Here is a 72,089-nt window from a genome sequence, read left to right as displayed (position 1 = left end):
AAGTGATTTTGCTTTTTTTGTCAGACTTTTTAACAGCTACAACATTTGTCTGCAGCATTAAACACATGCTTGCAGCAAATATACCCCCTTTGGAATAAAACATGTCCCCTGAGGAAGGTGGCAATTTTCTGGTCAAACAGAAAATAAATGCTACATTTTCATGGAAATATATAGTATTTGGTGGGAACTAGATTCTGAACATATTAGAATTAAATTTCAAAGGTTTTTAGATGCTTTTTTAAGGATACAGACATGTCGGAGTAGGTTTTTCAAAAGTGCCTAGCCATGTAGGAAATATCTGTCTGAAAGAAAGTTTTCATTAGGATTCCACTATTTCTGTTTCTGCTGGTGATTACATATAAAATTTAATCTATAAAACCTCCACATAAAAGATATGAAAATATTTTGTAATACACAAAGTACTCTATGTGGACAGCAGGGACAGAAATTTTGAGTTGAACAACATTTTCACCTTTATTTTATTTTATTTTAAGTTGACTGTAATAAAACACCGTTAAAAAAAAAAAAAAGAAAAAAAAGGACAGTTACACTTAAAAACCTCAGCCTCACAGAAACCTTTTGTGATTTCAGTCCCTAGAACCTAAGGGAATTTGAGAAGTGAGATGTGGTGCTTTTAAATTGCTTTAACTTCAAATCATTGAATTAAAAATATGGGTGCCCGTCCTAAGACATTATGGATGTTTGAGAGATTTCATCAAGAAAGAAGTTTTATGCCAATAACGTAACTGGATAAACGACGTGTTTTATTGTCTCCTCTTTGTCATTGTCTCGCTCCTCCTCAGAGCTTAAAAACCACTTTGTAGTGCTTTGTCAAAATCCTGGCTACACAAAGGCAGCTATGTACTATTCACTGAGGGACTCCAGTTCTGTTTTGTATGAAGCTACTAATGAGCTAATGTGTTGTTGCTGCTTTGGAAAGCTGATATATGTGCCCTGACATGGCCTTCAGCTGAACAGCCACGGGGACTGAAGCTGCTTTATTGCCCTGACCAGGAGTTTTCCCAGAGAGGAGGCAGGCACATAATGGAGACGCTAACTACTGTACTTCTGATCTCCTCTGAATGACCTTGTTGCCATAGACAAAACTCTGCGCATATTAATCCTTGCCTATGCCCAAATAATGCTTGTTTTCAGCTAAAACTGCTTTGAAGGGTGTAAATTAGCATTTTGCAGATAACTGAATTTGTGATCCTGCTATTTATCCCATAAGAAAGCGGATTAGGATCATTAGACAGAATGCACCTGCAATACTAGATGGAAATGATCATCATGCACAATGCAAATTTAATTTTAGTAATCATACTCAGAGAATAAAGTTTTCATTTCACATTCTAGAGAAAAGATAGATCACGCAAATTTATTTGACTTTTTTTTTTTTTAATTTCACCTTAGAAAAAATTGAGAACACTTGGCCAACTACACAGGCTCTTGGCAAGACAACAAATATGCACATGGAGCAGAAAAACTTAGAGGGGAAAAAAAAAGACAACTCTACTCTCTTTTTTTCCTTCTTTCAACAAATAGTTTTGTTTATTGCTCCATTATTCCAGGATTTTGACAGTAAAATATTTGAAGTGCAAGGATTTTATTAATTTGATTTTTTGCTTAATCAAAGAATAAAGACACCTATGAAAAGCAATGAGAACGTTGAAGAATGCAGTAGTCATCAACATCCCTGTTATGATGCTGCTATTGTTATTCTGCTCTCTGTAATACAGGACTACAAGATGTGGAGGGACCTCCTGGGCTCCTTGGGCCACTCAATAGCTGCTTTATATGAGCTCCTTTCGTAACTAACCATGCTCCCACTGAAAGTAGGTCAGTGTTTCACCCATTTCTCCTGACTAAAAGACTGTTCCAGACCCTGTGCTTAAGCTTCTTCCGAAAGCTTCATCTATTCATGAATTGTTCAAACTCATTTGTTAATGGGCCAAGAATATCCTTTAAGTAATTCTTTCCTTTCCTCTTAATTCCCATGACTGGCTCACACAGATCAGTCATCATTTTCATTTTTCTGTGCTGGACAAACAGGAGTTTACTCTCTCTTCCCAGGACATGCATGCTTTAATTTAGTTAATCTTTCCAGAGCACAGATTACCAGAACTGTGTAGTGCAGTTTTGATGCCCACTCACCAGCACCATTCATAATGGTGGCATTCCTTCTCTTTTCGAAATCCAGTGATGCAAATAAGGTTGAAAGCTTCCCCAGAAAGTTTATCAATGAGGATATCAGTATTAACCAGTTCCTAAAATTCTAGAGAATTTTAGAAATGTGAATCCCTACCTTACTGAAAATAATTTGTTTAAGATGAAATGAACGTAATCCTAATCAAACATTTATTTAACTAATTAAGTACTTCCATCTTAAGCAATTTAATACTTATTTTACTAAGTATTCCTAAACTATATACTTAGTTTTACCTGTCATCTAGCTGGGGCCAGGAGTTGGAAGGCAAGTTTTGCTTACTGATTCTGCACTGCTCCAACAGCAACATTGTTTGGAACAAATTCAGGGATTCATCTGATTTAAGGAAGTTGCACAGCAACAGTCAAAAATCCATTCTGCATCCAGCTATCTTCTTAGGTCAGCATATGAACTTGAGAAAAATAAAAGTTAAAAGGCAAATAGAATCCAAAAACATATTAAACAAATTTAAGAAAGACATTAAATATAAAATAAGATTAATGAATATCCAAGTTCAACTGAAAAAAATTTGTTCACATAAAAAACAAGGTGTGCTGCTTCATTCTTTGACTCAGTTTTTAAGACCTTATGTTCCTGTAAAAGCTGAGGTAAATTTTTTACTGAATCTTGATAATAAGTTAGTCATGAAAAGTGGCTAGCAACTTAAAGAAATGAAATGTAAAAATAAACTGAATTTCAAAAAATGAAAGAAGAAAAGGGCATTTCTGAAAGGAAATCTTGCATTTGAAAATTTCTCATTGTGAAGTACTTGGATGTTTTCTAAATAATTCCTGTCCTCTTTGGAATCAAAAGTGGGTGTAAACAATACAGTCACATAAAGGAGGTATGCAACCCAATTTCAAGGGAATGGAATACTCCACCTGACTTCAGACACTCATTTTCCTCCTGAATGAAGATCTCTCTAGCTGGAGAAGTTTTTAAATGTGGCTACAAAGCAATCAAGGTAGCTGCTTCTGCAGGCAGCCTGCACAGCTTGGGGGTTACACAGAGAACATGAGAAAAACATTCACATTTTGATCAGTGAACTGGTTGCTCTGAGTCAGGATATGGCTGTTCTTCAAAGCCTCTGATTGCTAATGAGCAAACTTCATTCCATGCTGAGAGCTAGCATAGTTTCTCTCAAGATTTGGTTAATTCTGGACCTTTAGATGAACTGTAAAAATATTTGGAGGGCTCTGATTAGAAATTAGGTAGAACCTCATCTGGAAGATAATTTGTTCTGTGATTTTCTTTGGAGAAAATTTGCATATTGTCCCTAAGTTAAACATGTACCCTCAAGAGCTATAATCCTTTGTTAAGACTCCTTTAATAGCTGCAGGATAAAAAAAACCAAACCAGCCTGTTACAAAAACACCCCAAACCAACAACAAAACACCAAAACAAAACCCAAACAACAACAAAACAAGCATACAAACAAAAACATCACAACAAAAAAACAGGATCTACATTTCCCAGAGTTTTCTATTTGCTCTCTGATGTTCATGAGTAAAGGTTTTATGAAAACTGCTTGGTCGGTATGTAAGTCAAGTTTGATTAGGTGTCTGAATGAGCTAATGGATTATGAAAACACTTTTACACATGTAGAAATAGAAAATTCATAACTTGTAATTGCATGAATAAATTATATGACTTGTAATTGCATTTATTACTGTGCAAAAGAAGTTTTAATCATCTTTATTGGATTTGGTTTATCTTCATTTTTATTCTCATGGAGCCATCCATCTCAGAGGAGGCTTGAAAATAAATAGAATTATATTTCTTGACTGTTTTTAATTTACTTTTTTTCTCTTTAAAGCCTCTTGCCCTTTGTTCCCCACTTTCTTAATTTACTGCATCAGACTTCTACTCTCTGTTTATACCTCCATTGTTTTCCTAAAGAGAGGCATTTCAACACAGAAAACTTTTCATAAGTTTCAAAACTTCAAAACTTCATATCTTCAACCAAGATTTTGAAATATTTGCTAAATATTCCTTTGTGGTCCTCAAGGAAAGCACAAAACACAAACTTTCAATCACAAACTGTAACACAAAGCAGACTATCACAGATTAAAATGGGAAGAAAAATGAAAGTCAAAATCACACATGGCTAAGCCTGTGTCTGAACTTGCCCCTTGGTGAAAGCAGGTAAAAGGACACATACCAAATTCAAGTTAAGCCTTCCCTGGCTATTTCTAAAATGCAGGCCCTGATCACCCCAGGAATGAGGGGAGAATAACGAGATGTACATTCAGACCACTACAACTATCATAGGGCCTATGGTGATGCTTCTGTGGTTGTCAATACTTTCTTTTAAATATATATGTTACTCCATAACTTAATGATAGAAGGGAGTGTAACTAGTTAACCCAGAACAAAAAAGATCCTATTCCTCAGACCTTACTTCTTTGAAGGTTTACTGTCAGTGGACGACCATGTTTTGATTTTTAAATACTGTTCCCCGGTATTCAATAGAGTAGAACTGGGTTTGGTCAAGCAATGAATCATAGAATGGTTTGGTTTGGATGGATCTTAAAGATCATAAAGTTTCAACCTGCCTGCTACTGTCAAACCAACTTGCTTAAAGTCCCATCTTATCCGACCTTGAATGCTTCCAGTGGTGGAAGAAAACATCCAAGTCTCAGAGTGACCCCACTAGTGCTTACTGCTGGTAAAAAATATCACCCCTCTATATCTGTTGGCAACGTAGCTGTTGCAATTAATTAGATTTAATTCTAACATTTCCTAGATAAATCCTACACTTAAACCATGCTTTTGGCTTATAGGATGGAGATTACAGAATCACAGATCATTCTGAGTAGGAAAGGACCCACAAGGATCATCAAATCCAACTCTCCAATGAATGGTCCACACAGGGAACAAACTCACAACCTTGGTGTTTCTACCATCATGCTCTAACCAACTGAGCTAATCTCAGATTGCCCACATTTGTGGGACTGATGACAAAGAGGACAATGAATTGCTTGATGCTGACCCAAAGCAATTGAGAAAGTGAGATTCCAGCAGTAAGGAAGTGATTCAGCTAGAAAGAGCACACAAAATTTATAGTGCATTTATAGTGACTCTTTAGTGAATAAACCAGAGGACTCTCTAAGGCAGTCAATGCAACAACCCTCTAAATAGCATATTTAACTTTTTCCTGTCTTAGTACATAAATAAAAGTCCTGAAGTGATGAGCCCATTGCTCTGAATAACCTAGTCCACCCATTTACTGGTACACACCAAAGACAGCACTTTCATACAACTAACAGCCAGTGTTCAGGGGCTGGCAGCACTTTGAAGGTTTCATTCTTTATCTGACTCTAGTTTACTAAATATATATATATATATTTTTTCCTTTCACTTTTGCAAACCGAGAAATCTAGAAGTCATCTGGAAGGGTGCAGTATTCATAAATGTTGCTCAGCTCGAACTAAATGCAGGATCAATATTAATTGTTCTTTCTTGATTCACCCCAGAGGTCTCCAAGACTATGTAGTTCCCTTTTGGAAAATTGGGGCAATTATACTCTCTACAACTGTCCAAAAAATTGTAATGTGTTTATGGTGATGTTTTCTGACACTGTTATTTGAACTAGTTTTTGCTCTACTTATCCTTAAGATGCTATTTGGTAACTTGCAAATGTAAACTTGTGTGTAAACCTGTTTCAAAAACAGCCCTTAGGAATCATATTTTTATTTTCTATACTGCCCTTTTCTAATCATGTTAATGCCATTGGTGCCACAGAAGAAGCTGACCACAGTTTCACTGCTCTGAGGGTACTAGGCACTCATTTGGTGAAGCAATGAGCTAGAAACTTCTTTCTGCATCATACCAAATAGTTACAGAAGTATGGTAAGGTACAGTGGCAAACTGAAGTAATGATTTTGAGGAAACAAGTCCACTTCAAAGATCCAACCAATTTAGGAACTGGAAAGCAGTATGTGCAATCAGCTGGTTCCAAGGGCAACACAAGTTTTAGTCATGACAGGATAAAAAAGCCCGAAAGTGACTGATTTCTATTACCAGTAGAGAGATCCACACAGACTGAAAATTCTGGGGAGTTCTGATTACTGAAGTTCTGATTCCCTTGGAGAAAGTAATAAAAGCTGCATCAAGCATACAAATCAATGACTGTCCATCACATCCAGATTTTTACAAGAAGAATACAAATTAAGTAAAATCTTTTGAATATTAACCTAAGAAGTATTCAGAACTAGTCAAAGAGATCAAGAAGCTGATGGACATTCAAGCATCCTCTGAAACACTACAGGATATATAACTACCTATCAGAGGGCTGAGGTTATCAGGTGACTTCTGCTGAGGATCCACCTCCAGCACTTGTTTTCTGTTTCTTTTCTTGCTTTTTCCTCCCTGTTGTCAAGAATGATTACTCAAGCTCAGCTGCCATGGTTTCTCTTCACCAGCGTTTGCAGTAAATCATCCTGGATCTCTTTTTTTTCCAGTCTGTCAAAGGCCCCCAATCTTATTTGTTTTCAGCCTTTGTGTTACAGTTGAGGACTCCACTGTCCACTAGTATTCAGAATCTCAGTCTCTATGCCAATATTATTTCTCTTTTTCCTATGTAGTGCACCCATCTTTACTGTAACAAAATTTAAAACACATTCCTTTCTTTTCATCTTGAGATCATAAGCTTTGTCCTTCTCTTATCAAACTGGCATTTAGCTTTATGCCACCTAAATTCACTCCTATCTCAGTGACTTGATTCTCTCTAGTTATTGGGAATAACCACAGTAGAAATAATTAACTGACATTCCAGTCAGAGTTTGTCTCACCAAACTGTGAGATAACAGATAACAGATAATAGATAACAAGTCTAGCCTAATAAGTCTAAGAGTTTAGCAAATGCTATAAGATAATAAAAACTACCAAGTAAGTGGAAACAAAGAAGTGATTAGATTGTGATGCTACATTTGAAGTAGCAGTCCCAGAATCAACATTTCTGACTTGGAAGAACAAATCTTGCTCTTATAGTTAGGGCCTATCCTGAGATTGATGAACGAAGGAAATTTTATGCTAAATTCTACAGAAGAAAATACTAAAGTGTCCCAGAGCAAGCTGAGAAGCTTCAATTTCCACCCGAGCTGAAATGGGAAATTATGACACTAAACCACATAAAATAAAGAAGCTTAGACACCGACCAAGTTTGTTCTGTTTGATCCTGAATAAATGCAACAAATGGGCTTATTTGAAAGTATCTTGCTGCCACATGAGTATGCCACCAGGTAAATTACTATAAAGCCACAAGGTCATGCTTTGGAGACCATAAAGGAGATAGAAGACAGAGAGAAAACTCTGCCTGGCTGTCCCACTGGTGTCTTAAGCTGACAACAGGTATGGTATATATATACACAAACCATATGAATACCACATTTTATATGTTGCTTTTTTCTGTCTAAAGGAAAAGTGAAATCACAATGAGGATCCCCATCATGAATGAAGGGTATTGAAGTAGCCTGCACGTGCCCTGGTATTGCCAGCTGACATCATAGGATAGCTCAAGATGGATTTCATACTGACGTAAAGCACTGTTTAATTTCAGAAGCGTAGGTATCAAACAGCTCTAAGACTTGCTTCATGGATGCTAAAAGAAATGTTTACATTTGCAAGCAATTACTTGACTTTCCCAATTATCCAGAAAAATGACCTCATTGTAGCACATAAATGTGCATTGGAGACTCTGTGTGTAAGCTGTAAAAAAATACAGCTTTTAAAAATAGATATGCAACAGGATTGAGATACTTGAGCCCCAGACACATGCAGTGAGAGTAAAGGTCTTACCTTGGTCTTACCAACCAAACCACACTGAACATTTACCAAAAATGTGTATAATGGTATCAAGCTTATTCGCAGATAACCAGCCAGAAAGGGTGAACAAGATCAAGCTTTCACACTGTGTGAAAACCAAGTAAACCAAGTCTATAATTCCAGCCTCCTCCTACAGCCCTGAGATGGCTCTTACTGTCCACTTTGTGCTGGCACTTCGTTCTGCTTTACCTTACCAGGATATAGATAAGGTTGTGGAATGGCACTTTATTAGATCAAAGAACATCTCAGCTAGTGCATCTCTCAGCCTCTAAACTGAACATAAAGAAATAACCCAGAGGTTTCATTATTTCCATTTACCTTTAAAACTTTCTATAGGTGGTATTTAGTCATTCCTTGCTGCAGGTTTAGTAGGAAAACAGCACCTGTAATATTCTTCTGTGAAAAGGTACTTGGTGTCTCATACATGGTTTGAAAGGTTTGACAGAGCTTCTGTAGTTACCATAATGACAAGCACTATTTGAAAGGGCTGTTCTTGGACAAGAGGCTTGTGATACAAACTATTATAAAGCTAAGTAAATGCTTGTCTAAAATAAAATGTACTTATTTATGTGTGAGCTGCTATAAAGTGAGGAAGTAGGCAGACATGCCCTAAAAATTGTTTTGTCCTTACTTGCAATCCTGCATCCTCCATTCAGCGATGTTCTTTCTTGTGAATCCTGCAGATTTAATTTGTGCAAATCAGGGAAGAGTAGGCAAAGGCTGAAAGACAATCAGTGATGCCAGTTACAAATTACTTCTCACACTCTTCAGCAGCCTAAAAGTGCCACATAGGCAGTAGGTACATGCATGTGCAATATGTGTAAGTGAAAAAAATGGGTTCTGAATCAGCTTGCTAAATATTTATAGGATTCAGATCAGTCCTGTAGGCATTCATTCTTCCATGAGACATTGCATATAGTTTCCCAAATAAAATAATACAGTGGAGACTGAAGGAATAAACTCATGGGTGGCACTGAAAAGTATGATGCAAACATAAGCTTTCACTGCTGTCACCTTCTAATGCCTCTCTGTAAAATATTAAAAGGAAAAATTATCATCAAAAGAAGTTTGCATCCAAGGTTTTGAGAAAGCTGGTTAATATGCGCAGTTGTCCCAATAAATCGTTATATGTGTTTGCAGTGAATTCGTAAATCACTATGTGAGGCACTGAAATAACTGGCACTACTGTTTTGGCTCAGTTACCAGTTTTACATCAGGGACTTATTTTCCAGTTTTTTTCCTCTAAGTCACTGTAATCACGTGCTGCAGTTGAATCTAAACTGAATGGCATGCAAAATAAATGTGCTCCCTCACTGAGATCATGCAAGCACTGTAAAATGTGAAAGAAAACAGTGGAAGGCACTGAAGTGGTTCACACTGTGACCTTTAATAAACCAAGAAGAGAAAAACAGAAGAAAAGCAAAATTTGTCAGATTTATCTGCTCCTTTTGGCTTAATAACAGAGACTAAGTTTGCTTGTCTTGTGAGGACATCAACGGTGCAGGAAGAAGCCTACCTGAGCAGAAAAGAAATCCCAGCTCAGAGCCTTCTTTCATCCACTTCTTTCATGCAGCCCTACTGAGTATTTTTTTACATACTCTTACATCTTAAGTGATGACCCTTATGCAAAAGGAGTCACGGGAGAGAGCAGACACAGACTTGCAAAGTAAGCAACATGTTTGGAGCCAAAAGACTCATTCTGTACCTCAACAGCAATCCTGCCTGTCACAGCTCTGTTATTCCTTGATCTTATGCCATGTGAAACCCACAAATCTTCAGAAAATAAAATAGCTACAAATGCCAGAAGGGACATTAGCATCTCTCAGTCTCTTCCAAATGTAAACAGCTACAAATCAAAAGCTGATCTTGCAAAGTGCCCTTATCAGTGTTTAAAAACCATCAGGATCCTGTAACACAAGGTTATCTGCTTTTGATTGATTTTGATTCTTATATTAACAACAAATACACTGAGCAGGCCAGAGGAAATTGAGATGGACTAGCCCAGAGTATAGAAAACCTGTTTTCTGATCCCAAATATGCCTCCTGGTTTCCCATAAAACAGAGGCTCCACAATGAGCACCATGGAACAACAATTACTTTGTCTCTGGCTATTTATTCATCTGGTCAAGTTAGACTGTTTTACAGGGCAGTTGTTCTATTTGGTAAGCTTTAGAGTGAATGTAATGCAAAATGACAAGACTCTGATTGCTATAGAGAGGAATTATAACACAGCTCACTGATGGTTGTGGCAGTGGAGGAAATCTGACAAAGGAAAATGAGGCCCATCCTTTTTAGCACCACTTCAGCATTTGATTAGGTTCAAAGGGAAGATTTTAAAGAAACTGCAGTGAATTAGCCCACATTTCTTGCTCTCCACAATTGTCCTTCAGCTGAAGCAAGCAAAAAAAGTCAGCAGTAAACCACCTCAGCTTTTCATAATGCTACATAATTTTTTGAGAGTGTCACTTTCCAAAACATCCCATTGGACAACTCCATGTTCACAATTCGTAAAATGCAAAATTATGTACTTTGAGTGACTGAAAATATATAAATCAACGTTTATATATATTTAATATACATACACATGCACAAAAATTTGGAGAATGTAGCCTTGGTAGTTTACAATGCATATCTAGAAACATTAAAATCATTCTCTGCTTTGTAATGGAAATATACTCTTTTTAAATATGTTTTACTTCTGAAAAACAGGAGCTAAAAGTATTAGGCTCTTCTGATTTAACAGTAATTTCTCACTTTCAGACTCTAAATTATCCCTGATTTTATTTTCCAAAGGAAAACTAAACCACTAAAATCTGGAAACCTATTTTTCTTGTTTGGTCATATAGATATATGTTTGTTTCTCAAATCTTCAATTCTGTTATTTTCTTTGTCTTCCATATTGATGCTACCTCTGGTAAAATGAATTCAGATTCACAAAAAAAAAAAAAAACCAGACTGGAAGGTGACCTGCTCCAACTTCCTCAGAGTAGAGCCAGCTTCAAAGTGAGGTCCAGTCCAGAGGAGATTTGAAAAACCCCAAGGAGGGATTTTTAATGGTGCTTAGCCACTCTCATGATGAAGAACACATTCCTCACATCCAAACACAATTTCCTTTGTTACAACTTATGATCATCACTTGTCTGTTTGCCATGGTGTCCTTTAGAGAGTCTGACACCATCCCAAAAAAATCCCTTGGATTATGGAAGACAGCAACTAAATCCCCTCAACCACTCTTAACTAAGCAAACCCTGTTCCATCAGCAGCTCCTGGGATCTCTCATGCTCTAGCTTTCTAACCATTGTAAATAGCTCTCCTCTGGACTTACTCCAGTTTATCCCCGTCTTTACTGGGGGCTCAACACTACACAGGTTTTCAGATACAGCTCCTGGAATTCACCTACAAAGTTGACTGAAACAGTTCAGCTTCTCAGCGGAGGCTAAAGAGCTAACTTTTCCTGCATCAGATTATGGAGCTCTAATATGCTTCCACCCAGAAGAGCTGTAACTTCTGGCAAAAGACAGGTACAATCTTAAGCCACCTCTGGGCAAGAGCTTTTGTGTCCTGATATGGATCCTTTCAGAACAGTCTTTATCCATGACCTTAAGGATAATTTTCAAACACCTGTCTCATATCTTGTGTTAGAATCATTCCCATTACAATCCAAAGCAATTTACCTGCTCCCATCAGAAACAGTGAGAACATTCACCTGCAAAAGTCCCAGCTGCCTCAACAGCCTGGGGAGTTGTCACAAGGCTGAAGGCAAAACTGCCTGCATAAGACAGCTAAACACAAACCAGCTAGGAATATATCATAGCCCTGAGCTGTTCATGCCAGAAACCACCACAGATCCGCTGGGATGCAGTAACAGCAATAATAATAAACAAAAAATTTCATCTTTGAGGAGGGACCTAAACCAGAAAAGCAAGGTTATATTATTTGCTTACATCCTCGTTCCATTATTTGTAAGAGGAGTACTGTGGAGCCAAAGTGGCATTGCAACTCTTGCCCTAAGGACTGAAGTAGCTAAACAGATCATTTGCAAATGGCTATAAATAACCCACATGCTGATCTTCAGCTTCCTGCAGCCTGCGCCAGTATGAGAAATGACTCCAGGAATAATTCCAGAAAAAAGCCCTGTCCACTTGCTGACTTCCATTCTGCCTTTTGCTTTCATATCCACTTTCAGATAAAATTGCTCCTGTTGGAATACTCTAGCATATTGCAATGCTATGAGAAATCACATTGCTGCTCTATTTCTCCTGCCTTGGGAAAGAAAAACAATCCTGATATTCCCGTCTTAAGAGTGCTTTTACATCCACTTGGTCAATGGGTTTGGATAGAGTCTGAAAGAACATTTTTATTCTGAAGAACAATATTGTAAGAACCTTTATCATTTCACATGTTTTGTGAGTCCCATAACACTTATTCCAACCCCATTTGCTGTAAATTTCTTACATAAATCTTCGGTGTAACTTTCCTCAAGACAGCATTAAATTTCCTAACACTCTCTACCCCAGTAAACAACACTTTGTTTGAGCATCTCCACTGGTAAATCTACCGATTGAATGAAACCAATTTCATAGTCAATAGGAAAAAGTCCAATGGCAACACAGGAAGTCAGGAAACACTGGACAGATCCAGCAGAAATTACTGGGGGAAAATCAAATGCCTGTATGGAAAGTGTTGTAATTTAGTTTTATTCCAGGTCTAAAAGTGGAAAAACTTAAAGCTTCATACTACTTTACAGCAGCGCCGTTCAGGGTCTGCCAATGTTTCCATTATGAACCACAATTTTCAGCCATAAAAATTTGCTTTGGGATGAAACTAGAAATAAAAGCTCTCCACCCAAAAAAAAAATTATACTCCTCCTTGCCCCCCCACCTTTTTCTCAAAGGAGAGAGTTAAATTGCATTTGCTTATTTTTGAGTCGGCTCAGTTAAAAAAAGGTAATTTTTTTGGTCACTTTTTATACTATTACAAAATATAGATTAAATTGGGAGATCTGAAATTATAGCAAATAATTCCCCATGCAATTCAGCAACATTACACTGCAAGAGGGTAAAGTTCTTTTTGGCTTGCATTAAAAATGTGAACAGCATTCCTAAGAGATGGGCAGTAGTTATTTTGTGCAACTTTACAATAGTAAGGTCTCATCCAGAGGACTCTAACCAATTTCAGTATTGAATAATAAAAATTATACAGACCTACAAAACATGACATAAGGAAAGGCTGAAGACCTTAGATGTCATCTAAGAACTGAATATAAAGGGATAAGTTTCCCAAGCATGAGAAAAGAAAAAAAAAAAAAATGTAAGGAGGATGGTGATCAGATGTTTTCCAGGTTCACTTCAAAAAGAGTAAGAAAAAACAGATTTATCTGCAAGAATGAAGTTTTAAATTACATGTCTGTAAATTCACATAGCAGTGAAGTCATGCAGTGGAATCACCCTCATATTGACCTGGTCATATTACTTAGCAAATATTCCTCTTGAGGCTGGATAATCACTTTGAAGTTGGTGGTGAAATGTAGCACTCAAATACAGGTTACTCAAATACAGCACTCATATATATATACCCCAAAGTTGTAGGATCAGCTTAAAAAATACCCACATTACTTTTTTACTAATGATATTTGCTTTTTTCCCTTTGCTTTGCATTTCTAGAGTTTTTAAAGCACATTTTCAATTTTCCCGCAATTCAGAGTAAAAACTTGAAATGCTATAAGTAAAAATTCTCACAGGCTCATGACTTCAAATGAGCTACATATTTATAAAATACATCTTAAAATCATGAAATTTGCAACAAAACAACAAGAGTTTTTAGCTGTGCATTTATTCCATTATGCAGTTTACTTTCCACACTTTATTTGGGACAGAAAAACTAGACTGAGCAGTATCTCTTATTACAGTGTGTCTTTTGTTTCACTTTGCTAACCTAACATACTTTCAACTGTCTTTTAACCAGCGATCTTCTAACCTTTACCCAAAGAATTACACCCTATATAACCATAGCAACAGTTATCTACACCAGTTTGAAGAGAATTTGGGAATCAAGTTTTTCAGTCTTCTGGAAAAGAATTAGGAGCTTCTACTGAGATTACTAGAAAGAAATATTTGCTGACTTCTAGTCCTTTTTCTGGTAGCTTATCACAAAGGCTGAAAGTTTATAATAATTTTAATACAGTGTAAAAATACTGATTTATAATTTAAAAGATTATGAAGCTTTGAAAACCTTCTGACCATGGTTAAAATTTGGCTGAGGGATCAGCTCACAAAGAATTTTACTTCATGAACATCATATAAATTTTTAATATTGCTGATTCTTTCCTAAAGAGAAGCTTATCTCCAAGTGGTGGCTGGGGAACAGATCCTAACCTTCTAGCACGCTCAAAGGCTTCTAACATTTTCTACTTCCCCTTTGGCCCCTGTAAGTATTACATCTTCTCTGAAATGTGGTAATGGCCCCCAGGGTCTTTCCTCCAAAGGTTATTCACCATCTCTGCTGTCCTCCCTCACCCTCTCCAACCATGCCTCCCTGGATTGCATCATGCCTGCTGTCTCAGATATCTGCTTCCCAAGTATTGACTGCCAACTTTAAACACTGCCTTGGCTCCCCATATTATTCATTGCTTTTGATCCTAAAAGGAAAATAAAATAAAACAAAAAAATCAAACCAACCCACAAAATAAAACAGTAGTGCATGTCATTTTTCTTCCTAGAAGGTCAAATCCTCTAGGACCCTGTTTCTCATCCATGAGTACTGCTATGGCAGCATATCTCTCAGTACACCTCAGTTCCCAAGTTGCAACACGAGATCCAAACACCCTCAAGACCTACATGTTTTGTCTCTGCATCTGGCTTGTGCAGGTAAAGCCCAGTTTATCGCTGACCTAACAGGCAAGATCATAACCCACCTGCAGCCAACCAACTCAAAGCGTGTAAACAGGCTCACATTACTCTGCTGCTGACCAGACATATGATACCCTTGTCATCCATGTGCCAAACACATCCCTGCGGGCAGAAGAAACTACTTGAATATTTGGCTCCTGCCCTTCTGCAGTTCTACTCTGAGCCCGAACCACTGCTCACATCACATGGACATGGAGAGAGCTGGGGTCTAACCTGAAACACCATGGAAAGGGACTAGGTATCTCTCCCCAGAGAACACCAGAGCCTAAGGTGAGCAGCTGAACAAATCAGCTTAAGTGATCTTTGACAGTGCAAACTATACTGAAAGTTTGCCCTGAAAGGGATAAGGAGTCAATTGCCACTAGAGATGGTCTGACACACAAGCCAAAGTTTTCTTGCAAAAACACGGGTCCAAGTATAAGGTGGCAGAGAGACTTGGTGCACTTACTTGCTAAAAACTGTACACAAAGTCTATGTGTCAGCAAGTATGATGACTGAGCTTGGATTTACACAGTGCAATCACAGCACTGCACAGATTCTGCTGTGGGTCCTTTTCTGGGCAGTGTGCTGAAGAGCACACTGCTACAATACAGACACTGCTCCATGCTGCACCACAGGAGGACAACACACATGACTCAATCTCCCCAGGCTGCTTCCACTCCTCATTATCCCCTTCCTACCATGATTTTAAAACAATAGACAGCAGATCGTAGTAGTAGCACAAAGCTCTAATTTTCTACTCAAACACTTAAGGTTCCCTAGACTGCATCTCATTCTCAGCTAAGGAATCTTCAAGAGAAATAAGAAAATTAAGCAATACAACTATAAGAAGCCTTTGGGTGGATTACAAGTCATGCTGATGATGACTGAGTAACTTTAATCACCTTCAGAGCCCTGCAACCTCCCTGAAATAATGCAAAATGTTATTATGAAATGGAATTTGTGTGCAGAAAGCAAGAAACACAGACCTTTTAATTTACCAGACTTACAACTATGATTAGGACACTAGTGGTGGGTCAAAATGTTCCCATTACCTCAGTGGATCTAAAATTAGCCCCTAACTTTGTTTTTGAGGGAGTAAGAACATCTTTCAGCTTTCCAGTGGTGGTTGTATTAATTCCAACACAAGTGCCCCCTCTCCAGCTGTCAGCCATTTCACCTACATTTTCTTGAGAATTAAAAGAAAAAAATAAAAAATCATGCTACTGAATTGCCTCTTTGACATCCTCTCCTACTTGATGTACTATCCAGGAGGAGCAGATCCTCAACTGGCACAGGGTCAAGCCCCCAGTCAGGACCTCATCTGATGTATTTTGGCACAGTTCAACTGGTCCTAAATGAGCTACACCAACTTACAGAAGGAACTGGCACAGACAACTCTGCTCTACTCTGTATAGCATTAACAGGCCCTCCTAATTATTTATTGAAAGAACATTTTATTTTCCTGTTGCTCTCCTAAAGCCAAGTCACTCGATGGTGGTCTCAACCCAGAGCCTGGAGGTGAATGTTAAGCTGTTTCTGAATGCCTTAAAGTTCTGTGTGCCACTGCCAGGTAACCTTACCAGGTTTGGCCAGCCAGCCAGAAGCTAAATGTGTTCAAAGCTTCGAATATGATGTTGGGCACAATTCTAGGAACACCATTTGTGCCATTTAATTGTCTCAGTAAGCCAAAACACAATTTTGACTACAAGAGACATTAGCACATGCAGATGTTGTGAGAGTAAATTGTTATAATACAACTCACTTATGGCTGTGGCACTGATGGAAATCTGAAAAAGGAAAATGAGGCCCATCCTTTTTAGCACCACTTCAGCATTTGATTAAGTTCAATGGGAAGATTTTAAAGAAACTGCAGTGAATTAAATTTAAAGGACTTGAGCTAAATACAGTACAGTAATTTTTAAAGCCTACCTTAATACACTGACTGCTACCGAGGAACACTACTAAGCTTTGACACTTGTGCTTGTTTCACAAGAAGGGAATGACACTGATTTCAAATACTATGACATAAAGCAATCAATGCAAGTATGCACAGAAGCATTTGGTAGGCAAAGGATCTACGCTATTCTGCTGCAAGTGTAATGTAACCTGTTGTGGCAGCCCATTAAAGTTCTGTTGTTAAAAATATGATGGCTGAAGTAGCTTTGTCAATACTGCTTCCTGCCAGAGAACACATGTTGCCACGAATAAAAAAAAAATTAAAACTGCAGTGTTTTCTGGAAAAATATTTTTTTCAGAAATACATGTTTCTATAGTAATAATTTTAATATTGTAAAAATACAAAGAAAATAATATTTACCTGCATTTCCCTGTTTTCCATTTATGTCCCCTTTTGCCCTTTTGTCAATTTCCCCTGATAAAAAGGAAAGAACTGGAAGAGAAATGGAGACCAAAATCCTCAAAGGAACCAAGAACCTTTATGGCTTTTGCAGATAAATTAAAACACTTTTCCAGGATAAAAGAAAGGCGGGTGGGGGGTGGGGTGGAGGGAGGTGTTGACAAAAAAGGCTTTAGTGAAGCAAATTTTAAAAAAAACCCAAACTTAACAAACTAAAAATTGTTGCACCATTAGTTGCATTTCAAAACCTTGTACAGTAAGGGCAGCCAGCCTGCAAGTCTGGAAGGGAATTCAGCCCATGTTATTGGTGGATGATTTCAACACAGCCCCAAGGGAAATGCATTTAAAGATCCATATGCTTTGTTGGCACCAAATCAAGTTCCATTAAATAACACTGTATTCAACTACACAACAAATTTACTTACCATACATTTCATATGAGAACTAATTTGTTTGATAGGAGTATTGCTGATGTTTATATTGGTTTACTGTAATGAAAACAGTATTTTCCAAACTATGAACAAATGCATACCAGTAGTTTTACAGTGGCTTAACCAAAGTACTGGTAGTACTTCAAGAAGGGAATTTATACAATACGTATGTTTCTCAGTGCTGCTCGTGCCAAACAGGGGTTCCACTATGAAGACAGAACTTTCTTGTAACAGCAAGAGAGCCGACCTAAGTCCTCTCACTGGCCATGGGGAGAGCCACTGAGGCCAGCAGGACTACAGACAATTCCAGGCTTGACAGCTTGCTGTATCCGATTCTGCTTTTAGGAAAACCAAATATTCAGTGGTGGTGGAGTGGAGCACAACACCAGACTCTCCCTTCTCATGACATTACAGAAATTATGAAGGCAATCACTTAACTGCTGTCTCAGCTGAAAATTAAACCCCTAACTTTTAGATATGAAACCAAGGGCCTTTATATAAAATGTGAAAGTCACATACCATTGCCTATCTGGTCAACAAAGCTGCCAAATATTTTCATATACAGAAAAAAACTGATGAGCTGCACTATAAAAACACTAGAACATCTTGAGGATTTCACTCAGTAATTCCATGCGGTCTGGCATTAATCAACTGGACATCTTCAAAAAAAATATATTTCCTTAGTGAGGAAAAAATCCAGTTCTTCCAAGAAAGTCACCTTCAGTGTTTCACATGTTTATATTTTTGCTTAGAGAAGCATCATTTAAAAAAAAAAAAACAATTGAGAAGGAGCCAAGGATGATTTAATGATGCACTTACTGAAACCTCTGCAAATTGTCTTTTTTGTCAGATTTCGATATACAAAATCTGCCTTGGCACTTTTAATATCAATATTCATTCTTTTCACCAGGACAGTTCTGACTTCTGGTTATGAGTAATGCTAAATTCTAAACACAAACAGAAGCACAGGCCACACTGTTTCCAAAAAAACATGTCAATATATTATTGTAAATACTGGCAGCACTATCCTTCATTTGTAATCCAGTTGATTTCTTAGGAAATTATTTTAAATTATAACATGGCAGTCCACATCACCTTTTTAAATGATGCAGGTGTCCATAGTACCAAAATCTCTTCCAGTATCTGTATGGTTGTAAGTGTAGATCTGATACAGTGTGTCATGGCATCAAACATCTCTCCACAGATTGACTGCCCAAAAGGAATCTACTTCTAGACAAATTTCCTCTCCCATCCTAAACCAGTGGGAAAGGTGGCAGCCAGACAGGCACCTGTAAGTCCTAACTGGAAAATACTCCGTTGCAAACCAAAGAAAGGGTTCATCCCATTTCTGAGACTTGAGCTTCTCATGGGGCATTTGTTTAGCAGATTTAGAATGTAACGTGTTCAGTGGAAACACTGAAAACCACTTCTTTTTTCCTCTGAAAAGTGTAGGATCATGGCTTAAGTCAAAATGGGCCTATGGATAAACCTGACTTAAATTATTTAATATTTGAAAAAATCCTAGTGATGGAAATGCAATATTTCTTGCCCAGGAGATCATCAGTCAGCCATTATTACTTCTGCAATGCAAGGAGAAGGAAGAACTCTGTTTAAAGTAAAGATTAAGTTTGTTGCCTGAATCCTGTATCACACTAACCTGCAAATTATTCCAACTTACACCTCATAAAAAAGTAAACACAAAAGAGAGACCTTCCTCCGATATATAACCATACCTTAAGTGGGTTAGACATTAGCAATTAAAAAACACAGCTATGGAAGGAAAGGATGGTTGAGCATTCAACCGTTCTTATTACTCTGGAAGTATTAAATCACTGCCTTTGCATTTTTGGCATACTACTGTGACTAAGGTTCATAATTATTTTGGCTGCCCCTCATAAGACCTTGGCTACATTAAGATCTTTACCCCAAATCCTCCAAACTCAAACAAAACAAACTCCATCTTTGAAGCCAGACTTTCTACATAGATCCATCAGTGGGAACCATAGGCTCTAAGGCACCAGAGGTTGTTCACATGCTTGAATATCATCATTAGGCTCAAACGTGCTCCAAAAGGGATTTTTTACACTAAGATCAACTATGACAGCAGGTAATCCTTGTAATCTCATTTAGTTCTGCATATTTTAAAGGCCAAGAAGCAGCAGAATTCATATTTTTATAATTTTTCTACTGTATACATGACAGTAATATCTTGATGGCTTCAATTCACACTATGATCTGATGTACTTGATGCCTACCAGTATACATTCTGACAAACACCTTTAATTTTACCAAGACAGCACAAGCAAACAATTAATTCTTCTATGCTTTTATTTGGAGCTGCAGACTATTAGGTTATTACTCCTTCGAGTAATTTAATATAAAACAATAACTGCTTTCAAGAACCCTGGGCAAAATATCCTCCAAACACAAAATGCTGGCCCTTTGAGGTGGGGAATCTGCGGTCTATTTAGACAATCTCCCCTATGTATTAAGGCCCAGGTTACAAAGTCTCATTGGCTTTGTTCTCAGGAATCTAACTTCCTTGTCACTAGGAATTAATGATCCAAGAATAATGTCTAGCACTCATTACACAACTGTTCTAAAGCACTTAATGAGGAGAAACCAACTTTTACTTGCATTTTTAAGGGCTCCTATAGATTCACACAATGAACCCACAAAAGATTTCAGATGCCTCCTCACTAAAGCAGTGGCTACGGCCCTCACATGCTTAACAGAAGGATGGAATTTCTGTACTTCAAACTCACAAAACCTATCTCAATGACAGCAGGTCAGCTAAGGTAGTCAGGTTCAACACTGTGCCCTAGGGAATAAGGGGTCTTACTAGATCCACACCATTGGCTCTTCTAAATTAATTTTTTTTTTAATCTATCTGTTCAGTAAACACAATGCTTACCAGGGCACAGGGAACAAGCTCATTTCCCATCCCTGCCTAAGAGGCTGCAGGTCAGTATTCCATACTCCCAGGAAATTATGGAAACCAGTGATTAGCAGACTGATGCAGGATACTGTATTCTCTATTTCAACTGCAAATTTAAACCCTCCTTAAGAGAGGGGGTGAACAAGCGTAATTATTTTGCAGGCACCAACCTAAGAAAAGCAATGTTTTAATGAATAATGACAAAGGTCTATACTAAAAAAAGATATTCGTTAAATTGACCATATAGCATTTTAAGTCCTAGTACATGGGTGAATGTGCTCAGATGGGCAGAGAAATTAATTCCTCTGAGGCTTCACATCTTCAGCTAATACTAGACACTGAAGTACAGAATGGGAGCGGGGAAACCATTGGCTTTTCCTTCAGGGTCTCATTAGTAAAAACAAATATTTTCACTGACAACTCTGTACAGGAAAAACACTTGTCTCCCATATGCTGGGTGCTACTGCTCAGTCGATATGAACAGAATGCTGTTAAGTGCCATTGCAGTGCATAGAGAAACATTTGAACAGACAACTTGGTACTGAAAATGGAACTGCCAGCTTCTCTTTCTTCTGAGTACTGATATCAGATTCCCACAATGGAAGAGGATTTAGAAAATAAACAAGAGGATTTAGGAAACAGCATAAATCAGTAATTGTGTTATTTCCTTCCTCTAGAGCACCTTTAACCAGCTGCATCAGAAATGAAGGGTGACTCAAGCTGGAAAACTCAGAGAACAGGTTTTTCTTCTAAGATCTCCCAAGCAATCTTCTCAGCTGTCCTAGAACATGTGTCAACTGAAAAGTAAATTCATATCCGGTTTCCTCCATCTTAACAAGTTTCATTCTAACATCGTCCACTAGGTTCTCATTTCCGTGTTTTGCCATCTGGATCTCATCTTTATAAATACAAGTTACATTCACCCACTTGGCTCACTTCATCTGTAGAGACTTGTTAAATGGTTTTAAAGATGATTTACTAAAAAGGCAGTGAAAGATCTAACATGAGAAGAGATTAATTTAAGTAGAGAACTTCTTACTTTAACGTCAAAATTACATTACCAATGACTTCTGGCTTCCCACATTGATCAGCCAATTTCTGCCTTACTCACATTTGTTCTCTGGCTCTATACATCTGTAAGAACACATTAATTACTCAGAAGGCACCCAAGTTCACAGTAATGATCTAGTCCCAAATTTCAAACATCTGAAATACAAATGTGTAGCGTCAGAAAAGTAGAAAGAAAAAAAAAGTCCAAACACTAGTGCTTTGTTTCTGAAGCAGTATGGAACACTGTAACTGAGCCCAGGAGAGTTAAAATTTACATTAAACTAGTTTTCTTTTGCTTATTGAATCGTGTGTTTCACCAAAACAGTATCAAGCCCCAAGACAATATCAACCTGTATGGATTTAGTCAGTCAGTTATTCCAGTTATATTTTTAAACAGTATTAAAAGTTTGTACTTAAAACTCAAACTCTTAGCTAAGTTTGAAAGGAAAGAAAAAAAGACCTCAAAAGAGTTACAGTAGGAACATAAACCAGTGTTCCAAATAATTGCTCCTACCTCTTCTGGAGCAGCACAGAGCCACCTTCTTTCTAAGTTATGTTCTCATATCTTCAGTAACTCAAGTGGTACAGTTTATTCTTGGCACTTAAATTTTGCAATTTATTCCTCAAAATGCTGTTCAGGACTGTATATTTAAATATGAAGAGAAACAGAAGAAAGTTCATGTAGAAGGGGGAAAAAAAAAAAAGAGAGCTCCTCAAGTTTGCTCCTCCTAAGAGTAGATGGTACCTTTCTCTGTAAAATTTTTATATGATCAGGAGTGAAGCATTAGGGGTGAATGAAAACAGTTGTGTTCTTTTTCATTCCCTTCATCTGAATCTAGATTCAGCTGATAAGACATACAAGTTCAGGGCTCCATATGCCCTGCCACCTGCTACAGGAACTCTGTCCCAGCAACATGCAACCAGTTAGTCAAAAGGGAACTCTTTTTGATCCTTAAAGATTCTATGAAGCACTTCAAACTCCACCCAGAAATCAGCTCACAGGTTCTGGAGCTGTAGTGCCACAACTGCTGGGATGTCCTTTCAGCAAATAAACCCTTGCCCTGCTTTCAGTATCAAATTAAAAATGAATTTTTTTAAGTGTGCTAAAAAAGGGTCAGGTCAAAAGAACTTCTATCTGAATTATTTCTGAAATATGCTGTCAAGTAGCTGGGCTAATTTTGACTATTAAAGTTTTTATTTGACTAGAGATCTAACAGCAGGCCCACTGTCTTCAAGGACTAATATTGCCTCTGGCTGCTTCTCAATACCAACCAGCAGTCCAAATTTTTCTGGGCTAAACTTCAATCTGTTTGTCCAATATGGGCTAGGCACCATCTGGGACACAGAGCCACACCATCCTCAGTAAATGGGATCGGCGAGTCACAGTGTCCTCACTGTATGTAGCTTCCTGCAGACTAAAGGAAAACCACTGAGTTTTCCAACATCCTGAAAGTGACCTCAAAAACTCTGAGATCTGGGACTCCATTACAATATATACCCAGTGGATTTATAGTCTTATGGCACAACACATTGCCTGATTAGTTGGCATTTCACTCACAAGCCAAGGAAGATGGAAGAAAGCAAACTGGGGACTTCCTATTTTCTAAGGATGTCATGAAATGAAGACATTTGTAATTGTTTCTCAGCCTATATCAAGGGAACTAAGCCAAACTCTGCATCCACTGTATTTGCAACTATTGACACTGCAAAAACAATCAAAGGAACTGGGTCTGGCTCAGTAATAATTTCTATTCCCTCCACAATCTTCTTTCAACCATTTTACACCGTTCTCTGACCTTTTTAAAAGCCACCTTGCCAGAAACCTGCCACTTTCTCATCTGAATGCACTTGTCACCAAAATGAATTACCACCTTGCATTAGTGGTTCAAATAGCCTCTTGATAGGAACTGCAGGAAGAGCAGAAAATGGGACAAAACTCAAAATTATGTATTATTGCTAAAATGCTACTACTTCACTCGTTGAGGATTGTAATTAGACTTGGGCCAAGGCAATGTTAGCTCAGCTGCCTCTGGACACACCTGTTTCAATTTAATTTGTAGTAATTAGGAAGCCTAGGGCACCAGGAAAAACTGCTGTTCACTTACTGTTTCAAATAGCTGAGTTTTCATGTGCCATTTAAAATGCTGTTTTTCAGAACAGACTGCTGACTTGCTAATGCTAGGAAAATGAAATAAAGCAAAATATTTTTAGCAGCAGGAAGTTGTTACTTGCTACTGCCAATTACATGCCTTGTACTTGAACAGTGACATTTTTTTTCCCTTTGCTTATTCTTCAAGATAGGTAAAAGCTGGCTTAGGTCTCGGTGCATGAGGATTCAAATAAAATTCTCAGTCCCCTAGAGCTGGCTGATATTTCTGGAGTCGTAGTCAGTACTGGCAGCAATCTGCTGTGACAGAGCAAACAACGGTGTCCCAGATCCACTCCTCAGAAAAGGGAAAAGGAAAAGATTAAGCAAGAGACTTGGATCTATTGGCCTTGGCAAAAGGCTGAATACCTTGTCATGCTAAAAAAATTACTGAATTTGGGGAGTAGAAAATGGGGCAGAAGGGGGAGAAATAAAAAAAGCATTACAATTACATAAGAATAGATATTTATACTCTGAGTTAATTTATCAAACTGACACAGAGATGAATCATCCACCATTAAAATAACGGGATACAAGTTTTCTTTATATCACAATCATTATTTACAACTTTTAAATATTCATGAAGGAGTCTAGTATCCTCATCTTTTAATTTAAAATGCGATCTTGCAGGCCAAAAGAAAACTCTTGGCAAAAATAAGTTTCTACAGGAACAGTGCCCAAAGAATGATTTCTTCAAAAACAGGATAGATCTTAACAATCACGATGGCACTTCTTTTTTTTAAACCTACACTATAAACCACACAGGGCTCAAGAAACTCAAACAAAGCCAGATCTCTGAGTAACAAAACAATGACAAAGGGTAATAACAAGGGTCTGTGGTATAGCTAAACACAGCTACTTAGAACTTTTTTAAAATATAACATAAACCTCATTTTTTTTGAGGTGACATACAAGCCTGCTTTGAGGCAGGTTCATTCCCATATGCTGAGAATCCAGCTGAAGCCAATACAGTTCCTCTCCCTGAACTAACTTGAATGTATGCATTATTTTAATAACTGGCCCTTTTCTGTTGTAATGCCATTATAAACAACCATACCATTGTGTATTTTTTCCTCTTAGAACAACCCCTGGAGCCCCTTCCACCCGTCCCTCCCCCAAAACCAAAAAATGTATCTGGGAGATTCAGAGCAATGCTTTCTGAATACTGTTTTCATTATTTTGAAATAATTTTAATATCATTGGTCATTATATTCTGTAGTCTGATGTGGATGTGTATTTAAAAACTAGACAAGGGAACAGAAAAAGAAACCCATACAATAAAATGAGATTTAATAGTCAGCACCATCATTTTAACACTTAGGTGAACTTTAAGAATGATAAGAGTGTCTACCTGAAGTTGTGCTTATATAATGGATATGGGACACTCATATACCCACCACACATGATCTTACACCCACAAAAATCAAGAAGTACATGAGGCTGGATCTTCTTTTATTAGTTTGCCTTTGCTGCTTCGACAGGTAATTTCTTTTCAATCCAGGATTTTAGTTTTTCTATTTCAGTTCTGTTTAACTCATGATTGAGATCTGGAAAAGTATGAAGTGATGCTGATACTCCCAGTGACTTTAACATCTTGTTGGTCTCTTCACCCCATGAGTAGAGAACTAGTTCATCAGCAGTTCCATGACACTGAAATAACTCTGGAAGAACACTTTCATTTCTTTTCAAAGCCTAGATGGAGAGGAGAAACTGTCAGACACATTGCTAAAAAAATTAAAAGAATAGTTACAATTACATTGTGACAACTTACATAGCATTGCATTTATTAATCTGCATTTTAGTGGTCATACTGTAGTATCTCTACAAAAGCAAACAAGAAAAAAATGGAAAAAAATGCCTTTAAATTCCAATATGCTAACTCTTTACAAATTATAGGGTTTACTTTAAGGTCTATACCCCTCTCCAAATAAGAAAAATAGAAAAAATCCACGACAGCAGATGGAGCCCATGAGTATTATAATTCATCACAAATTTTCAAAGAACAGTATGCTTAGACAGACTCTTTAACAACTGAGGAAAACTAGCAAAGAAATTCATTTTTTAATCTCCTTCTACACTTCTAATAATTGTACTGTCTATGCAAAAAAATCAACACAACATCATGTAAGGACAGCTTTAAAGCCTCACTTCCCTAATAGTCTGCCTATCTATTTATTTCCAGGAAATGGTATAAGTTTAGAATATGAATCAATTGCCTCAGATGAATAAACATGCTATATTCAATTTTAATTACCATGTTTTCCATTCAGCTAAGCAGTTTTTCTATAATGTCTACCACACACTCACCTGGTAAACAGCAGAGTCTTTATTGAGAAAACTAGACAGTGCAAAGACTCCTGCCAGATCCTGATGAAACCTATATGCTACATGCATTGCCATTCCACCTCCCATCGAAAAGCCTCCTAGGATGCAACAAAAGAAAGAAAGATTGGATTTTTCCACAAGTCTTTGCAACGCAGCATTCAGTTTATTTTTGTCTTCAGACTTGGCTTTTTTTGTACATAATGCAAGCAAAAAACATCTTGAGTAACATAAAGGTTACAATGATCTTCAAATCACAGAATCATTAAGGTTGGAAAAAACCTCTAAGATCTTCTAGTCCAACCTTCAACTGATGATTGTGTTGTCAAATAGACCACGGTACCAAGTGCCACATCCAGTTGTTTCATGAACACCTCCAGAGATTGTGACTCCACCACCCCCCTGGGTGGCAGTCCATTCCAATGTTTAACAACACTTCCTATGAAGAAATTCCTCCTGATGTCCAACCTGAACCTCCTCTGGCATAGCCTGAGGCTTAAGTCAACGCAGTTGGATATCTAAAGTATTGCTGAAAGATGGAAAAACCCCCAAAACTCAGCCAAAACGCCATTATTTTAGAAACCATTTGTGCATGGTCCCTACCAGGTAGTTGAACACCATGGCCATATATACTCTAACATTAACAAAGTAAAACTCTATGAACAGGTAATTCTCACTGCTTACTTTATTCAATTTATTTTCCCCCTAGGCTAGCAGCATTCACACATGAAAGCTCTCTATCACTACTGTACATAACCAATGAACATTCACAATAGACTAGCACTGAGGATATTTTTGTTGTCACACCTTGGGATATATAATAAATAGGGAAAAAATGCAATGTACTCCACCTGAGCTCTAACAGGATCTCTGAATTAATGACCCTCTGTGATCCATATGTGTCTTCAACTGCACTAATTCCTTATGTGAGATACCTCCTCAGGGATGATTTTTACATGACAAATGCTTATTCATTAGCAAAAAAAAAAAATCTAGACTACCACATTACCTCAAAAGTACAGAGTACACATGCTGTTATATTGACTGTATCCAGATAATGGCTAGAGTGACGTTTCCTTTATTTTCTTATGTGGAATCTGACCATTTACTTAATTTCCTTTCAATTACTCTGAACAATGCTGTCATCCCCAAACCCAAAAAGGAGCACTTACTAAGAGACCGTTTTGCATTTGCTAACAAATAAATACAGACAATACTTTGTTAACATTTAAAATTAAGTCCATTTTAAGTATTTTAGATTACAGGAAGAAAAGCTGCATTGAAAACTCATTACTAGTTTGTAAATGATTTAATCTTAAAATTTTGTACCCAGTTAGTCACAGTCTGGCACACTGTCTGCAATTACTCACCAGCAGTCTTTGACAATGCAGTCACCTTCTGTTTAGAAGTATATTAGGTAATGGTTCTTTTATGTAGTACTACTATGACAAAATGCAATACAAAGGACTAGTTCTTCGAATTTGGGTTGCATAGGAAAACCTGAAGTTTATCACCTGATATCACAACAATCTCCAGGTAAATGCCATGTTACATGCTTCAAAACCAACAATTTGAATAAGCATTTGTAGCTGCAGACAATTTTTTTTCAATTACAAGAAGCATTTCAGTATAAGCATACGTTTGACATAACACATAAAACACATGGTCTGTCAAGAACTTCTACAAGAACTCAAATTTTGGACTAAAGAAAAATAAGAGGCAGGTACAGATATGACACAAAACAAATGTGTGAAGTGACAGTCAGAATGTAAGCAAAACAGAAAGCAAAAAGAAAAGTACATGTAAACAAATTATCTCAAAATAAAGAATACATAAACCTTACTTAGTGTGTCAGGAGTGTTAGACAAAATCAAAACAACATGGCAACATTTCATCCTTAGATTGGCAAAACATCACAAGCTCTTCACTTGAGACCAATCTACTTCCAAGACTTACAGAGGCTGTGCACAGAAGTTCATAGTTTGCCAACAGGTTTTAAATAAAAAAAGTATGTTCACTTTCAATTTTCCCATTATACCTATTTTAATGAGAACTGTAATTAATGCTTCAAAACAGTTGAACACAGTGTTAGCTCTACAATGCTCAGCATACCAGTTCAGGAAAGCATCTGTGTCAACTTTCCTGCCTTACAAAGGTTTATGTGCAGGCTAAAAGGTGAGATATACAAAACAGACACAATTAAATAAAACTCTGTTGCAGAGAAAATTTACTCAAGCACACATTTATGACCCCAAATGTGATTCAGTGTAGTGTTGATTTTTAGGTAAAGTCACTTTGCAATAAGAAGAAAACTTCTTGCAACTTGCTTTTCTAGTTGAGAAAGATCTGCTGAAATCACACAATCGTCAGGCTTCCAAAATTAGAGAATTTCAATCAGAAGGAAACTTCGATGCAATACTTTACTGAACCAAAACTTCTTTGCAAAAATTCTTTGTTGGAATATTATCTCCAACTATGTTACAGCCATATTGTGATGGAACACAGAGTGAATGAAGACTGAATTTCTCATATGTAATTGATTCTGTTTGAATGGAACAGAAACACTCATCACAGTTGCCATTTTTTCAGTGATAAAACTTCCTTTTCAGAGATTGTAAATGGCCTTAGGAGCCTTTTAAACAAACCTTCAGCTCACTTCTGCTAAAGATCCTTACTTGTATTAATTTGCTCCTCATTTGTATTTGTCTGAAATGATAATCTGGTCCATGATGATACTTGAACATTATATGGGGTTCAGGAAACCAAATATTTACCTACTGTCAAACTTGAGCTTTACTAATTTCTTTGTATTTGGCCTTACAATGTTTGGTTTTGTATCTCAGAAAATGACTAACAAGTACCTAGCACAAAGGTTTCTTTATTTTTTCTCTCCTCTACTGTATACATAACAGAATGCTCAAAACTATGCCTTCTCCCTCATGTTCCACTTTGGTGCCTGCAACGATCTATTCCCAAGTTCAGAAAGTTCTTTAGGTTTTCATTCCTCCTTAAAGAAAAAACACCTCTCTAACATGCACAGGTTTGACATTGCTGATTGCTTCATGAATCACACAGATCTGACTGTAAAATGCCTTAGTCAATTCGTTTTAATGATAATGGAACTGGGAAACAACAAATAACATCACTTTTTCTCCCTTTCCAGTTAAAATTTTTAAATATGCTCAAAGTTTTTTTCCACACTAGAAACCACAGCCATGGGATAAAAGTTAGTTATTAATCACCTCTAGCACACAAATTTTGCCATCTGTGTTTAATATAGATCTTTTGTTTTTTGCAGAGACAGACCATGAGCTCTTCTCACATGAACTTGAGTAGCAAAGTTAGAAACTGCTTCATTACAGCACAGAAACAAAAAAGGAGGAGGAGAAGCTAAACCCCAGACCTCCATGAGACAAGAATTAGGACTTGGGTGCAGGGGTGTGGTATGGCTTGTTTATTTTACATAGTATTTCTTCACTAGTTTCTCTCTAGTAGTTGTTCTTCATCTTCCCTGTATTTCTTCAAAATTGTCAGTACAGCTTTGGTAACAAAATGGCATACAGCGTGTCTCTGCCAGCAAAGCACAAGACAAACACTCTTCTGTTGTATAAGGCTACACCAGCACAGTTAGAAATTGTCTTGGCCTGTTCTGTTACCATCACAATACAATACTTACTCTTGCCTCATTTTCTTTCCATTCTCACGGCATTTTTCATTCTCAATTTCTCCTTTTTTAGTATTTCAACTTAGAGTTACTTTAATCAGTTTGTTATCAGGAATTTCTCCCTTAAGCTACATTTCAATTTACTTTCTGCTCTCCCTGGGGACTTTCTGTGATTTACCTCCTATTAATGGTAACAGCAAAACCTTGTTCTACACATCATCTGCAAAGAACCTGACTTTCTGTTTTGACCCTCCCTTTTCATCAATGAATGGAAGTATTATATACATTTAACAGTGTTCATAAATGAATATCAGCAAAGAGTAAAAATGGCAGTGGAACGGCAAATTCTCTTCTCCACAGAACTCCCTGAACACTGCTCCTGTATTAAGTGCTCAAGCATGTACTTTGCCTTAAGTGAATTTACTCACAGCAGTGCTTTTCTCCTTTTAATCTATTCATGAAACTTCACCAAACACTAACCTTTCACACTAGCAGAACTGCAATGGACGGTTTCCACGTTTGAGAGCCTTTTTATTCTGTTTGTTACTCAGTAACTGAAATTCTTCACAAGAACAAAGGCAACTTCCCTTGACCGGCTCAGCCACTTGCTCTTGTTAGGAACATGAAACAATTTGCTCCCCAACTTTTTCATCAGCCAAAACACATTTTGAAATGCATATTTAGTGGTATAAGTTTTACCACTTTCTTGTAAAAACAAGTGTACAATAGTTTCTAAAGTATCAACTCGCAGAAAAACCAGAACCAGTTACAATTTTATTTCCAACTGTTACAGGTAATAGAGGGTAACTCAACACGTGTACCTTAAGGAATCATAATTTTTAGCATTGGAAGGAAAATAAAATCCCCAAAAAGTCTCAAATCAATTTTTATTAAGATCTTGCACTACCTAATCTATGCCTTGCTTCATTTTCCTAGTGTGTTTCCTTGGCTGTTTCCAGAGAGGATGACAGCACAGCCCTGCTGCAACACTTACCTGTCATTTTTACATTCAGCATAACCGTACAACATGGGAAGAAGGAAGAGAATAACCTATTCTTTATGCTCACAGTATCTATGATTTCCAGTTGAATCACAGAAAGGAAATTAGAAAATAGCTCTCTAAAGCAAGGAATATTGAAGCACAGAAACAGACTGTCTTGGAGAGCTGCAAACCTTCCGTTAGCAGAGATCTTTCAGAAGTCAGAAAGGCAATGGTAAGGATTTGCCTAAACAGAGCTGAACCTGCACTGACAGATAGTAATGGATTAGTGAATATCGTTAAGCCTCACTCTTCTATGATTCTGTAGGCATGACTGTCAAGAAAATACAGGTTAATCTGTACCCTGTGGCATGTCTACACATGACTCCCAAGCATTATAAAAACCCATTCATCCATTTAATTCTGACAGAATTCAGGCATTTATTAAAGATGAGGAAGTACATCTTTTCAATAGAGTTTCTATTAAGGCTGAACATATCAGAATTTGATTCACTTTAAACGTATTTTCTCACCAAATTCATTATCTGATATGTGATGACAATATCATGATCGAATTATTTCTGGGTTTACTGCTGTAAGTGTTATTTACTCCTATTCTTCACTAATATTTGCTAAGCCTGTCATTCACAACACAGAACAAAATTGAGTATGTGCATCCTTTCAGAGTCCCTCGTTTTTAGATACATTAATATGGACACGGTCAAATGCTGGGAAACAAAGTGACCAGTGCTGGATCTAACTCTCTGGTCAAAATTAGCCTTTGTACCTCCTACTGAAAGACTTATGAAGGAAACAGAAACATTCATTTGTTAATGTCTCTTTTTACTTCCTGATGAGCAAACTAGAGTAGTAGAGCTTCAAAAGAAAAATAAGTGGCCAGTTGAGGTACAAAAGAACCCAAGAGGAGCAAATATTTTACCCGAAGTTATAAATGCAATGCAAATTTACGCTGCTTCACTGAAAATTAATGAAATGTTGCAGGTAATATGGGGCAGAGAGACTAACAATACTGCTTTGAGCCCAGAATCTCAGGCATAATTTAAATAAACCACAAAGCCATGCAATGGGAGGTCTGGAAAGAGAAATCTCATTTGAATTGCAGTGACAAAGGCAATATAAACCTGTGAATTTACTCGTGAGAACAAGGCAGAAAGTACCTCATAGAAGATACAAGGTAGGGTGACTGACAGCAAAAGGTTTAAAAGCCAAAGACATTAACATGTCAAGATTGTATGTGAAGTAGTTTGCCCAACACTTTAACGATTTATTCTTGGTTTTTTGATCCTAACATATCTACAGAATCCTCTTTCTCTGCAATGTCAAAGCCAAGATATTTCTTCCTTATCCCATTCTTACACACACTGAGAGAGATGGAAATGCTAATATTTACAAGAAGCACAGAGCTTTCATGTTACTTCCACCATGGTTCAGTAGCTATGTAAGAAGTCTAGCAATAAACAAAAAGTGGTTGTGTGTCTTGTGTTATTGTTACAGTACAAGGGGTCAGGAATCATGCATGTGTTTTTTGGCACACAGTCAAACCTACAGGACTGTTATGGAGAGTTTATTTGAACTGGCTGCTAACATGAGTGACTACAGTGGCAGAGACCAACACGCTTGGATCAGCACTTCTGAGCTACACAAAAAGTAACCTGTAAAAGTAGGAAAGTAGTGCTAAATTAGAAATAAGTAGTAGTTCTAAATTAGAAATAAGCAGTAGTGCTAAATAAGAAAAAAAATAACAAAAAGACTGAAGAGTAGTTGACTAAAGTGAGCCCCATCTAAATGCTCCAAAAATGAGGTGGCCATTTCTTTCAAGAGCTTCTAACATACTCTTGAATAAGATTGTTGAAATCTTTGACATTTTCCACCTAAGTGGAGTTACTTTACGCTATCACTACGGAAGCAGTTAAAAAAAACCAACAACAAAACAACCAAACACAAGAAAACAAAACAAAGCAAAACCACCACCAGCAGAAAAACCAACTCAGTCTTAAATAGAAAAAGGAATTATTGTTTCACAATTCAAACTGTGGTGGTTATTTGCTTGTTCGTCTAATTTAGCAGTGAATTCAGGCATTTATAAAAAAGAAATACATCCAGTTTTTAAAAAGGGATACTATTAAAGCTCCAAGTGTCAGTATTTGACTAAATTTATAATGCACTTTTATCTCCAAAGTCAATATAAGCCTACTTACAGGATTATTTGCAAGAAGTGTTTTAGCCAGGAAGACCAGGAAGAGTAACTCAACAAGAATGTTTGGCTAAAAGGTGACTACCATTATCAAATTCTAGGGATGATATAATTATTTTTTGAATAATTACATATTGCTGTTAGTCTCCCTTCCTTCCTCCTCCAAGGTCAGATGTCTGCTTCCTTTAAAAGACTTGTATTAATAGGAAAGCAACTCATTAAATAATCAGGAGAAAGGAATGGGTATATGAGCCTTGTACTACTGTGTGTTGGTTGTCACAGAAAATTGATATGGATGTTTTAATAGTAAGACTTCATTTACATCCAGTAAATTAAGTAATTTAATTCTTTATAAGTAGATTCATCCAGCAGCTGTTAAAAACAAGGCTGCACCAACATTTTTCTTGATAAAGACAGACAGGAGTGGCACTGCACAACCTGGACTCCATCCTCAGCTTTAGAATTCTGCCCTACAAGCAGCCACATGAGGATTTCAGAGTGAACTGTGCTATCAAAACAAACAACGCAGGCTATAATTTCTTTCAGAGCCAATGATCTTCCTGTCCCACAATCTTGAGCCTTGTGGAAAGTCTGAATGGCTTAAGAGGAAGAATCATCCCCCAGAACAGCAGGCATTGGGCTTCTCATTTTCCACTGTTTGAGAGCCCACCCCTGCTTCCCCTCTCTTCCCACTCACTCACCTTTGCACAGTGTTCCCTCAGATCTTGCCTTCTTATCCCACACCTCTGAGCTGTCAGCAGCTACCCACCTTCCTGCTTGCCTAACACCTCGCTCACCCTCGTCTAACAATATCTGACACTCATCCTCAGCCTGTAATTTCTAGTCTGCTATTCCATATAAAACCATAACCTTCATCTTGTTACCCTCCTCATACTCATTTTGTTTTCTTTCCACTCATTAAAACTCCCACTTATTACAAAACAGGTCACTCAACTCAGTTCTCCTTAACCCTTTAATTCCCTGTAACTGCCTTAATACAACTGCTCTGCTCTTTGCTCTTTGGTTTCTGTGACCTACCAGAAAAGGCCCCTGCTGCTCTTCACAGATTCCGAAGTTTTCCAGTCTCTTCTCTAAACTATTTCGTCTCTTTTTTCCATATCTCCAACATGATTCAGCAGCACCGAATGCACTGTGAATTCATACCAAAATTTCATCATGGTTTCCTCTGCTGTAAACATCTTACTTTCCCTTCAAACTCACAAAGGCTGCCTCCTCCAACTCCACGGTACCAGCAGTTACAAATTCACTGTCTGCTCCCCACCTGTTTCCTTAAGCCTCATCTTCTTGTACCAGATGGATATTCCTGACTTTTTAAAAGAGAAATCTAAAAAGATCTAACAGGACTTAGTTAGCTGGCATTCTCAGCAAGTGACCATATCTTCTATTATCTCATACAGACCAATCTCCCAAACTCAGAAAAATTTCAGGCTACCTGATTCTGTTTTTCTAGTGTACATTACAGTTTGGTGCAGACATACTGACTTGGACTCATATTCTCTTTTGATCAAAAGGTTATAGAATCACAGAATGGTCTGGGAAGAGACCTTAAATATCATCTGTTTCCAAACCCCCTGCCATGGGCAGGGTCACCTTCCAATAGAGCAGGTTCCTCAGGGCCCCATCCAACCTGGCCTTCAACACTTCCAGGGATGGAGCATGTACAACTTTTCTGGGCAACCTATTCCAGTGTCTCACCTTCCCCCATAGAAAAGAATTTCTTTCTAATTTCTAATGTAAACCTACCCTCTTTCAGTTTAAAGCTGTTCCCCTTGTCCTATCATTACATGCCCTTGTAAAAAGTCCCTCCCCAGCCTTCTTTTAGGCCCCTTTAGGTCCTGGAAGGTGCTATAAGGTTTCTCTGGAGCCTTCTCTTCTCCAGGCTGAATATTATAAAGCTGCACAATGCCTTTACATAACTCCTAATTTCCTGTAAGAAACAATGCCAGAAGACAGGCAATTATTTGCACAAATTAAGATGATTAACGTCATCTTTATGCATAAAGACCTTACTGGACTTCTACGCTTCATTGTCTACTGCATCACACACTGGTTAATTATCAATACCAGTGTAGAAAAGGCACAAAGTTCTTGTTGAAGAACACTTAATACTGTACAGTCATAAGTGATACAACAAGTTTTCCACTAGCAAGTTTCTTACACATCCACATGGGTCCTTTTCTGTACTTTGGACAAAGCTAATTCGGGATTGCCTTATTTTGCTTCTTGTACAAATGAATACTGGACTCAACTCTGAGGATGTCTGCATGTAGTCTCTGTCAGGTGAGGACACAAAGCTCTCAAGAGTTTGACAAAACAAGTATAATTATTTCTGATTTATATACGAGGAATGCAAACACACAGAGATGGGGACTTCCAAAGAATCTACGGACTGAAACAATAAGTGCATACCAACTGCCTTACTCTGCTTATGACTTGGAAAACAAGTCATACAGTCTATTTCTAATTTTGAAGGCTACAGAGAAAAGAGAAAAGCCCAGTAGCACACTGGATCTGTACTCAGAAAATCTGCCAGCTCACTGTACAGCAAAGCACCTGCACTTCTGCTGCTGCTTCCAAGTCATCAGGTATAACATGGGAAAGACAGATCAAAGAGACTGTGCTGACAACCATCCAAAACAATGCATTTTGCAGCCAGGGCAATGAGCCAGAAAGGGAAAGTAAGCACAGGCCTTCAAAGAGCAACATGGGGCTGTAACAAGAAAACATGTAGGCTGAATGGTAGTGGTTCCACTATGCATGATTTTGATGGCATGACTCAGTTGGCCATAAATTTATAAGTTCCCACATTAAGAGTTTTTTCCCCAACCTGAAGTAGTTTGTGGTCTAGAGATGGGACAGGGAGCCAAGGACTTGTGAATTCTCATTCCCTCTCTGACACAGGCTACTTCATCACCCTCAGCTCCTATGACTCAATATCCCACTACCTATTTCCCAGTGCTGTGAAAGTTACTGGAAAATTGTGGAAATTAAGACAAACAAAGATGGATACATATGAACTATGACAGCTAACACTTAACTTGTTGTCAAGTGTTAACCTTTAGTGACATATAGCATGCACATTTTTCCTCCATTAATTAATTTAAGCCAAAACGATTAGAGTAGCAAGGAAAAGTTCATGATTTTTTACATGCTACATCTCCACTCGCCAAAATGTAATTCATTTTGGGAAAATATACTTTTCCATCCTTGAAAAGGGCTAAAAGAAAATTAAAAAAAAAAGTACTTCTTAAAGTGAATCAAAGTAGATTATACCTTACCAATTAAAAAACCCCAAAACATTAAAGTAACAGATTATAAATAAATCTCTCTTACCTATTAGTATCCTATTCTTTGCAATGCCATTCTTAATCTCATCATTGATCAAGTCTGTAAGCTGCTGGCACATGGAATCAATACTTTCAATGTGTTCAGGACAGTCATTAGAAATCTTATACCTGTCAAACCACACAGTGGAAAAGGCTCCCTTCATGGGTGTATATGGCCTGGAGTGGTGGAAGGGAAGAAAACAAATGATTAACCAAGCATAAGATCAAAACCCTTCAGCATACATGATAAATAAAAACTATTAAGCATCTTTACAGCAAAGAAGAGAATAAACCTAACGCAGTTTACATCCAGTCACACTGCCTTTCATTGCATTCAAATCATGGTCCCTCAAGAATGAAGCCAACATTTGCAAGCTATGTAAAAAGCAATTTTCAGTCAGTTCAATGTTGAGGTTGGTCAGGTCAGCCAAAAATTTTAAATCTTAGGCCTGCTGAGAGCTTCTTAATCCTAAACAAAGCTAGGGTTGAAATTCACACTGGAATATGGCAAACTGAAGTAACAGCTAAAAAAGGCAGCTTTTCAGGAACTAACTTTATGGAAATAAACTGTCTAACTCTTGACAAAATTGACAGAGGATAGGTATTATGAACCTCTAGGTATTCTGCCAATTTTTCTTTTTGTTAAATAAATACAGCCATCCTCATTTTAATAGGGCAGGTCTTTTTAAAAATTACTAAAAGAAATGTCATGTGTTCACTGGACTGGTGCACAACCACAGACAGGAGACATGGTATTCTCCACCATAATACTGTGTTGTCAGATTAGTATTTTTAAGTGCTTTAACATGCCACCCAAAACTCAGATAATCAAGAAACCTACAATGCAAAACAGCCTTCCTTTTCTTTTTTTTTAATAAAAATTATTATTAGAGCCCTGAAAACCCAAGGAAGGTGATCTAATTGCCTTGCAATGGCTCTACAATATATTACAAAATATGCTGCTAGGGGATGAATCCTTCACCTCGAACAAAGCCACCTGAAATCCTTATACGCTGTGCTTAATCAGGAGGCAAATTCTTCATTTTTACTTAAGCGTAGATCAGATTACAATCATTATCCACAAATAGACAGCCTTTGATAAATGTCTTTATGGGCACACACTCAATGCTCAAGTTGACTTCTGTACCCTCTCTGGAAGTTTTTCAGTACTAGCATTAAACCAAAACACAACTAACCTAAACAAGAGAATGGCATTATTTCAATTATTCTTAATGAAGGAATAAATTCTGCCTTTATTAATACCAGAGAGGTTGCACATATGTAAATAGCTACATATGTAACTACCATCACGAAGACGAGAGTTCAAGATAATATTATTTTCATTATTCAGTCTTAAAAGTAAAACATGAAAGAACATAAATTTTCTTCTGCCTGTTGCAATGAACACGAAAAAAAAATGTCCATGACTTTAAAGTTGGTATGACAAATATATTGAAAGAGGCAACAAACAGATACACTGCAGTTCCATCCTTCTGAGCAGAGCTTCAGGACCGAGTACCTAAAATGTACTCTTAATTCAAAATGGCATATAATATATTGTCAAGTTTAGTACAGTGTGTGCCTTAAGTAACTCCTCATTTGCTTAATTTAAAACAAATCATACACTTAAGCACATAAAGGAAATTCAGTGGAAATATTTTGTACAGCAAGCTAAGGCTAAGTTTAAAACATATTATTCAAATGCTTTTGCCTTTTTTTTTAGTCTTCTCTTTGGACTCCTGTCTCCAGGATCCTTCTCAAATGAATTTTTCAGCATCTAAGAAACAAGATTACAAATCTCTAATTCACAAAAGTCAATTTCTAAAAGGAGATATTTCTGTCAAACCTATCAAGAACTGAATCACTGGAGTTTCTGGAAGTCACTTGGACAATGCGATGTACAACAGACTAAATGCCTGGGCAAACAGCATTTAAACCATGGTTATCTCTAAAACTTTTGTACATCAATCCTGGTTAAAATGCTTAGCAGCCAAAGGGCTTAATTTTCTAGTAAACTCAGAGTGCCTCATACTTTTGTGAGAAAAGATGTGAAAGGTGTTATTACACCAGACTGACCCAAGATTTCCATAGAATGAAAATATATATATGTATTACATTACAGATATTTACTTTTACATTATAAAAATATTAAAGCAGGTTTCCCCACAACTAAAAGACAAAATAATGCCATTAATAAACAGGATAAATTGCATTATGAGATTGTTATAATTTTAAGCCCACAGTAAAAGACCCCCAAGCAAACAGACAAGTGGTTTTCAGTGGCCTCAAAAACATCCTTGCAACCACTCTTGATTTCTCGGAACTGCATTAAAAATAACCTTTACATAAAGTTGAAAAGTAAGATTCTTTTAATGGCTCACCCAACTGGCACATCTGTTTTAGTCATTCACCTTGTTCCTTAAATAATCCCTTTATTAGCTGGCACACTACAACTCAGACATTACCACGGTAAACAAATATGTTTGGCACAGAACCATGTGTACAGCTCCAAGAATACAGCACCAAATTTCTTCATACAATTAAACCACAAAAAAAATATAATAAAAATAAAAAAAAAATAAAATAAAAAAAAATAATCCCTATGTTACAGTGACATGAGAAGCTGGATTGAAATATGCAAAAGCAAAGAAATACAGAGTGGAGTGAAAACTCCATCTGATAAGATCAACATGGTCAGTTAAGGACAGTGACAGACCAAATAGTGTGCTTTAAGATTGGATTTTTTTGCTTTCTTAAGTTTAATCGCAACTCATAACATTAGTCCCTCTGTGCCTCACTTTCCTTATTCTCTTTTAAAAATTACGCTAAAAATAAAGCTCTGTGTCTCTAAAACTTTGTGCTGTTGAAACTGGTAATGAAAATATATAGTCCCCTAAGTTCTGTGGGCCTTTTTTTTTAAAAATTTATTTAGTTCTGGAGCACACAAAAGGTTCAAATCTATAAAAGAAAACAAGAATCAAGAACCCTCTCTGGGTATATCCAGTTTCCAAACTTGTATCCATTTTTAAGAGACAGTTGAAGGAAAATTTCATATGAACTTACTCTTAGCATTTAAAAGAAAGAAGGAAAGACAACATAAAGGACATGTGGCTAATATCAAACATCATTTAAGACACTGCAGGCACTATGAAGATTAGAGTCTTTTTAATGCTTCCCAACATCCTCAAATCACTCTAGATCATGTTTTCTGACTACTTTATAGGTCTTATTTTAAGGGTGTCCATTGACCTAGAATTGTTTTCTCACACATACACCGGCTGTATGACACTGCAGCTTCAAGAAGATCCTACACATTATTTCAATATCTTACAAGGAAAATATATCTTGTACTATCTCTGTAAGTACTTATCATCCTTTCAATCTTTTTCAAATGTGTATTCAAATGGAAGTAATTTTCACTGTTGATTAGACTTCAAAGTTTCAAAGCAATATATATAATTTCAGTTAGCTTCTGTTAATGTGAGTTCTGAAGTAATGAGGAAAATATAAAGTAGGCAGCAGTAACACCACGTTTTTCCACCTTTCTGAAGCACAAACTCTAGACCTGCTAAATCACGTTTAGAATTGTGCTAACTAGTCTGAAATTATCCTAAGTTAAAAGAAGTGGAAAGCAGTCAAATAATACTACATGGGATTCAAATTCAGATCTCAACCGATGGCAAATTCTATCTCCAAAGTGAGGCCATTAGCATAGTGATGCACATAAAGCTACAGGTGTTTTTGTTCATTATCCAATAAACCACTGCGCCTGTCCAACATATTAAGTTAAAAGACAACCTAGCAGTGCCAGTTGCTTTAAATAAGAAATATAAGAGTAGCAGACAGCACGTTGATAAATAGTAAACATTCTTCTCCCAACTCTTTCTCCTGATGCACAATTGTATCATTGCCTCCACGCTACGATCACCCTGTATTAGCAGTCACATAAAACCCAGACCGCTGGTGCTGGCTTTCAGGGTTCCAGACAGAACTTCCTGAAATGTCAGACAGAATTGGAAATTTATAGTGAAGTTAGGCTTCAAGATCCAAATAAGGACAGAGAAAGATCAAAATTAATGAAATCCTCAATTTTTCTTCCTTCCCAAACCCATCTTCTCTCAGTCGGGAGGCACAGAGACATTGCAATGTTGCCTTTTGGAAGACTTCAAGAAAATCTACAGAGCACAGTACCACACTGTTTATGTTCTACTTAACCCTGCTCTGGTGAGACTCTACCTGGAGTACTGCATCCAGTTCTGGAACCCTCAGAACAGGAAAGATATGGATCTGTTGGAGCAAGTCCAGAGGAGGGCCACAAAAATGATCGGAGGAATAGAGCATCTCTCCCATGCAGAAAGGCTGAGAGAGTTGGATTTGTTCAGTCTGGAAAAGAGAGGCTCCAGAGTGAACTTACGGAAGCCTTCTAGTACTTAAAGGGGCCTATAAAGAAAAATGGGAAAAATCTTTTTAGTGTTGTGATAGGACAATGGGGAATGATTTTAAACTAAGAGGGGATAGATTTAGATTAGATATAAGGAAGCCCTTTATCTACAATGAGGGTGCTGAAACACCGGCACAGGTTGCCCAAAGAGGTGGCAGATGCCCCACCCCTAGAAATATTCAAGGTCAGGCTGGATGGGATTCCAAGCAACCTGATCTAGCTGAAGATGTCCCTGCTCATTGCAGGGATATTTGACTAGGTGATCTTTAAAGGTCCCTTCCAACCCAAAATATTGAGTGATTCTAGAAGCAGGTCTTGACTCTCTTACAGCTGATGGCAGGTTTTTCAAATGAAAGCAAGGTGACTTCCTAGTCCCAAATTCTCTCATAGCATAATCTCACTGATGAATTTCAGTACCACATCACAATAGACAATTTAGTACATAATTCTGTTTTTTAATTCCCAATGTCTTCTTGAAGCAGAAAGCAAATTTGAAAAGAAATTGGGAAGAAAGCAGAGAATCCAGCTAGTCAAATGAGAAGTATTAATCAAATCTCTAGTCCAAGGTATATTTTATGTTAAAACTGAGGTTCAACATATCTTAACAATGAAGCCTTGTGGTATGGAAGCAGAGCATAACGTGTGACCAAAATTCAAACAGCTTCAACTTAGAGCTATACTTTAAAAAAAAAAAAAAAAAAAAAAGTACAGCAAGAGTCATCTCCATGAGGAGTAATTTTGGCTGCTCTTCAGTAAAGGCTGTGCCTGTTCACTTAACCACATGCAAATGTTTTTGATAGAGTTGTTCTGGATGTATATTGCCTGAAATGAGAGCTGACTGAACCAGTACAGAATCGTTACCTGAAGAAATACTATGCTGACAGCTTCTGTTACTTGAGATAAATCTTAATCACTCAAGACAATGGAAGCCACAATAGATGCTGGCATAAAACTCAGTGGGAGAAATTAGGAGTTTGTTTCCATTTCTTTGTTTCTGTTGGTTTGCTGGATTGGTTTTGTTGGTTGTTTGGGGTTTTTTTTGGAGTGGGTGGTGTAAATTATGGGGATTTGTAATAATCAGAAAACAGCAATAATGTTATAGTTGAAAAGGCCATCAAAGACCTTTCTTACACACTGCCAATTCCTCAGCAACCAACAAATAGTGCCTGCTTTATAAATTCACAGAAAGAAAGTGGAAAGAGGCAAACCAGGGCGCAATCTGCATCAGTTCTCCATTGTGGGGTCTGAAAGAGACTCTGGGATTCAAAGTGATATCCTTGACAAGCTTGTGGCAAACACCACCAAGGATGGATGAATGACACTAGTTAAGCAGAGAAACCCTTGAAAAGATTGTAAAGTGAGAGCAAGAATGACGCATCATTTACAAACCCACAACTGCTTGCTGGAAGGGTGATATAAAAACCTCTGTATTGCAAAAAAGGGTTGAGAGAATCAAAACAAGAGGAAGAATGCATAAGAGCACAATGTAGTTAAAGGGATTAGAAATCCAAGATTATTTCTATCATGTTCTAATTTGTGTTCCCCAAGTATCTCTGACAAGTGTTTACTGCATTCCACATAGTATTTAGCATCTGATGTAAGCATTAGATGTATGCATATCTGTAAAGTTTTACTCACCTAATTCAAGAGCAGAAATAAAAGGAAAATACAAAGTTTATCCAGGCATGCTTCCAGCATTATTATGCAGAACACGTTAAATTTCTACTTAAAGGAGATGAAAGAACCACCCCATGATACCAACCCAAACCTTTTCCATTTCTCCCTTAAGTTTCCACCTTTAAAAAGACTTCTTTGTGTTAAATTTATGAATGAGGTTAGGGCTTACAAAAGTCAAGGATTAATAACATTTGCTTGAGCCAAAAACAGTATGATAGGCACTGTGTGCACTCCCCTCCCCAGCTCCGCCAATCCATCTCATGTCCGACCTGCAGTACACCCCTGCTGCTTTTCCAATCCTAGGCCTCTCACAGGCAGAAACTGCCAATGGAGCTGAATGGTGCCAAACTGTCTGGTGGTTTTGCGATACAGCCAAATGGGGACTGTGATGAGATGGAACTCATTTCCATCATGAGCTGAACAGAGATGTGAACTTAGGTGAAAGGATGGAGTACTATGCCATATAATGCTGAGTAGTCCTTATCAGCCACATAAAGATATGAGAAGTTAGAACAAACTGGGGTAAAAAAAACCCAACCAGACAACAGGCTCTGCACAGAGAATTACGTGCCACAGAAAGGTTTGTTGAGTGAATGTCAAAAAGATCCAGAAAATAGGCGAAGTAGTATTTATAGTTTATTTTCTGACTTGCAAAAGAGAAAGACTGTCAGAATGGAATGCACGACAATGCAAAGAATCTTTGGCCTAGATTTTTCAGGGAATTAAAGAAGGTAAGGTATATGTATTAAAACAAGCGGAGCCTAAATGGTTTTAAATTTACCACGTTAGCTCCTGTAATGCCAATTTCAACTATCATTTTCTCTTAAAAAAAAGGTTAAATTGGGTGGTATTCAAGTCTGATTTAGAAACTCAATAGAAACCGAACGTTTAAGTCACAGTTGGAGCAGCTGAAACAGTATTTAAGTTGTAGCCATCCTGACCCAAATAAAAAAGGAAAAAGGAAACACTTTCCTTTAAAACTATTAGCGTAGACGTGGCTTTAGGGATTGCATCAGCTGCTAGGGCTACAATTGGAGTAAGTTTTTTTTAAAGATGTATATTAGCATCACAGTGGAAAGAAAATGGAATTCTGTTGTGTTTAACAAGTTTAATCCATGTATAGAAGCACTGATCTTGAAAGAAAACTAAATCAAACCGTTAAAACAAGTCCTCTACTAATTTTTAAGTATTCCAGTAGATTACATGACAGAGAAAAAAACCCAAAATGTCAAAGCAATGAATAAAATTTTTAATTTGTAAAGTAAAATTTGCATACCTCAGATACATGCATTTAATTTACAAACATATTCAAAATTCAGGTGTCACTACTCACACTACATCACACAGAGACTTCGAATCCACATATTTTTTCCCATTTTTATGTAAGCATGCTTTTTACCATAAGTGTTTTACTCAGTATTTTTGCAAGATTTTCTTCTTTAATAGTAAATTTTGGTATCTACATTCTTCTATTTTTGCTCAGGAAACAAACAAATATAAGACTTGTTGCACTTCCCAAAGTGACAGGGGATGAGTGAGAAAATGCTGCAAACACTTTACCTGTCCAGGGCACATCCAGTGATCATTCTCTATATAGACCCTGCATTATAAAAATTATTAAAGTAAATCTCTTCTTAAAAAATGTGTGACTTTTTATTGAGATCTACAGACAACAGTTAAAAACAGTTTTATGAAACGCAGTCCCATAACGTTCTATTGCTTTTACCTATAATCCTTCTCTAGTGTTTGCTGAAATCAATGCTAGTGAAGCCAAAGAACGTATTCCAGAATTCTTCTCGATTATATGTTGGACTGGTTTTCCAAAACAACTTTCAAATATACTGAGTCTTGAATCAAAATATGTCTGAATCTTTGACGCTGTACAAATCAAAATATGCATGTTTCAGCACCGGGGATAAAATCTAAATAAAACATAAATATAAACCCCATCAATCCTCCACAAAGAAAAAAAAAAAATTAAATGTTCTGTTGAAAAATGTGAATTCCACTGTTTTTGAGAACTCTGTTTAATAGAGGTGAAGAATGTGTAACATCATATCTATAGATCTAGCAGCATCAGAAATGTAAAAAAAGAAAGAGGTATTCCTGATCAGCAGTTTATCCTGCCAAAGCCCTAAGCGTTGCGGTTATATCATCAAACCTGCTTTTACTGGCAAAACTGACAGAGAACATTCAATGCGTATGTGCACAGTTATGCTGGGAAAGACAGGAGTTCATAGAGCATGAAGTACATCCACATTAAAAGGATTTTGCACATTAGCCAAGCAATCCTAATCCAGTCTTGCCAAACTTCAAGCTTTTCTTTGAAGATCCTGCAGCCAAGTTTTGCACTCTGCCCCTATAAGCTGACAGTGCAGTGGCAGGTTATAGAGATCCACACAGGCTCTCTCACATCAGCTTAACTTTTGGCCAGCACGTCTCTCTTTCTCTACATGATCAAAGAACCTGGATCAGAATCTTCTTCAGCATCTCTGCACACCCACAGCTGTCTGGGTATAGGTCTCACTATCAAGGATTCTGAATTCCCCCAGTGATGGCAAAAACATTTTGAATTCTTATCAAAACATATATATATATATATATATATATATATATATATATATACATGCATACATAAAATCACCACATATTCAAGTTCCTAATACAGATATAATTATTTTAAAGTCTGCCATTCAAGTTTGGATATTCTAGGCCTTGTTTTTATTTTCTCTGGAAGAAAGGAGAGCAACTACTACAAAACCATTGCAAAAAGCATAGTGTGATTTGTTCTTGAATACCAAAACAACATGAAGTGAGCCTGTAAAGGCTCTTGTTATTTCTGTTTATAACAGTAACATGTATCCTCACAAACTTCACTTCAGCATTGCTGCGAACAGTGAGAAACATTACTGTACTTAAGAGCACCTTCTTTATTTCACTGTGCTTTATTTTCACTGTGCTATTTATAATGCTGCCTATCAGCAACAGAGGGCTGTGCACCAATGTACTTCATATTGCCAGTCACAGTGTATTTTATATTCATTGGATATACAACTTTTTACAGTTTTGCTAAAAGCCATTTCTGAATCAATTCTCATGTGACTTCTGCCTGCTGTAGAGATGAACAAGAGTAGCCTCAAAAAAGAAAAAGAGTGTAAAATAAACCGTTTATTCACATCTTTTAATTACAACAGTACCTTTCTTCCCATCAGTTTACCAAAGTACTAAAATCCAAAGTCTTCAGATAAAAACAAATTCCCTTATTTGAGTCAGAAGATCTTGCTAGTTAATCATTTATACATAGTTTAAATCTGTAGTTACCCAAAGAAACCAGAAAAAATGAGAAAAGGATTGACCTCAGAAGTACTGGGGGATGGAAAAGTGAAGCAGTGGCCTAATAGGTGTGATCTGAGGTGTTCTGGCTGCGTATAACATGCAAAGAAAAATCATTTCACAGAAATGCAAAATCTCCTGCATTTCTGCAGAACCTGCTGTGTTGATAGGGAAGCTATGGAGCACAGCAGCATGTTTGATGTGCCACTGATAACTCTGGCATAACTTTAGCCTGCCATCAATGAAGTAATGAGCACATTATTTACAGAAAATTGTGTTCACTTCCTACTAACCTAAAACACACTGCTTCAAAGACTTCCACTCACAGTCTTGATTTTTCTGTAACACAGTGAGTACATTCACACTGCAATCTCTCAATTGCTTTTGCTGCCTAAGCAGACCATAAAAAATACATGGTCAAGGAAAGGGGTTTTTTCTCATATTAGTGAGTGCCAGACAAAATCTGCTATTATACTTGTTTATACCCTCCAAGAACTTTTTTTCTGACTTTCTGCACCTTGAAAGCCTGTGTAGATAGTCACAGTTTCCTTTTCCGTTCTGCATTCATCCACACTTATGCACAAATTCAGAAAGAAACTCAAGCCTTATTACCCTTCAAGGAAACATTTTCCTAACTTAGAGTCATGGATACCTTAAAAGTGAATTTATATTAAGAAAAATTAAGCAACTCTGAAATGTAATATTATACATTTAATATACGTTACATATATAATATTATATTTATGCATTATATATTTAATATTATCTTTGGATGGCTAAATGTGGAGGTAGTTGCCCAAATTTCAGCCTTTAGGTTTGACCTCATAAACTTTCAAATTCCTGCAGGCACATTTTTTTAGGTGTATTTCCAGTCTACCACTGAACACACAGTGTCATTTAACAACAAGATTTTGGCCTAAAGCTAATGTTGAACTCAATACTCTTTGAAACTGTTGGGTGAGGATTCAAATGAGAAGTGTGTTTTTAAATTCCCAGTCCATTCTCCAGCAGCTGAAGATCTGTCAAATCCTACTAGCCAAATAGACCGGTCAACCTGGCATTAAATACAACAGAATATTTTAATGGTTAATACATGGGAGTTAATATAGGTGGGATTAGGATTCAGCACATGGCTCTAAAATGGCACTATAAAATGCACTGGAGCATCATTGTCTATTTATATCAAAGAGATCGAAAGATACTATGAGGACAATATCTGAGTTTGAACTAGAGGCTGTGACTGCTGTCAAGTCTTACCCATTTAGAGACTTGGCCACTTAAAACTGCATTTGCTGGACAACAGCTATTGACCTCCAGTTTTGCAGAAAAGCATATGAGAGAGAAGAAGAAAGTGTTACAACAGTCTGTAGCAATATTCAGAAGCATATTTTACAGTAGTGGAACAGTGTAATTTAATCCTACAGTAATAATACATTAAACAATACCTGGCAGGAGCTGTTGGGTAAATTACTTTTATATGTTGAAAAGCCATGTCTTGATTCAAAATTTGTTTTATCCATCCTCTTGCTCCTTGGCCAGTATCACCTGTATCACACAGAATAAAACAAGAAGAATTATTCTGTGTATTTAGCAAGAAAATCACACAATGTCAAATATATTTATTCCAGGTTGACCTTATTTCAAGTCACAAAGTCAATACACCAAAATGCTAAAAAAGAATCTTCTAGAACCTTAGTCCCCTTTTGAATGAAGATGGACTCAAAACTTCCTAAAAAAGACTATTTGAGAGGTACCACAGCACAAGTTTAATAAATACTTCACTAAATCCTATGGCTTAAGTATCTCTCAAGTAGATTCAAGATCCTACTTGTTACTTGACTTATTTGCCGATAAGTGATAAAAAATCTTGATGAACATTTTAAAAAGTGAGATAAAATACCTGCTGCTCCCTGTAGAATAGATAATTACTTACACTGGAGAATTTAATATTAACCCCCTTTAAAACCTACACAAAAGCAGTAAAAAGGCTCTCCACACTTAATTATGCTAATATTGCACACAGACTTTAAGGGAAAAATGTGTTTTGTAAAAGCACTCAAGAGATAAGTTCAGGTTAAAATATCTAGCAAGCTCTTAAAAAAACTATAATCCCATGGTTCTGTTTGAAAATTCATTAAGATCTCACTCTCAGTATAGTTTTTTCCTAATCTCATCTGCTCAGCCTATGGCCAAAACTTCACAGACTGAAGTGCTCCGAACAGATAAGCAGGATGAACTCTTATGCAGACAGCACATGCTCCTTTCAAACAAGTATACATATACAGACCAGACAGTTTCTCGAGCTTGTCTTTGCATCACTGTTATCTTCAGCCATAACTTCACTGCCACCCCCCTGAAAAGCACGCACACACAAGTCTCCAGTGTTAAACAATACTTCAAGTTTGAGGAAACCAGGCCATCAAGGAATATAGTTTATAGCAGGCAGTAAGTTCAACCTAAAAATTGTGGTGGGGGTTCAGCAAACTGGAACTTCACTAGTGCCACTCATGCCACAGGCCTTCAGTCTTGTCTGAGGCTGAGGTTCCCACATATTATCCACTCAAACTGCTAATCTGAGTTAACACTACTCTCTACTACTTTATCTCAAGTTGTCTGGTTTAACTTTAGGACTCACCCTATTCTTTTCTAAAAAATTCTTTTCCTCAAACCATGAGGGGAAAAAAAAAAAATCACTGCCCTAAGCCAGGTTTACTGCCACCTTACATGGGCTCATCTGAACAATGTTGCATGAATACACCAATTCATAGTTATAATGTTACAAAGTCCTCAATGGAGAAAATTTGCTCTTTATCACTCAAGTAAAATTCAGTGATGCTTATTTATACACACAATTAATGCATCTTGGGAATGAAAACAGAAGGCAAGAAGGATTCAAAGCCAGGGTTTGTTTTGTTTTGTTTTGTTTTGTTTAAGCACAACTGGCATAACTAGAGCTGTTATCTGTTTGACCTAAATGATCTATGTGACAAATAAGCAACAGGGTTGCAAAGCTAATTCCGTTACAAAACTTATTCTGTGGTAAGTCAAACAATGAAATCAAAGTTGCATCTTTCATGCTTCAGAACACACTCCCACAAGCACTTTTCTTAAGCAACTAGCACGGTCTAAGTCCAAACACACCTCTGTTTCTTCACAGACACACCTGATGTACAAGGATTTCCTCATGGTTGTTGCCACCTCATTTATAAGCAACATATCTTTGGGAGGCTTGAGTAAACTTTTTCTTTTCTTTTCTTTTCTTTTTTTTTTTTTTTTCTATACACTCCTCTTATTTTAGCTAGAAAGCCAAGATCTAGGCTCTGCAAATACTTGCATAGGACCAATCCTCAGGTTAGTCAACCTAAGCAAGTATCTGAATGCTTACAGAATCAGGACTTCATTAGTCTTTACAAATGCCTTAATCATGTAGAATACAGAATTTTACTATTTATTCACACTTCTTAAACTTTGCAAAGATCTCCAGAAACATTAAGTTCCTAGCTAAGGAAGCTAGTTTGTCCATTAAAAGTTCACAAAAACTCAGTAAGAGAAAATTTAACTATGACCTTCTGTGTGTCAGGAGTCGTTATGGCCCAAATGCTCCCCAAACGCAGTGAGCACTTGCATGCACACATAATGCATTTTGATTTGCTAAGAATAGAATTTGGAGGGGAGGGAGAAAGAGAGAAGATCGTGACATCAAACAAAAGCCAACAACCTTTGGAAAGGTTTTCCTTTCAGGCTGTTCTTACATTTTAGCATCATATGTTCTTCTGAACACTACAAGAAGCAGCAAAGAATTAATGATGCTGCTTTGACTGATGGCAACAACATTATCTTTTTGCCCCTCCTCAAACAAAATATGAAATTATTTTCCTTTCAAATACAGCTTGAATTTCCAAATTTTCTTTCTGCGTAAATTTACCAACATGTAACATGTAGGCTGGATATTAGGAAAAATTTCATCACCAAAAGGGCTTTCAAGCACTGAAACAGGCTGCCCAGTGAGGTAATTGAATCACCATCCCTGAAGCTATTTAAACGATGTGTAGATGGGGCAATTAAGGACATGGTTTAGTGATGGATTTGGCAGCGTTTGGTCAATGGTTGGAATCAGTCATCTTAAAGGTCTTTCCCATCCTATGATTTTGTGCATGTTACAACATACAAATTTGTAATCCTAAGCCTAAAAAAATATTATGTATTTGTTATATCCATTTGCCTTCCCTGAAAAGCTATCAAATGGATCCTCTACCTAAATTTGATGTACAGTACCAGGACTTTTCTAATACTTTTCTATATAATTCTGCACTTATTATAATTTGTATAGAGTAAGCATTATGAACAAAATGGATTCATGCCACTTGACTGCCGGTTTCCATCACAAGTGCTGTACAGAAGGTTTACAATTCAGGTTTACAGGCCAGCCCACAGCAACAGCACTGTGGCTACTTCTGTTCTAAATTCTATTCTGCGGAACTGCTAAAAACCAAATAAAAGAACCCTTGCACTTCTCCATTGCAAACATTACGAAGAAAATCATATAAAAAAATGAAAAATTGTAGAGTACTTTAACCACATGTGGAATCAACCTCTAACCATAATCTTCCCTTACTCCTCCAACATTAGAGAAAATTATTTCCTCAAGCATTAAAGCATTAGTGTTAACAAGGGGGCTGAACACATCTTACAAACTTTCACTTTCATTGTTTTACTCACAGAATTTTAAAAAAGCAAAATTAAACTAGGTTATAAAAACAAAACTAATTTAATAAGCACATACAGCTTTGTTAAACTAAACAGAAGCATCGGCAAAAAGCAAAACTAAGAGAAAGACACTCAAAGATTTGAGCGCATTGCCATATGCACATAGGCAGCTCAACAGAATGGATTCCCAAGGCCTTGATCTAATAAAGATCTATGATTATTGTGTTTGTTTGTTTTTTTTTTTAAACTCATGTGTTATTATTTAGCAGGTGTTTCTAAGGAAAAAACCCAACAACACACACACTCCCCTCCTGCCTTCAAAATGGTCCTTGATGCAGGTAACTCCCCTCTCTACCTGGTGGCCACGTAGCGAGTCTGTACATAGCCAAGACCCTTCTAACAGAGAGAAGTCAGTCTATCAACACTGGCTTTTAACAGGTGACAACAATACTCTCAGGCTGATCCAAAAACACCAAGAGCCACTTTGACTGTGAAAATAATCTTTTGCCTGTGGCTACCCTCTGAGTGGGTCAATTAAGAGAGCAACAAGACTCGAGGAAACAGCATGAGGTTGAATCGGGGTAGGTTTAGGTCAGATATCAGGAAAGGGTGGTTGGGCACTGGAACAAGCTCCCCAAGGAAGTGGGCACAGCACCAAGCCTGAGTTCAGGAAGCGTTTGGACAACGTTCTCACGCACATAGTGTGATTCTTGGGGTGTCCTGTGCAGGACTCGGCTTCGGTGATCCTGATGAGCACCCCCCCCCCCCAACCCCGGCACGTTCTATGGTTACATGATCTTCTACAACGCGTGTGTTCTCACGGCACAGGAGGCCAGGGCGGTGTGGGCCGGCACAGCCCCCCGGGCACAGACCCATCGCCCTGTGCCCGCAGCCGCCTCCTCCTTCCCGGCCAGCGCCGCAGGGACAGCGACACCTCACACCCCCTCCCCGAGCCTGGCAGTCACCTCTCCCGCAGCCCCCTTCCCGCAGCCCACTTCCCGCAGCCCCGGGCGGGGCACCCCAGCCCCGCTGTCGGGAGCGCCCCGCCGAGCAGCGCCCTGCCCCAGCCGCGGGGCAGGGACGGGGGGAAAGCAGCCACCTGAGCCGTGCAGAAAGATGAGGGAGGCGGTGTGCCTGCCCGCGGGGGACACCACGCTCCTTCGCAGCGCTGTGGGAACCGCCATCCCAGAGCCCTCCTCTCCTCCCTGTGCTCCTCCCCCGGGCCGGCCCTGAGGGTTCCGGGCCTCCCACCGCCCTGTCTCCGCCCCTCGCTCCTCTCCTCCAGCGCCCCCAGCTTTCGCTTTTCACGCCGTGGTCCGTTATGTGTAGTAAACACCGAATCTCTTCAGAGCGCGTATTTAGCAGTGCCTTGTGGCAGGCAAGATGGGGCTCCAGCAGTAAAGAGGGGGCTGCTCCTTCCCTGTTGACATACGAGTTCGGGAGGTGTCGGGAGTGGGTCCTGCGGCCTCACCAGGGTTACACCTTCAAGGGCAAAGGCCTGGCTGAAAGAAAAAGCAGAGGGGAGGCGGGTGGCACGAAGCCGTGAAGGCTCCTTCGAGGCACATTACAAAGGGAAGGGCTTGCAAGGACCACCGTGAAAAAGGTCCGGTAGACATTTGAAAGCTTGTCTGACCTTGTCTAATCCATGTCTAAGCACAACTATTCTGTTGCTCTTGCTAGTTCCTACTGAGCTGGTGTAAGGGGATAAGGAGCAGAAGCTTACTTTTCTACTTTTAGGTAACTTATACAGGCTCAAAATCATATTTTTTTATTTTTTTTTCCCTAGTGCTGTGCAGATTAAGCACCTGCCTTAGTACTTTGAGGTCTGCAGCAGTGGAACAAGGATGACCAGTCATAAACTCCACTATTGCCATTTCACTAGCCAGGTGCAGTGCGACCCAGGGGTGAGCGGCAAGTTTACAGATTAGTTTTGCAGTTCATCACAAAGTATTTTGGCAAGCCATAGAGCCGCACCTGTTAGTTCTTAAAAATGTAATGAAACCTTAGCCTCTTGAGGTAGCATGTTATTACCTTCAGAATGGCCCGTGGGTTAAGTAGATGAAACATCAGTGTGTGTTCAGTATGAACAGCATGCTGTGCTTGTATTTCTTTTCAAATTGCTGTCCTGACTACTATTTTCCTGTATGTTTAGGCCATGAAATCCTAGGGCGCTGGTTAAACATAGACTGACAAATGGCATGTTATGATGCCCCTTCAGAATGTATGCAGCTGTGTTTTTAATTTATCTAAAAGCATCCTGCAGGGGCCAAGAAGTAAAGAGAAGAAAAAATAGTCAGATAGTTGGGGAAATGAAGAAGTTGTATGGTGGAAAGGGATGAAAGGTATACCTAAAATTTTCTACAGTGTCAGTTTCCCAGTTAAAGAACACAAAATTTCAGGGAAGTATTGCCACCATGAACAAGTTACTATTGCCAGTGCTTAGTAGCTGAGGCGCACCTTACTTTGACTTGCAGTGTACAAAAGTAATTGTGGTATTTGAGACATTAAGGCTCTACTTTTATTTTTAATTAGCTTAGAAGGAAAGTTTAGTTATTATTGTGGAACATATTCACTCCTTTAATTATGCTTATTTATAATATTTTAATTTATCTTACCATCTTTCATGGCATTGTAATTTTTTGAAGGCTATTATATGTGAAGAGTTACTGAACAAAGGAACATCACTGATGTGTGGCTTTGGACAAACTCTTCTGCACAGTTATGGCAACAAACCATGATCAAGCCTTTTTAAAGCTTATGGATTATCATTCCCTGCCTCTGAGTTATAAGGTTGGAGGTACAAGATTTCTTTGCGCCAACGCATAAAGCTTGATGCCAGGAACAAAACAAAGGATAAAATATCACACCATGCAAAAATAGCACTTGAGGTTTGGAGGATTTTGTGGGTTGAGTTTTTGAAAAGAGAAACAGTCAAGGCATAAGATTTTTTTTTTTTTTTCTGTCAGAAAACAAACAAAGGGACAACTTTGTCTTTCCCTGAGTGGAGAGGACTCTGGGGCTGGCTTCGGGGGAAACACTAAAATTTCAAAAAAACTGAAGACAAAATAGGCAACTACATAGAAACTTGTGAAAGAATAGGAGCTCTGAACAAACATAAACGGAAAAGAGCTATATTACAATTCAGATGACAACAAATTTACTTGTTATTTATACCCAAAAAAATATTTTCTTGGGATATTTTTGAAGTGTATTAATGATATGGAATATTAATGATATAAAATGACATTTAGTGATTAATGAATTTTAATTACATTTAAAAAAGGAAAACACCAAAACCCAACAAAACAAACAAAAAGCCAACCCCACAGCAAAAACCCCTCCATACTATAATAGGTCTGAATCAAGTGCTCAGAAATAGCCAGTAGATAATTCTATTGCTTCTAGGTGTTTTCTATTGTTAGAGGGATAAAAGTCCCCTTCCCTGCCAGTTTTGCCTTCTACCTAAAGAAGTGGAGGAAGGAGGAAACATGCTTGGACTAAGAACTAGAAAAACGTTACAACTGTTTTCCTGGGCCAAATCTGTGAAGCCTATGAAGCAAAAAGATGTAATCCATGAAAATCATGGCTGCTGCTAAAACCTAGCTTTATTAACTGAGAGGACTATTCTGAATGAATTGCCAGTCTGTTAATAACTGTAGAAAATTATAGGCAATATGGAAATACCTTGCAAATTTTGTTAAACTAACATATGCTTAAGTTCTCATGCTTATGGTGTTTTACAAGTCTTTTACTGCTGACATGTAACATCTTCAAAAGGAATTTATTAGATTTCACAATGTTAATAAAATGTGATTCCACACCCTTAAAAACATTTTCTGTAGCAATTGCTTCTCTTATTTTTTTTTCCTGGGCTTACTGAAATAAATGACTAAAATTGACTTAGAATGTGAAATAAATATTGAAATATAAATAAGTGACCATATTTAAGTTTTCTAAAGAAAGTAAATGTTAAGTGTGAGCTGTGTTTTATTCCTTAGGATAGGTCCTTGCTCAAAGTGCTCACTGTATTCTGCTCTTTCACACTACCTCTGTTCAGAAAAAACCTGAGAAGATTTTAATTTACTTGCAACCATTTTGATACTTTTTCCCATTTAAAATGGCCTTGCACTTAAAAAATTGACTGTAGCTGAAAGCAGTATGTCGCAGAGTGATTTTTATGTTCATTATGTGTACATATATAACACCCAGAAATGCTGTTACAACTGTATATGCAGAGCTAAGGCTCTTGCACCCCATACTGAAAAATAGCTTGTAGGTATTGTACAGTTACTGGTTTGTTTTTTTTTTTTAGTAAATGAGTTAATCCACAGGTGCTTCATTGATGATTACATAGAAGTATATGTGATTTCTAATTGATTGTATTATTATACATTTAGGTGATTTTGATAGAAGTAGGGATTTTGGTATGGATGTGGGAATAAAAATTTTGAGTATTTGAAACTTTCCACATCCCCCCTTATTTCTTTCTCAGCATTGTGACATTATCATCGCCATGTCAGAAGATCAGATAATTGAGTGAAGCTATTCCATACTCATTTTCTTCATTTTTACGGCTTTAAAATTAAATGCTGAATTTCTTTGACTCTTTTGTACATTTCTTCCCTCTCCTGCCCTTCTCCCAGTGTTTTACAGGCTCAAGGGTCTGTCCCCTATTTTTAAGACCATCATGCCAGTTACTGTGGTCTGATAAAAATAAGAAACTATCCTCCAATTTTCAGGTGGTTTCATTCATTGGAACTCAGTGGCAGTGCTTTGACACAGAATTTACTTGGCATGGGGTTATTTTAGGTCTCCCCTTTCAGCATACATCTTGGCATAGTTTGTTCTAAAACGTTCTTGTAAAGAGCTCTGCACGACTGCCACAGGAGAGGTAGGAAGTGCCACATTCAGGCACAGAACCCAGTCGTCCATTTATCATGGTAAACTACTCCTATTCTTACCAAGCCAAACAGAAAATGTGTTTCCATTCATACGTGTTAATTTAAAAAAAAATAAAAAAAAAAAATGGAGTCTTTAGCAGGTGATCAACGTTCAAAATATGTAGATTTGAAAAACTGTTTTCCTGTCCAGTCAAAAGTATGTTTTGGTACCATGTCCTGTCCCCTATGAGAAAAAAAAAAAAGCCCCCTGGGTAGGCTGCATTCAGAATATTGTACGTCCCAACTCTGATTTACTCTGGAGCTGACTAAGGAAAATCAGTCCACCAGAGAAAAGCAAGTTGCATTCTGCATCTGAATACTGTCTGGAACTTTGGGATCTTGACCCAGTGTTTCTAGTTACAGAACTAGGTAAACAAGTAATAAATAAACAGATCATATTCTTTTTGGCCCAAGTGTAAATCATTATTTAGGGTCTTGTGAGATAATTTTGCTAGGAGGAGCCAGGTATTTACTGCATGCCATCTAATTTGTATAAAGAAGGCTCAGTCCCGGGGACAACAGGAGGCAGTTCCCTTCTTCAGAAATCTCAACCTGCACCTAGCCAACACTCTGCCAAAACAAACCCAGGCTTGGCTACGTTACTCATGCATGTGTGTTTCTTCTGCCTGCTCTTTGTTGCAGGTTTGCTATTTCTGAGTCACTTGGATGTCCACTCAGCCTCAGCATCTGCAGGCATCCCCAGACAAGCTCCTTGGCCTGTCTTGTTCAGCTTATATCCTGCTGAAGCCTGGAGGGATGTTCCTCAACCAGAATTCCCTGAAGAATCTCACAGGCATGCTTGGGGCTTACCAAAATCATATTAACCATATTCTCAGCAAACAGCAAAGGTGCTTTCTATTATTATGTGGACTAGTGGTGTGTGCCTTTTATTTAATGTGTTGATGATTAGAGCTACAGCTGCTAACTGGTGTGACTGGCTTTACATGGGTTTGACAGTTGCTAGCAGAGCTGCTTTATGTATCAGACAGTATTTCAAAGATTCTTTTCCTGGGTAGTGAACTCACCTGGGCATAGGAGATTGACTTCAGGACTTTTGCAGAAGATTAAAATGCTGTGGAAGGGTTTGGCTCCACTGGAGCTTTGTCTGTGGGAATATGTTGGTACTGGGACCACAGATATTATTAGTGTTCAGTAAAATTTTTGGACTGGGAATGAAAGATCCCTCATGGATTTAATATGTTTACCTGGCAAGTTTGTTACACTTTGTGGTTTTGTTGTGTTTTGGTACTTCTCTCGAGGACCAGTGTTGCATATATGTTACTGAATATGAATCTCAGGTTCCTGTTGCTTTAAAAGGACATAAGCACTATAAATGGAGAAAAAAGCTGTGAAAACATGAACCTTAAAATCCAGACATGCATGAAAAACCTCTCAAGATTCCTATTTTAAAACTCTTACAATTTTGACTCATTTTTTTAAGTTCTGATTTATGAAATAGAAATTCTTGAAATTAATAGGAGCGCTCTAGTGAGATGACTGCATCAGAATTCATAAATGAGGGTGACCAGAGCTGTACTGCCCCATTCTGATTTCATGTATACGTGAATTAAATGCATCACGCTCAAATAACATAGCTGTGCTAACAAGCTCTCTTGTTTTCTTCATAGAAATGCAATCTATCCAACCAAAGGATCTTGTGCCAATGTGGAGTACTTTTGCCAGTATAAATTGAAAGTCTGAAAGAAGGGCTTTGCTCACATAAATATATTGGCAAGACTTAATACAGTCACAGCAAAATGTAAATTTGCTTTCTTAATGCTAAAATCTGGTTTTGGTTACATTACTGTCAGTCTAGAGTAGTTCTCTGGTTGACCCAAAGACAAGTTGAATGCAACAAAAGAGTCTTTTGGACTCGCAATCATATAATGCCACTGGAACATGGAAGTGGCAGAAGCCACTTTTTTTAATCTGCTGGTGAAAAATATCTGTGATCACATGGGTTTTGGTTAATTTACTGCTTCTGAGCCTGAGCAGGTCAAATGTGTGAATTTATACTGACACTAGAAATGTGTAATACAGAACTCCCCCACAGAACTATTTGTTGCTCTCTACCTTCTTTCATACCAGTTGCACTTTGTTTCTGTGGCTTCCACATTTTGGCATTTATTTGTCAAGACTGGGGTGTAGGAGGAAGCAAGCATTTTTTTGGTGCCAATTTATATGATGCCATAAAGCAGTGTTTTCCTTTTTTCAACACTTATTAGCTCAGCTCCTCAGCTGTGCAACACCACACCCTGGGGTGAAACTTATGGAGGGATGATTCTGAAAAGTTTATATTGGCCTGAATTTAAAGCATTTCATTTTGGAAAATTAATATTTTGTTCACATTTCCAGTACAATGTTGTGAATCTTTGACAGGATCAACCACCAAGACCTTTGGAAGACTGGAAATCAGGAGGGTGTCCTAAGAAAATATAGTTCCATTTTCAGACAGTGCATTAATGGAAACCCCGTTTCTTTAAATTGAATACACTATATTTTAAATTACTTTAGTGTCACTACACCAAATTCTTCCAAAACAGAGGGAAGTTTGTCTATACATAAACATATGTATAATATTAATATTAAGGTAAGATGAATTGTGCAATACAGTACTCCAAGTTTTTAAGATAACATTTATGGTGCCTTAGAATAAAACACTGTGGTGTTTCTTTTTCGTCATAGGTCAAAGGTGGTAGAAGGACATGCAATATTCATCAATACATTTTTCCTATACATGACGTTATGCTTGAATATAAGAGCAGGGTGCAAAGTGACTATCATATGTACCCTTGTTATGTTTTACCTATTTTTGTAAAATGAAATATGTCCCAAAAGAGTAGTTCTGTAACCTCTAATAAAAAGTTCTGGATGTACTATTTTTTAGCGTGCTGAGGATAAAATCTGGGGTCAGACCTAACTGTTTTATTTAGTTGGACTTCAAGAATACAGGTATCTTTTTCTGAGTCGGTAACACTGTCCCCTTTCTGAAGTCAGTAGAGTCAGTGAGTCTTTTCTACAGTCTGTAAAGAATGGCAGTGGCCATGAGTTCAGGTATATTTGTCTGGACATCTCAAGTTAGGTGAGATTAAGCGCATTTTAAGTTTCTACTTTGGTTTTGTATTGTTGGATTCCAGGTCAGGGCCAAAGTAGGCCACTGAAAAATTGTGTCACTCATAAGTCTAATTGGGTCCCAGTTTGGGTCTGTAAACTTGCATAGCTGGAGACTCAGTGACAACAAAATAGTAAAGACCCCGTTCTGTCATATCTGAGTTATACTACATTTTTAAAATTAGCACCATCAAGCTATCAGTAACAAGGATTTGGTTTGTTTCCTGCAGTAGAGAAACTATGGAATTAGAGTATGAAAAATATGAACAGGTCACTGTGGAAAGGTTATTCACTGGGTGTTGGATTTGCTCTAAGTCGAGCTGTAGAGCAGGTTTTCCATTACTTCTCTAAATGAATTCTCACACATGTGAAAGCTGTAAAATTGACCACCTGTGGATAACTGGATGACTCCGTTCTGAGACAATTAACATAGAGAGAATTATGTAGAAAATTAAATAATTAGATTTTTCAGACAATGGGAAACATTGTAGGTTATCTTTGCATAACATAATCAGTGTTTTCAGAAACAATTGCAAAGATAGCTAGGCATGCAGACTGGGAACAAATCGGGACAAAGAGTTATGTGTTGTATGGGTGCAGATTGCTTGCTGTTGTCTTGAAATGTGGACTGTGTTAGATATCTGTGAATTACAATAAAATTTGATATATACGTGACATTAGAACCATATTGGTTTAAAAGAAATATGTAAGTGTTCTTGTTAAGAAATTCCTTGTCTGGCTTTCTATGTTTTCCATTGTGCAAAATTTAGCCAATATTTTCAAATTAGTTGTGTATCCTTTCAGATTCAAAAGGAATTACTCAGTCGAATAAATCCTGCTGTAAGTAGGTCCTGTCCAAATTAAAGCCAGTGTTATGTGAGAACAATTACTTTTCATTGTACTCAACCTCAACCATGTGAAGTTGGGAAGTTCTGAATGTTTGAATATGCTAATTATACTTCCCGTTGTCTGTGGTAGATGCTGTTTTGCTATATAAATTGGCTCACGAATCCGCATGTTTTTGTGATGTGCTAGTTGCCATCTGCTTTGGAGATATTCCCATGCACTTTTGTTGATGCAACAGCTATACTGTTTTCAAATGTTGATACTATGAATATGTAATGTGATTGGGCTTGGACAGGTGCCTTAAACAGACCACCCATCATATTTACTTTGCTGCCAGTCAGAACAGGCAAACTCTTGGGTAAAATACTGAAGTTCTTTGAACTTTCCAGATAGATACTGAAGAATTTGTGGTTCATAATCAAAGAGATTTTGACAGTCCTGAAAAAAGCCCTGCTTGACTAAAAGCCACCATTAGGATCCAAATTTTCAAAGCTTACTACTTAATTAGATTTGATTCTTCATTTTTGTAATTATTTTGAGAAAACAATTCAGCTCAAATGCCTTACTTTTGGTGTTGGAGAAAAAAAAACTTGCAAAAGAATAAGCTGAAAGACTGGATTTATTAACATCATTACTCTAAGTCAAATGCAGAGCAAGCAGCTATATTTGCTTATGTTTATAAAATGACTGGATTTCATGTGCAAGGTACATCAAAGATTCTGTATATATATATAAACAATAAAGTTCAATGTGAACACTGAAACTTAGATATGCTTATGTTATGAACATACTTGGAAATCACTGGTTTAAATCCAGTAAGAATATTTTATCTCTGCCAGTTCTAGAAAAATAATAAAGTCACGGTTCAAACCACTAGTAGAAACTATATACACAGTAATATACACCTGTGCATGTGTTAACCTATTTGATGTCTTGGTTTTACCTTAATGGTAAACAAAGGCAAAAACTTTGACTTGAAGTCTGAACTTTTCAAGCATTAGTGACTGGAGGTGACTGATGCAAAATTCATGTAGAAATACAGGGTAGAAAACTGGTGGTTAAAGCAGACTGAAATATAAGGGATCAAAGTGAAACTGTGTTCTCATTATAGATCTGAAGAATTATGTAATATTGGATACAAAAAAAGTGTTTCAGAACAGGAATGTTTCTTGTGGTAACTGATATCACAGTTACACAGAATAGAACACAGGGGGAAAAAAAAGGTGGAATGAAAGCTAGCATAGTGGACAGACAGGATCTTGTTTTCTGAAAGGTTAGATGCAATTAAAAGTAATTCACTTAAATTATGGCACTGGAAGATTGGCATAAATGAGAAAAGGATTTTGTGCATGGGCACTCCGGCAAAAATATGAGACTTGGAGTTTAATTTTGAGGTGACCTTAAAAAATATGCTTGGTATCACATAAATATTCAGCAATCATTACTGAAAAGAAAAAAGTGTGCTATAGAAAAGTGTATGAATATTTTCATAAGGAGCAAGTGAATTTTTAAGGAGCCTCAGAACTGTAGCCACATTTTTAACTTAATATTGGCTGGTGTTGTGCCAGAGAGGAAGAGAAGATTTAGGTGTGGTTGTTTTTTTTCTGAAAAAGAGATAGTGTTGACAATTATTAATGTGAAAAATGAAGTCTCAAGAGAGGATGGCCTAATGACAGAGTTATTAGCTGCATCCAAAAAGATGGTCTCACATCCTTGCTGAAACGTTCAAATTACATGAGAACACAGTGTGCTTTCCCAGATGGGTGAGAGCGAAATATAATCATCTCTGCCTTTAAAAATGATGACAGAAATAGCTGAGAAAATTATACCTCAATTACCTTGATCGATCTCATAATAAACTCTGCACACAATCTATCTGTCTTTTCTAGGAAGGAGGTCAGTAGGAAAAAACGTACCTTTTTTTTTTTTTTTTAAAGAGGAGGACTGAGATGAACTTGGGGTGAAGTTATTTAAAGGAGTGTATCTGTTCATTAGAGATACTGTGAAAGCAAAAGTGGCTGCTGTCAAATTTTAAGTTAAGCAAAAAGTTCAGTATCAGGTAAAAGATGCCATGGTCTTGTTTTATAATGAAAAAAATCAGTATTTTATGGTGAAGAGTCTAATCCAAAATGTTGCAGTAAGATCTTGAACAAGCAAATACTAATGTATAAGTGCGCAAATATTGGTTTGAATATCTAAGGATATGAGCATAGCTTCGGTTACTAATCATGATATGGCTTTTACCTCACACGTTTTGCTATTCAAATACAGAAAATGAAAAAGTCCTGAGGTGCATAAGATGGTAAAGCATTTGCCATCTATACACAGAGGTGCAATTGTGTAGACAAGACTGGTGCAACTCAGATCCTGGTGTATTTTATATGTACACTTAACACAGTGACTGTGAGTGTAAATTGTTCTTGTACTTCTCTTAAAGAAACACTGTGGGTTTTGAATCCTTGTATTTTTATCAAAGGTCGCTGGTCCTAATTAATTCAGGAGTAGAGAAATGGTCTAGAGACCTTTGACATGAAGAAGATGCTTTTCTCATCAAAGCAGTGAATTGAAAAAAAATACTTCAGAAAAGTAAATGCAGAATTGTATGTACTGAAAGGATTTTACGAGTTGGGTGAAAGCTGCAGAATGAGAATGAATTATCCTTTTATATCTCATTTAAAGTGCTGTTATAGGCAGTGAACTTGAGAAGATAGGATTTCATAGCAGTCGAGCTATATGAGCATGGAAAATAAATACCTTTCTGAAATCATCCCTTTTGCTTACTTTTATTCCATGAGGTCATATGTGAACTTAACTCTACTGACTGAATACAGAAATTAAATATTTAAATGTAATCTCACTCTTTTTCTTTTTTTTTTTTTTTTTTTTTTTTGGTAATAGAATGGTCTACAAGAGGTTTCCACAGAAAAGTACTGGAAACACTTGCCTCTCTCACACTAATTTAATTAGCTCAGAATGCTGAAATTAAAATGCATTGTCCTCAATTTGGTAACTGAGAGATATATAGTAGGGATCTCAGAGTGCATGCAACTGTTATATATTTTTCCTTTTAATTGAAACAACAAATAAAATTCTGTTGGATAGATTTTGGGATGAAATTTTCTTCTACTCCGCTCTGTCCTGGTCCCTGCCATTCCATATGTTAACCATTTGAAATAGTAAATGGGACCGTTAGGCAAAGCTTCATCGCTGATTCTTGCATTGTAAGACCTTTTATAATTCCGAACTTCAGTTTTAGAAAGGCTCCAGAAATCTGGACCACTATTACACTTTTGAATCATTTGAAGTGTTTAATATAGAATGTTTATGATAACTATATGGGAGAGTTGCTGTTTCAGACACCCTGGTTTCCAAGTTTTGCCAGTACCTTTCAGCCTTTTGATACGTAAGGATGGGATGTGTAGACTTACTAAAGCTTTCAAGTTTATTATATTTTATTTGGGGAGAAGCAAGAAAACTGAGTGATTCAAAAATTCTCTGATTCCTTCTCTTGTTAAAGAGCTGAAGTGGAAAGGAGGAAAGAGACATAATGGACTATGAGTCAAAATTATAGATTTTGATCTAATTTATGGGGTACACAAGTATAATTGTTTTTGATAATGGTTTTGCTCATAGTAACATAGAAAACACCTATCAACACTTTTAATATTAAAGTAAAGCCTTTAGTTAATGAAGACCTGTCCTAATATTTTACAACAGAAAAGCTCCAGTTTGCATGTCACCACGTACCAGAGCATTTGATAACACTACAAAGGGATCTGTTTTACCAAGCTGGTTCTGATCCATAAAAGCTGTGACTGCAAATTATTTCCCCCTTTTAAAATTCCTAGTGATTATATTTTCTCAATAGTAGTGTTGCTATATTTGTTTCCTAAGGGTATCCAGGTGCTGTCACCGGAATAATGCAATTTTGAGACATTTCTTTTCTGCGTGCCAAATTCATTGAATTAATCACCGAATGCAAACGCGGCTCAGTACTGTCCAGCGGCAGTAATGAGATGCAGCTTCTCAGTGGATGGTTTCCAAGCTGGGAGAGGGCAATGGGAAGCGGCAGCCATTACCATCTTCTGCTGGTTTGGCTGTTGGATACAGTGCAAGAGCTGCAGCCCACTTGGGCCAGAGCACGGCACAAACCCCCACATCCATAGTGGGCAGTAATCAGCAGCCTTCCAAGCAGAGCAGTCATGAAACCGTGTTGCTTCTTGCCCCGAGACACAGCGTGTTGAAAACAACATGAAAACATCTTCTGAAGACTGAGAACAAAAACTTGGACTGAGAATGGACCTGTGTGTAAACAAAGGGCTGTCGTCCAGCATGTTTGGGCAGTATCTGAACATGTGAACGTTGTGCCTCAGGGCAAAAATTAGCAGAACTGAGAGAGAGTAGAGCTGTTTAAAAAAAAAAAAAGAAAATCAAATGTGCTTCCATATTTTAGTGATGTTAAGGATTTAACACTACTTTCAAAGGCTGTGTCAAAATGTATGTATTTTGGGACCAGGGTATATGTACTTTTTCACGTCATCTTTAGAGAAACACACTCAACAAGTGTAAACCAATGTGGCTCCAGTAAAACAATTGAGAACTAGGAGCAGAGAAGGGGCTAAGTTTCAAAATTAGGGACAGAACCATTCCTTTAAGTTTTGGATCTGGGATTCAGGGCTAACTTTAAATAGAGTAAATTAGTTTTGAGAGGTCAGGCTGATTTTTCAAAGCAGGAAATATTCTTGACAATGGTCTTACTTCTGGAAGGTTAACATCCTTCAAGAGTGGTCAAGCATAATATGTTAGTACCAACAGCTTCAACAGTGATAGCTCATAATAAGAAATCAGGACTTGTTCTTGCAAACCTTGTAAACATGAATGTACTTAATTCCACTCTAAGTATCCGGCTTTAGCTTCATATAATTTTGATGTCAGAAGAATGAATATAGTAGTGATAATTCTAATAATAATGAACAGTTGCTTTTTCATGGTTGCTTTTATTGTGTATACAGATTGCTCATGGATGTGTCCAAGTGTCTTCTTTTTATTTTCTTGTTACATTTATCTCATTCCTGCTTTCCAGGGGTTTATATTTTTATTTATAATACAAAAATACTTAAAACACTGTTGCTATTTGTTTTTATTGTCCAGTGCCACTACTTAATCCAGGTGTTTGTTTATCTTTGGGAACAAAGTTCTTACTAGATTTTATTCATGTTTATGTTTAAACTGCTTCTGCCGCATTTCATGGCTGCTAGGCCTCTTGGATGGAAGGATGTTTTACCATGTGCATCATTATCACTTCCTTCGTTATTTTGTACACATCTATTAGGTCATCCTAAATGTTTTTCATTGTCACTGAAAATATGCTTAACACATAACAGGTGTGGAGCCAGATGGGGAGAGAAAGCTTGAAAAAAAAAATACTAGTTTATCCCTTGCAATGCAGTGTCTCTCCATCAGACATATATTTAATATATATAAAATATAGAGATATATAACATATATAAACATACATGAGAATATATTGATGGAAAGGGGGGACATGGCCTTCATAACCCACTCTCTCTATAAATCCTCTATGTAAGTGCTTTGCTTTGAATGTCCATATGATAGAAGAATCATATAAAGCAAGAAAGTCTTCTAGGTCTGAAAATTGTAGGTCACTGACTATCTGACTGTCATTCATAGCTCTTCACAGCCTTTTATGTTATAACTCTGTTTAATATTGTCTTAATCCTTAGGTTTATTTTTTCCTTTCATGGACACAAGGTGTAAGCAAAATAAGTAGAGAGTTACCTAATTGTTGCTGATCTGCCTTGGGATTTCTCTGTAGTGCAGGGTGTTAAGTCGTGTTGTAGTGCCTGTATAGTGCCCTGCTATCTGGCATCAAGTTGGGCTGAATTTACTAAGTGATAAGAAAAGAGCTGAGTCCCAGGGATTCAGAAATACCTTTAGTTTCACTGCAGCCAGGTGAAATTTGCAGGAATTTTAGGCCTTCTCTTACAAGGATGGGAGCCTGAACCAGCCCCATAGCCACAACTGGGAGAAAAAGTGGAAAAATTGGCATACTTTATCCTGCCTTTTCTGTCTTGTCCTCTACCTGACGAATATCTGTGCCCACAAAAAAGTAAAGAAGTCTATTTCAATTCCTGTAGGACTGGGCTCTGAATCAGGAACAGTAATATAATTCTTGTTTTTTCCTTTCCTTTTCTCTGCTATTATTAGACCATTTCCTTTGTCCCTGTTTCTCATTTTTTGTACATTTTTTGGAGACCACTATTATATTTTCCTTTTTCTTTAATGTGAGTATGTCTAAAGAGTCCATTGTTGTCAGTTGAAATATTTATGTAGTTTAGCATTCAGTAATTCCATTTGCTCCTTTAATTTGATCCTTTAACTTACTTCTGCTTATTTTTACATACAGTGCCTCCAAATCCTCTGCACCAGATTTGTTTATCTTTTTTAAAAGCTTTCAGCTTTCTGCTTGTAAAACTCTTTGCATTTCATTCCTTACCTAACCACAATGGTCTATGTTGCACTTTTCCCTGTTTAGATTGAAGTGGGAAGAATTTCAACTGCACTCTTTCCAACAGTTCCTTAAACATTTCCCACTTTTCCCCTAGTAGCTTTCCCACAGTTAGTGTAAGTCCAATCAAAAGTACTTTCCACTCTTTTCAAAGTCAGCTACTTTATTTCTCTTATGCTTTCTGGTAATATTCTGTGCTCACTCTTGAAATTTCTCGGTTATCATATGTGTTTTGGGAGAATGTTATAGTATGTGTGTGTGTGAGTGAGTAAATATGCACATTCATGCACACATATTTAGCCTTTTTGCTTTCTTGCCTTACCTCAGCTTCCAAACTGCTTATATCCCAATACTGTCTTTTGGGGTGGATTTTTTTTTTTTTTTAAATGTAGCAAGACTATTAGAGGGATGAAGAGCCATCTGATACAAGGCATTTGTCCAGTCCCTGGGGATATCTGAGTAATTGGACAGCTTGGTGTGAGTTCTGGCATGGGCCACCACCCCAGATGTTTTGGTGGTATGTAGGACAGTGAGAAAGGAGTGATGTTGAGCTAAGGAGGGAAAGACTGTAAACAGAAAACCTTGGATTTGTTTTTCCTAAACTGATGACTGCAGAACTGAAACTGCTTTTGAAGAGCAGAAGTCTGAGAGATTTACAGAAGGTTACCTGGTGTATAGACTGTCTAAAAACCCATTCCCTGATTACTTGCCTTTATCACACTGCTGCTTGCCCCCAGCCCCACATCCCAAGTTTCTGAAAGTCAAAAAAGTCTCTGCAAGTCAAAAAAGTCTCTGCAAGAGGAACACATTTGGTTCTTTATATTAACAGGAACTGTAAAAGCATTAGCTAATCAACCCTTTCAAAATCCTTGGGCTTAATTGAGCTCTGCGTGGCTCCAGTTTTATGCTGGTTTGGATCCAACAATTTCACTGGCATAAAAGAGGATGAATCAGTTGCTTGAATTATTCTTTAATGAACTGGTTTTATAGAAAGGCCAACTGGAGCAGAGGCCTGAGATGGCTTGAGTCAACATTTTCTGCTTTTTTGCTCATTCTTCAAGGCTGTGCTTCCACATCAAGGGCATGTAGTGGGTGGGACGTGCAGTTTGGTCAAAACCAAAAGCTGTGGGCTGTGGGCTAGCTCTTCAGCTGCTTTTAACTGGCACAGCTCCTGTGAAACCAAGTTTTAATTCATGGAGAAATTTCATTATTATACTCACTGGGTGAAATCTGGCCACTGGTTGTAGTTCCCAAACTCATGAGATATTTGTTTATTTTCTCCACTCAGATAGTGCCTCCAACCTGGTTTTATTTCCACATAACTGCTATGCTGGTTTGAAAGTCAGCCTCCAATGATACTTCACTGCAATGAGTTCTTCCTTGCTAATTTTGAAGTGTTGACCTGAGAACTATTTTGGTGTAAGTGCAGCACTTCCAAAAACCCTGTGAAAACCTGAGTAAAACTTCACCGAGTAAATATATCTGCAATAATAACTGGAAGGAAACACAGTATTAAAAGTGGAATAGAAAGATGCTAAGACCAAGCAAATAGAAGAACATACCCCAGTATATGAAGTTTGTGGAAGGACCAGAGGCAAGTGGATGGATTCACCTGCTTGCATAAAATCAAATGATGCGTATTTTATTTTGTGACTTTTTATTTTCTTTGGTTAAAGCAAATAATCAAAATAGAGTTGTGAAATAGTGTATGTCCAAACATATGTGTACCACATTTTGTTTCTCATGTAACCTTTATTGCTAAGTGTTAAATGAGTTGTCCTGCAACTGGATAGGAATTAGAGCTTTCTGAGCAAAAGACATTTTGAAGGAGCTGCTTTGTGAAACATACAATAATAACTGCAGGCCAATCAGGGTTCTCTTGCAGTATTATCAGATTATTATCAGGTCTCTAAAAACCCTGATGATTTTTTTGTTTATTTGAAGTTCTGGGGTTTATTTTGCCTTTTTGTGTGTGTGTGTTTGTGTGTGTGTGTGTGTGTGTTTTATTTTTGTTTAGTTTTGTTTTTTTATTTTTTTTTTTTGTTTTTTTCTTATTTTTTAAGCAATGTGGCAGTAATGCTTCTTTTATGAGAGAAATAACATCAACAGAAGGCTAAACAGCATGTGTCTGTAGAACATCTGCTCTGAGAAGCCTCTTGAAAAATTACCACTCAGTAGCATGATAAGAAAACATCTGTGAAGCACTGGGAGAAATATTAGCAATGGTAGGAGGCAAGGAAGGACAAGTGAAGTTGGAGCTAGACCAGGGACAGACATCTACCAACGGGCAGCAGCTCTGTTATTTCTTTCACCATTTCATCCATATTTAACATTATGATTTTATTATAAGCAGGGAGGGATATGACAAGGGGAAAACTGAGTAGGGGTGGCCGTTGTCTTGCCAGGTGCAAAGCTGAAGTCCCAGCTCCCCACCCTCATCCAGGCAGCCCTGTTGTTGTGATGGGAGGGAGGGAGTGCATGGCTGGCCAGGCTTCAGGCAGGCAATGGAGCACTTTGTGTAATCAGAACCTGGTATATGTGTGCATAGTCCTCTCCTTGTTTTTCTTTGTTGTGCTGTACAAGTTGGATAAATCACACAAGATTTTATTAGAAAAACATTGTTCTTATTAAAATTGTGTATAAACAAGCCATCTGCCTTCACAAATCTATTTGAAGATTTTTTCTTAACACTGGCAATTAGATTTCAGGGCACTGATGGAACACTGCTGAATACGGGGAGGATGACACGCAGCAGTGTCTTAATCATTAAGCAGACATTTGGCTTCAATTGATGTGCAGATTATGCTCCCTTTTAAAAGTGAGATAGTTAGTGTTTGTTCAATTACACCAATGCAACTTCTCAGCAACTTTTAACAAAGAACACATACTACTGAGACATTTCCCACAACATACCATGGCCTCAAAATCCCATTGGTTCACTATAGAATAAACAGTCAGGAATTCCTGGAAATTAAAAAACAAAAACCACATGGACGGTAGGAGAAAATTAAGTTAGTGACCCTAGGTAAAAGCAAGTAAGATTTTCAAGCATCCACTCTGTTTCCAATCTTATTTATTTCTTTTCTGGTATTAATCAGCCTCCTAGATTACCCTTTGGATCTGGCTTTTTCCATTACAAATCTAAAAATACTGTATAATGACAACTTCAATATACTATAGGTTGTATATTATTCTTCTGACTAATACATGCAGAAATTGATACATATGTTAAAAATACATGTATGAGAAAGAGCTAAGAATAGATAGATGGAAGTGTAATGCCTCTGTATTTGGAGAGGAGGTCACATGCTGGCAAACTGGTGGATCAGTTTATTATGAGATGCTAAGCCTACAGAAAAAAAAACCAACAAAGGTCTTTTATTCTGGTTATAGAATCTATTTCATGTAATAAATCATCAAATGGAAGAAAGGAGAAACTATGAATAAGAGCCAGGCACTGGAATCAGGCTGTTTTGTCACCCTGAACAAATCAAATTTTCTCATATTCCAAAAAAAATGGAGCAATAATTCAAGCTTATTCAAGGTGTTCTAACACTAGCAGGTCAGGAATTGCCTCAGGAAAGCACTAAACATATCTTAATGAGTATAGAGTTTGAACACCTCCTTATTTCAGTGGGCTTAACCATAAACCAGCCTAACACAGGACAGTTCTGTGAATCACAGCCTGAGTTATAGTGATTCTTTGTTGTTTTCATACATTTCGATTCACAATATTGTTCCTAAATTTTCTGGCTCTGACATACATAACACACCAAGCACATGTTTTAAGACTCAGTTTGCAACCTGATCAACCCATGCAGACCTTCTGTTCCTGGGAACTACTGATTTGTTTGGCCATATAGTGGGATGGTCTCTTCCTCACTGGCCTTCCTCCTCTGCCAGTGAGGAAGAGAACGAGCCTTCACCTAAACTGAAGATCTAAACTCTCATCATCTTCTAGGTAAAGAGGTTTTCCATCTTCAGATATTTTCCTTTTCTGCTTCCAGGTGCTTCCATCTCTCTGATCTGCTGGTGGTTGGTGAAGACAGTGCTTTGGATGTATGCTATGACCATTGAACTGTTTTGAAGGTACAAAGTGGCTCGAATAATAATTTACAGTCTTAAAGCAATGCCAGTTCAGCTTAAGTTTTGACCCCTTACAAAGCTCTGTTTAAACACTTATCTTGCTTCATACCTTTTTCTCAATTCAGTATCTTGTGCAAGCTAAATAAGATTTAGGAGTGTCCAAACAATGGTCTGTGCCAGTTTAAATAAGTTGTTAAAACTTACATGTATCTCAGATGAGTAAGGTTTTGTTTAGAGTTAAGAACACAAACAGTAAAAGATAATATGAATTGCATGACCTTATCCCTATTTTCAACATTTCTGTCCTTCTTTAAATTGATTTATCTAGAATATTGAGTGTACAGGAGTGTGTACAGCTCCTGACATGTTACAGAACAAATGTTCATTCATCTTCTTAGTACGACCAGAATGTATGTGTTTTAGGTAATAAAGAGGTGAACAAAAATGAAAAAAAATAGCATTTGGGTGACATTTTGACCTTACCTGTTGGAAAAAAGTTATTCAGAATTTAAAACTATCCCAAAGTTTACTAAACTTTTTGAAATCTAAAGAAAACCACTTGGTCAAGTTTGATTTTCTCCAGACTCATTGCCTGTCCTGTACCGATGATGAAAATTGTCTTTATCACCTGCAACATTCCTTATTCTTCACAGGGATGCAGAGGGGAGAAAAAAGACTAATACTAATAAACACCCAAGCCATTTATTTCAATAGTTAGTAATCGCTGCATAACGATTTACAAAAATTGCACATCCTCTGTTTAACTAAGGTTTTGCCTGTGATCATCATAATCAGTTCTGCCTGTTTGAAGAAACGCATGCTTGCACAGCTTGAAACATTTAAAACCTTTCAAGTCAGGCTTTGGCACCTCTGATGGTATGTACTGTGCTTATGACAGTTAATCATGTGAACTGAACTTTTTTTCTCTTCCCTTTAAACTTGGTAGATTTAAGATTATCTTTTTTTTTTCCCCATATTATTTCTTCAAAGTTAAGTTTCCAGTGCATGAAACTACTTGACCTGGAAAATAAACACAGCACCATACACAGCACTGTGGGACAGCAAAAGAAATCTGACCGAACTAACAAAAGACACAATGGAGGCCTGATTTTCCATGGCATTTTAGTAACAGTTTTAGGGTACCTAAACAATAGATGTGTCTTCAATTGTCTGCAATGTTCAATACCTTCCATAAAGGAGTTTTAAAAATCTGGTCCTTGAATCTTCAGTGACCTACCTTTAATTTCCTCAAAGTAATAAAGGTTGACATGTATTACAGACTTCAGTAGAAACAGCTGATATTTACTCCCTCTGAGAAAACCAGGCCCTGCAAACCAGGATCTCTTCTGGTGAACTGTAACTGGGATCCTTTCATAACAGTGAAGGTGTCTAATTTTACACCTGTGGACTGTTCCAGTGCTGCGCTACCTTCTCTGAGATTTTTATTTCCCTTATACTCAGGGACAATTTTATTTCCTATGACCAGCAATTGTTACCTCTTTTCCTTTTGCCTTGTTCCTTAAGAGGAGTCTGGCTCTGACTCTTCTATGATCACCCTTTCACAAGGAGTAGCAGGCAGGAGTTAAATTCCACCCTTAGCCTCTTCTTCTCCTGACCCTCTCAGTTCCTCCTTTTACTTCTGTGCTCCAGGCTAAACATTTTGGTGTCTCTCCATTGCACTGATTCCAGTTTGTCAATGCCCTTCTTGAATGGAGTAAGGGACAAAATTAGACAGAGTACTCCAAATGCACCCTAAAGAAAGACAAATAGAGGGGGATGACTAGCAAAACTACATTCATTTTGCATTATGATACTTAAAAAATTATTCCATGTTTTCTGGAATGGGATATTTGTATGACATTCTCAAACCACTCTAGACATGCCCACATGATTCATGGCAACATAGCAGAAATGCAAATTGACTGATAATCCCCGTGTCCCATGTTTTGAGCAGGTTACGCATGATATATAGAAGCAAGTATCCTGATGTAACAGAACTACCTTGTAGCCATTGTTAAATTGTATTACCTTCATGAGTTCTTTGAAGAT

The 72,089-nt window shown here is 37.5% G+C and overlaps 1 protein-coding gene across 1 annotated transcript; it reads right to left on the bottom strand.

Annotated features, from left to right (window-relative positions):
- Positions 1–25,110: 25,110 nt before the first annotated feature.
- On the bottom strand, positions 25,111–51,771 carry LYPLAL1 (lysophospholipase like 1). Its single transcript, XM_027898427.1, has 5 exons — positions 51,628–51,771; positions 47,267–47,366; positions 36,378–36,547; positions 26,151–26,266; positions 25,111–25,535 (listed from the first exon to the last, which is right to left on the bottom strand). Exons 1-5 carry the CDS (start codon positions 51,710–51,712, stop codon positions 25,299–25,301), a joined length of 708 nt encoding a protein of 235 aa, XP_027754228.1. The 5' UTR covers positions 51,713–51,771; the 3' UTR covers positions 25,111–25,298.
- Positions 51,772–72,089: the final 20,318 nt, after the last annotated feature.

Source organism: Empidonax traillii, unplaced genomic scaffold, assembly GCF_003031625.1.
Source record: "Empidonax traillii isolate 1590-97213 ecotype Southwest subspecies unplaced genomic scaffold, ASM303162v1 scaffold596:size394506, whole genome shotgun sequence".
Classification (NCBI taxonomy): domain Eukaryota; kingdom Metazoa; phylum Chordata; class Aves; order Passeriformes; family Tyrannidae; genus Empidonax; species Empidonax traillii.
Note: the sequence above shows the minus strand (reverse complement) of the source record. Positions and strands in the feature narration are given on the sequence as shown.

Coding starts and splice junctions, on each gene's coding strand:
- LYPLAL1 (XM_027898427.1), bottom strand. CDS start 51,712: ATGGCGGTTCCCACAGCGCTGCGAAGGAGCGTGGTGTCCCCCGCGGGC. Junction 36,548..47,266: donor TACCCAACAGCTCCTGCCAG/GTATTGTTTAAT, acceptor CCACCACTCCAG/GCCATATACACCCATGAAGG. Junction 26,267..36,377: donor AAAGAATAGGATACTAATAG/GTAAGAGAGATT, acceptor GTTGCATCCTAG/GAGGCTTTTCGATGGGAGGT.